The 65636-nt window shown below is 43.2% G+C and overlaps 1 pseudogene across 1 annotated transcript; it reads left to right on the forward strand.

Annotated features, from left to right (window-relative positions):
• The first annotated feature begins 10709 nt into the window (after window positions 1-10709).
• Window positions 10710-54452, forward strand: LOC106568923 (roquin-1-like; annotated as a pseudogene). Its single transcript, XR_006758747.1, has 20 exons — window positions 10710-10895; window positions 13174-13551; window positions 17792-17912; window positions 21112-21351; window positions 21708-21883; window positions 22207-22407; window positions 26162-26294; window positions 35283-35401; window positions 37331-37443; window positions 37729-37972; window positions 38186-38407; window positions 38586-38974; window positions 39455-39598; window positions 39986-40141; window positions 40722-40947; window positions 41572-41665; window positions 41784-41880; window positions 42128-42286; window positions 47623-47723; window positions 49836-54452. The product of XR_006758747.1 is annotated as a roquin-1-like (transcript).
• The last annotated feature ends 11184 nt before the right edge of the window (window positions 54453-65636 follow it).

Genomic DNA, 65636 nt, shown 5'->3' on the forward strand with positions numbered 1-65636 from the left:
AAAGTGTTGGGCCCATGTTTCATGAGCTGAAATAAAAGATCCCAGAAATGTTCCATGTGCACACAAATCATATTTCTCTAAAATGTTTTGCACTCATCTGTTTGCGTCACTGTTCGTGAGCATTTCTCCTTTGCCAAGATAATTCATCCACTTGACAGGTGTGGCATATCAAGAAGCTGATTAAACAGCATGATCATTACACAGGTGCACCTTGTCCTTGGGTCAATAAAAGGCCACTCTAAAATGTGCAGTTTTGTCACACAACACAATGCAACAGATGTCTCAAGATTTGAGGGAATGTGCAATTGGCATGGTGACTGCAGGAATCTCCACCAGAGCGGTTGCCAGATAATTAAATATAAGCCGCCTCCAACGTCATTTTAGAAAATTTGGCAGTACGTCCAACCGGCCTCACAACCGCAGACCACGTGTATGGCGTCATGTGGGCGAGCGGTTTGCTGATGTCAACGCTGTGAACAGAGTGCCCCATGGTGACGGTGGGGTTATGGTATGGGCAGGCAGGCATAAGATACAGACAGTGAACACAATTGCATTTTATCGATGACAATTTGAATGCACAGAGATACTTTGACGAGATCCTGAAGTCCATTGTCGTGCCATTCATCTGCCATCATCACCTCATGTTTCAGCATGATAACGCATGGCTCCATGTTGCAAGGATCTGTACACAATTCCTGGAAGCTGAAAATGTCCCAGTTCTTCCATGGGCTGCATACTCACCAGACATTTTTTTAAGGTATCTGTGTTCTCAGTCATGTGAAATCCAAAGATACGGCCTAATGAATTAATTTAAATTGACTGATTTCCTTATATATGAACTGTAATTCAGTAACATCTTTCAAATTGTTGTGTGTTGCATTTATATTTTTGTTCAGTATATATGCCATTCAGTATATGCTTTCATCCAAAGCGACTTACAGTCGTGTACGCATACATTTTTACATATGGGTGAACCCAGCGGGAATAGAACCCACAACCTTTGGCATTGCAAACGCCATGCTATGCCGACTGAGACACACAGGACCGCTGTATATGGGTGACTTGGCTCGGGACAAGTAGCACAGCGCAGGGCAACACTATGGAAGAGCCACCAACATTTCTCAACACACTTCTCCACTGAGCGCCAGACCTGGAAGAGAGAGCGATTTTAGATGTGTGACTGAAAGACGTTCAGTGGACAAAATATTTTAGAGTAATGTGCACATCACATCAAGTTTACTTCCTTCCAGTGCAATACATATTTTCAACTTACCAGCTCCATCTGCAGCAGTATCCCAGAGTTCCGCAGGAGGGAGGTCAGGGGTGATCCTGGCAGGGGAGTACCTGAGGGAGGATGGCCTGATGCAGGGGACCAAGGCGGAGCTAGGGGGAGACCCTGGGGGGGCAGAGATAGGACCCTCTCCATGCAGGTCTGCGGTGATGAGGTCATCGTGCCCCCCGGCCTCATCCAGATTGATGAGACAATACTGAACCGAAGGCAGGAGCTTGACCGCACGCTGCCCACTTGCCCTGCTTTTGGAGCCTGACTTCAGAGCTGACCTAATGGGCAGCGTCGGGGTGGGGGCGTCCCTGTCCTTGGGGATGCTGTTTCCGGAGTCTCCCACCAGAGGACGGTCCAGAGCTACAGGGCTGCCCAGAGCAAAGGTGACGGCTCGCCTGCCCACATTGACCCTGATTCTGGGTTTGGAATTTCGACGGAGGGCCTACGAGGCACCATAGGGGCCGTGACCCAATCCGACCCATTTCAGCCGGCTCTCTCCCTTCTTGCTGCGTCTCCTCAGCTTCCCAAAACCTTAGGCCTTCTCCCCCATCCACCCCCAGCCCCGTTGTCCTCTCCCAGAATCAGGACCTCCCCGAAGGTGACCCCTGCCACTTTGGGGCGGACACTGCTGGGCTGTTCTAGTTGGGGGATCCCATCTGATTGAGGTGGTAGGACACAGCGAGTGACCTTCTTCCCCTGATTCTCCTCCGGGTTGCCGGGCTGGGCCGTAGCAGTCTGTGGTTCGGGCACCGGAGGATCCCTAAGATTAGATCCACAAGCTTCACATTTCCTCACCACCATCCCTAACTCCGTCACCTGGGTAGAAGCAGCATTCGTGAAACCGACGTCCTCCTGTGTTGGAGTAGGGTCTGTAATGCTGATTCTACGCTCTGTCTTCTTTTCCAGAATGCCCCTGGATTTCTGGTCCGTGGCCCGCCCACGCTCCCTCCTCCGATCCAGGTAGCAAGACGCCGCTTCGTTTTCTGATTTGTCCTCAAACTGCTCCCGCGTGGGCGAGTTCCCATACTGACGATTACGCCCCCCCCAGGGGAGGGGTCTCTGCTTTGTGGGATAAGGAGTGGGCCCGGTGAAGGAGGGTCTGTTAGCTCTTCTTTGGGTTATACAGCCACAGCCTTTTGGACCGGTGGTGAACCACTCCCAGACTGCTGCCTCCTGCTCAATAGAACAGGGAAGCACACTTACAGTAGATAGACAGGCTAGAAATTACCGTTTTTTTTGGTGAAGCTTGCCTTCAATTGCCACTCTCTGTTGCACACAAAAAGCTTCCATTACTGCTGTCACGAGAGGATTTATGGCTGATTTATGATTCAATTGTCAACCCTGTTTCGGTCAACCCTGTTTCAGTCAACCCTGTTTTGGTCAACCCTGTTTCGGTCAACCCTGTTACTTTATTTGGTACTTAATAGGCACTTACTATAGTCTTTTTTTTAAATTTAAGCTCTTGAGATGGGAAAACATGTTTTTTATTATGTTAAACGTGCTCTTTTTTGGAACAAATTACACTTCTCAATAGGTACAGGTAGTCAGACAGGTAGTCAGATGAACAGAAGGGGGTGTTGATAGAGATCGACAAAGGAACAAATACAGTTGATTGACAGCAGGGCACAGCTGACTTACGGGTTATATCTCTGGGCAGAATGGGAACGGCGGGTTGGGGGGCGTTCCCCTTTGGCGTGATTGAAGCGGGCTTCTAACCGAGCCTTCTCCAGCAGTAGCATGGCCCACTCGTGTCTGGGGCTCAGGGGAATTTTGTCAGGGTTGAAGTGTGACCTGTCAATCACACAGAGACAAAGGGTAAATGGGAGAGGGAGATTTAGAAATAGTATATATATGTATATGTGATATAAATGTCTTACCAATCCTTGCCAGGAGAGGGTGTAATCACCCTGTGGGATACTTGAATAGTTTTTTGGGATGATTTGGGATCAGGGTTGTCTTTGAGCTAGCAATTGAAGTGGTAGCATGTTTGTTTATTGATTGATCGTAGATATGGAAAGATAGCGCACCTTTTATCTTCGTAAAGGTGTCTTCTGTTACAGCATGGGCAACACCATTGGGGGCTAGCTCCATTTTAAAGTAGTCCATTTATTCTTCTTCTATTAGTGTATTAGCGGTTTGTAAACTAAAGAGGTGCATACCAACACCTAATGTGCTGGAGAATGTATAGTCTGAACAGTTTTAAAGCTGCTGACCTGGTTGGAATTCTGTGATTCTTCCTTATAAACCAATAGCAAGTTCCACCTAGTTCGAAGTTGTGAATGTCCTCAATGGCGCTGCCCATGCTAAATCAGGCTTTTGGTCTAAGTGCGCTGTCTATCTACCTCTATGATATTGCTACAACACCATTGAAGAATGAAGTTGCCCTACCCTTTACTGAATTCTCGCCTTGCACAATTGATGGTAGCGGTGGGATCCGAACCCACACGATTGAAATGTATTTTTCTCTCAACTCATTTGCCTGCACCACACATCTGGGGCCTTCAGTTGTACCGAGCTGATTCTGCACCGGTACATATCCAGAGAACATCATGTGCCCTACGGATAGACTTATAGAGAGTGGAGCTATGAACGCCCGAATCTTCAACATTAAGCCTTCTTATATAAAATCAGATAGGACTGGAGCATGGTGGCGAGCATTAGGAGAGGAGCGTCATATGCCCAATAGCTTAGCTTAGCCCCTGTATTGTACTTTATCCACTGTATTCCACTTAATCCTCTGCTCTATCTGCTTTAGTTGCCAAGAGAGCATGACACACCCTTATCCCTGTCATTTGCATACTCATCGACTCCTGAATGTAAGGAAAATGGAGGAAGATGTTGTGTCTGTAGCTTAGCTTTGTAATGCTTCGTATTTATCCACTACTTCCACTCTCATGGGAGAGGTGTGATCGGATGTCATATGCTTTCTTAGCATCTTTACGTAGCCTATGTTTCAATCTGTAGCTCTGACAAAAATTCATTTTGACATGGTTTTCCAGCTGTGGCCAGCCTGCTTTCATTGATTTGTTCAAAATGATTTACGCTTCAACCATGTCCCTCATGGCAATGCAACGTTCAGGTGTGCATGATGCTAGTGAGGAAAATATTTTATTTTTGAACCAAATAAAGAATATATAGGGGGCAAAACTATAGGCAGACTGAGTGGCTACTCCGTTCAGTCTCTGGGCGTGCCACCCTCCAGAAGCCTTTAGGGGGTGCCTTGTGTCTGTGAGAGGAGGGAGACGAGGAGGAAGAAGAGGTAGAAGGGGATGAAGGAGCAGGTTTTGGAGAAGGAGGGGGGTCCTCCTTCTTTCCGCCGGTGCTGTCCGACTGGATGTTGTCCAAGCTCTCCAAGCTGGCCCCCTCCCCGAACCCACGAGGCTGCCCTGGCACACTTCCAGCCGGGCCTCCCCTCTCCCCCTTCTCTGCTGCCTTCCCCATGGTACCCCAGCTCTCCTGCTCCCTCTGTGGTTCAGTCAGGTAGGTGTGGAGCTGTACCCTGGCCACCACCTCCTGCACCACATCGTCTTCACTACTGCTCCTCCTTTGGTCAAAGCACCGGGAGGGCACGGGCTGTGGCAACTCCACCCTGCTGCGGGCCTTCTTCCTGGGCCGGGCCTGGGATGAGACAGGGCCCCCTGCCTGGAGCTCTAAGTCCCTCTTGTCCTCCCACTCCCTCTTTCTCTCTCTCCCGCTGGATTTCTGGGAGAGTGCCTTCACCTTGAACTGCAGGGCATGGACGGCAGAGCCTGGTGCAGAGGGGGAGGAGGGGGAATGTAAGGGAGAGGAGGCAGAGAGCGTGCCAGGCTCGAGGACGAGGCTCAGACGGAGGCCCCGGTCATCAGAGGCTTTTGTCCGATGCGAAGAGCTGGCAGAAGGCGATATTTGTGTGATTTGCACCTTTTCCTCCTCCATTGGCTGACAAGGCAAAGAAGACAAGTTTGATTTACATTTACATTTAAGTCATTTAGCAGACGCTCTTATCCAGAGCGACTTACAAATTGGTGCATTCACCTTATGATATCCAGTGGAACAACCACTTTACAATAGTGCATCTAAATCTTTTAAGGGGGGGGTTAGAAGGATTACTTTATCCTATCCTAGGTATTCCTTAAAGAGGTGGGGTTTCAGGTGTCTCCGGAAGGTGGTGATTGACTCCGCTGTCCTGGCGTCGTGAGGGAGCTTGTTCCACCATTGGGGTGCCAGAGCAGCGAACAGTTTTGACTGGGCTGAGCGGGAACTGTGCTTCCTCAGAAGTAGGGGGGCCAGCAGGCCAGAGGTGGATGAACGCAGTGCCCTTGTTTGGGTGTAGGGCCTGATCAGAGCCTGAAGGTATGGAGGTGCCGTTCCCTTCAAAGCTCCGTAGGCAATCACCATGGTCTTGTAGCGGACGCGAGCTTCAACTGGAAGCCAGTGGAGAGAGCGGAGGAGCGGGGTGACGTGAGAGAACTTGGGAAGGTTGAACACCAGACGGGCTGCGGCGTTCTGGATGAGTTGTAGGGGTTTAATGGCACAGGCAGGGAGCCCAGCCAACAGCGAGTTGCAGTAATCCAGACGGGAGATGACAAGTGCCTGGATTAGGACCTGCGCCGCTTCCTGTGTGAGGCAGGGTCGTACTCTGCGAATGTTGTAGAGCATGAACCTACAGGATCGGGTCACCGCCTTGATGTTAGTGGAGAACGACAGGGTGTTGTCCAGGATCACGCCAAGGTTCTTAGCACTCTGGGAGGAGGACACAAGGGAGTTGTCAACCGTGATGGCGAGATCATGGAACGAGCAGTCCTTCCCCGGGAGGAAGAGCAGCTCCGTCTTGCCGAGGTTCAGCTTGAGGTGGTGATCCGTCATCCACACTGATATGTCTGACAGACATGCAGAGATGCGATTCGCCGCCTGGTTATCAGAAGGGGGAAAGGAGAAGATTAATTGTGTGTCGTCTGCATAGCAATGATAGGAGAGACCATGTGAGGATATGACAGAGCCAAGTGACTTGGTGTATAGCGAGAATAGGAGAGGGCCTAGAACAGAGCCCTGGGGGACACCAGTGGTGAGAGCGCATGGTGCGGAGACAGATTCTCGCCACGCCACCTGGTAGGAGCGACCTGGCAGGTAGGACGCAATCCAAGCGTGGGCCGCGCCGGAGATGCCCAACTCGGAGAGGGTGGAGAGGAGGATCTGATGGTTCACAGTATCAAAGGCAGCAGATAGGTCTAGAAGGATGAGAGCAGAGGAGAGAGAGTTAGCTTTAGCAGTGCGGAGAGCCTCCGTGATACAGAGAAGAGCAGTCTCAGTTGAATGCCCAGTCTTGAAACCTGACTGATTAGGATCAAGAAGGTCATTCTGAGAGAGATAGCAGGAGAGCTGGCCAAGGACGGCACGTTCAAGAGTTTTGGAGAGAAAAGAAAGAAGGGATACTGGTCTGTAGTTGTTGACATCGGAGGGATCGAGTGTAGGTTTTTTTCAGAAGGGGTGCAACTCTCGCTCTCTTGAAGACGGAAGGGACGTAGCCAGCGGTCAAGGATGAGTTGATGAGCGAGGTGAGGAAGGGGAGAAGGTCTCCGGAAATGGTCTGGAGAAGAGAGGAGGGGATAGGGTCAAGTGGGCAGGTTGTTGGGCGGCCGGCCGTCACAAGACGCGAGATTTCATCTGGAGAGAGAGGGGAGAAAGAGGTCAAAGCACAGGGTAGGGCAGTGTGAGCAGGACCAGCGGTGTCGTTTGACTTAGCAAACGAGGATCGGATATCGTCAACCTTCTTTTCAAAATGGTTGACGAAGTCATCTGCAGAGAGGGAGGAGGGGGGGGGAGGAGGATTCAGGAGGGAGGAGAAGGTAGCAAAGGTAGCTTCCTAGGGTTAGAGGCAGATGCTTGGAATTTAGAGTGGTAGAAAGTGGCTTTAGCAGCAGAGACAGAAGAGGAGAATGTAGAGATTGATTGGAACCTAACGAGGAGAAAGGGATCACTAATTGTTGCAGGCAGCTGGTAAAATAGACTCACTAGAACTAGGATATCTAAAGTAGTGGATTTAATTCAATGTCTACCCTTTATCAAATGATTACTACATAGGATAATGGATAATCATTTAGAATGGAAATAAGCCACCAGTACATAAGAAACATATGTGTGATAGCTGGCATTGTACTGACCATATAAAAAAGTGGTGTTGCCATAAAAGACAATGGATGAAGACATTGAAATACACTGCTCAAAAAAATAAAGGGAACACTTAAACAACACAATGTAACTCCAAGTCAATCACACTTCTGTGAAATCAAACTGTCCACTTAGGAAGCAACACTGATTGACAAAAAAATGTCACATGCTGTTGTGCAAATGGAATAGACGACAGGTGGAAATTATAGGCAATAAGCAAGACACCCCCAATAAAGGAGTGGTTCTGCAGGTGGAGACCACAGACCACTTCTCAGTTCCTATGCTTCCTGGCTGATGTTTTGGTCACTTTTGAATGCTGGCGGTGCTTTCACTCTAGTGGTAGGATGAGACGGAGTCTACAACCCACACAAGTGGCTCATGTAGTGCAGCTCATCCAGGATGGCACATCAATGCGAGCTGTGGCAAGAAGGTTTGCTGTGTCTGTCAGCGTAGTGTCCAGAGCATGGAGGCGCGACCAGGAGACAGGCCAGTACATCAGGAAACGTGGAGGAGGCCGTAGGAGGGCAACAACCCAGCAGCAGGACCGCTACCTCCGCCTTTATGCAAGGAGGAGCAGGAGATAATTGTGTCTGCTCAAACGGTCAGAAACAGACTCCATGAGGGTGGTATGAGGGCCCGACGTCCACAGGTGGGGGTTGTGCTTACAGCCCAACACCGTGCAGGACGTTTGGCATTTGCCAGAGAACACCAAGATTGGCAAATTCGCCACTGGCGCCCTGTGCTCTTCACAGATGAAAGCAGGTTCACACTGAGCACATGTGACAGACGTGACAGAGTCTGGAGACGCCGTGGAGAACGTTCTGCTGCCTGCAACATCCTCCAGCATGACCGGTTTGGCGGTGGGTCAGTCATGGTGTGGGGTGGCATTTCTTTGGGGGGCCGCACAGCCCTCCATGTGCTCGCCAGAGGTAACCTGACTGCCATTAGGTACCGAGATGAGATCCTCAGACCCCTTGTGAGACCATATGCTGGTGCGGTTGGCCCTGGGTTCCTCCTAATGCAAGACAATGCTAGACCTCATGTGGCTGGAGTGTGTCAGCAGTTCCTGCAAGAGGAAGGCATCGATGCTATGGACTGGCCCGCCCGTTCCCCAGACCTGAATCCAATTGAGCACATCTGGGACATCATGTCTCGCACCATCCACCAACGCCACGTTGCACCACAGACTGTCCAGGAGTTGGCGGATGCTTTAGTCCAGGTCTGGGAGGAGATCCCTCAGGAGACCATCCGCCACCTCATCAGGAGCATGCCCAGGCGTTGTAGGGAGGTCATACAGGCACGTGGAGGCCACACACACTACTGAGCCTCATTTTGACTTGTTTTAAGGACATTACATCAAAGTTGGATCAGCCTGAAGTGTGGTTTTCCACTTAAATTTTTTGTGTGACTCCAAATCCAGACCTCCATGGGTTGATAAATTGGATTTCCATTGATTATTTTTGTGTGATTTTGTTGTCAGCACATTCAACTATGTAAAGAAAAAAGTATTTCATAAGATTATTTCTTTCATTCAGATCTAGGATGTGTTGTTTAAGTGTTCCCTTTATTTTTTTGAGTAGTATATATATAAAAAGTGCATAACTTGTAATTTTGTTCAATTTTTCTTTATTATCAGTTGCAGAATGATTAGGCACAGGATTTGTCCAGTTGTATTAATAAAAGTAAATAGTATAAGGACAACAATTATTTGTTACTAAGCATCCAACTGTAGGCTATCACACATGAAGGAATTACCTATTTGCAATTGAAAGAATTCCCCTGACATTGAGTTTCAAGTGTACCAGAGGATAAAAATACACTATCACAAAATAATTTCTAAATGACTATAAAATATTTGAACAAGGTCAATTACCTACCTGGACAGATGTAATCCACCACCCTTGAAGAAAACTTGTAAATCGGTCCAATTCGACTGATTTACAAGTTTTCTCTCTGAAAAATGTAGTTCATTTAATCTGATTGTCATAAGGTTCCATGACTTTGTCCACACAGGGCATCTGAACACACAATATACATTTTGATGATTTGTATTAAATGTTGGGTGTTTTATTTAACATTTGTACACCTGTGGTGTTCCTGGTATAAAAAAATGACCGGTCATTAGAAATGAATGAGAAAGACTAAATTTTGTGTATAAAATTGAGTTCAGGCACATGCCCATTCATCAGATGGACACAGTTCCTCTCCCAGACCCCCACATGCATGTGTGTTTGAGCACACACCTTACTCCCCTTCTTAGCATCCATGGCAACCTCCACGGGAACCTTTCCCCAATAGAATCTTCCCCCACGGGAACCAAGCCTGTTGGCATTCTCACAAACAATCGCAACATTGTTTCAATAATACATGGAACTTTTCTAGTAGCTCTGGTATATAGCTTTTTTGAGGCCTTGCTCACTATTCATTCTGTGGCAGCACAATGATCAAACGATATACTGTATGTGAGGCTCTTGAGCATATTTTTGATCATGACACTGGTGAGGAGGAGAGAGTCCTTGTTAAACTTTGACACAAAGTAGTCTATGATAAATAGCACAATATATTTCATCTGAGTATTTGTTATAGTCAAAATAATCCATACATTTTACTCAAAAACGAGTTGTATGAGCTCAGGTCAATGAGGCCGACAGGCCATAAATAGCAAATAGAAGTTCAAAACGTGTAATGTTCACAATAACTTAAGTTAAAAAGATCTAACACGACATTAGGTGATAATGTTTGTATTATTATGGATTTATAATCAGCTATAATGGGCGGTCATTCTGGACCGGGAACACAGAATTAATTAACACGAAACGAACACAACAGGAGGGTTAATATCTTTGAATATACGATTAGGATTGTTGACGTCAACTGCCTGTATTCAATGGAGAGGCGTACTATGCTACTGGTCTCAGTCATGAATATAAATAGCCATGCCGTGACAACTCTGAAATAAATATGTTTTTCTCAGAGTTGCCGGGATGTCACGTGTCTTACTTATATCAGTACACTCGTAACAACCAGCATTAAGAAACGTCTATTCAATCAAATAAACCAAATAGCAAATAGCAAATAACCCATTCCTTTTTTTGGACCAAATTCGACACTCTCATTGATCTCCATACAAAAAAAAGCATTGCTTGGTAGGCGAAAAACGCCACCTACTTGGAGGGACACATATTTTCCACCGACATGGGCCGCTACCGCTTCCTGTCTGGCCATATACACAAGACCTGACAGATGGCGATGCTGCCCGACATGTTTCCTGTGCACTGGCATTCTCCCACCAACCGGGGGTGCAGTCGCTCTTCGTCCAACTCCAATGTTAGCTAACAAGCCAGACACTCAGTTGACACCCTCAAACTTCGGCAGCAGCCAAGCTGCATAGTCGACATGGCGATCGATAAAATAACACAAGATTTTTCTAAAGACAGATAAAAGTCTTCCAAGTGTTTTGGAATGAGTGAGTAATTTGTGCATGTAAACGCTAAAATGTTATGAACAGTAAACAATACATGTTAGTTAACGACGCCTTGTTTCTGAGCTAGCCTAGCCAGCTGGCATGACTGGGAGCTAGTATTCCACTCAGCTCGCTAACTACGTAGCAGTATGTTAACTGGCTAATTGCAATTTACTTGCCAACAACATTCTGCAATCTGGTTTAGTAATTGCATTGCCACACAACGATAGCTACCTAAATCTGTAATATTCAGTTAACTAGACGTATAATATAGTAAAACAGTAGTGTTAAATCTAGCTAGCTTAGCTAACACAATTTTAGCTGTTGCCACATGAAAAGGCTTTACGTTATCTAGCTAGGACCTATTTCCCTTGTAGTTAGCTATTTGTTTTACTTGTAATGTTAATGTGGCTAGTTTGTTAACAGCTAGCTAACTTACCTAGTTTCGTTAACTACATTCGTTTCATGCGTTTTTGTTTTCATTTCAGTCATGAAAGCATCTAACGTTAGCTAGATATCGAAGGTTGTTTACCATATATAGTAGCCAGTTAGCTAACTTTAGCTAATTGTCGCTCGAATTTAACTCAACTATTTAGCGACTTGCCATAAAGCTAGCTAGACGTGTTGTGTTGCGTGTTTAACCAATTGGTATTTGAAATAAAACGCATGAATATATGGAAGCTGTACCTAATCTTGCAGGCTGAAATTGTTAGTAGCTAATTCTGCGCAGCATAAGTTGGCTAACTAGCTACGTTAGTTCAAGCAGCATAAGTAGCTAGCTTCGTCGCCTCTTCGTCTTTGTCCACTAGCTAGCCAGGCCATAGGCTAACAACGTCAGTCGTTGTTTTGATCTGTTATTTGCCCGTCTGGGTGGCCAGCCATTCATTATGTATCTGATGGCTGAATTTTCTGGCGCTTTGAAAATTATTGAACCACCTAGAACAGGTTTAATCAGGTAGTTGGCTGGTTAACTAAAGACGACACTGCTGGATGGCAATCATGCTAACGTTACTAACTATTCAGCTTGCCGGTGGTGGATTGTCTTTTTACCTAGCCATTTTGAATTTGTAAGGCAGCGGTATTGAACTGACTTGCCTTGTGCAGCTAACCAGAATCTATTCTCTAGGCGTGTTCATTGAAGCTGTTCATATTGTGCCTGGTATTATTTTAATGAAAATATAGTTAGCTAGACGTTAACGTTTCTGTCAGCTAACAGGACACTGGCCAATGGATTTGTCCAACGTTATTTTATTGCCAGCCATAAATGTTAACAATGACGGTTTGAGTCATCTGTTGTATCAAGGTAATTGGCTCGGCTAATGTTACATTGTGCAAGAGTCACTGTCAACACAATATAACCCACAGGCTTTTAACCAATGATGTATATAGAGTTCGCCAGTTTGTAGTCCTAAAACCCGGAAATGAGTTACCTTTGGTTAGTTAAAAACATCGATATGGGGGAAATAATAAGGTTTTGGACTAAATGCCGAAAATAAGGTTAGAGGTTAACACAGGTTTAGGAGATTTTATACGTTTTGTGCTATGAGATTATAGCAGTCGGTTAACATAACCTTTATGAATTATGAAGCCTTTATGTGCTTTTTCTTACAACATGAATTCTTAAAAATTCACAAGGAACGTTAGCTGATAAAGATTCTCATAATCAAATGTTTAAAGTTTTCCTAAGCTTGTGTTTACCACAGACCTTATTTTCAGCGTTTATCCAAAAAATGGGATTAATTTTCCTCATAGGCTTTGTCCAACGAACCATGGCGGTGTTAGTGCCTACAAAAAGACGCCATTACTATTTCTCTCTGTAAACCCTGGATTGCAGATGCTATGTATTGGCAATGGATAGGCTGTGAAGCCACCGTTTAGCCATAATGGCTCTTCCCAGTAGGAGCAGTCCTTTATAGGAATGAATGGAATTCTACAGTATTTCAATTACATGTTTCAAGGAGAAAATTACATGTATTTTTGTTGTTGTAGTGGGGACAGTAACATTAGCAGTCTCAAAAAATTCTACTTTATCGAATGATTTTATAAATGTTTTCATTTTGTAGTTTTATATTTAGCTCACATATATTTCAAATTATTCATTAAGGTGTCTAATATAATAAATGTGTCCAAAAACGAATGTAGACATTAATAAATGGATTTCTATAGCTACAATGGCGGCGTGCCAAGATGGTGACTTCAACACAGCGCCCCCTATTTGTCTTCTAGTGTATATATAATTAATTGCTTTTAACCCACTATGATTGTTTTCCTTCTCTTTCAGGATTTGTGACGTAATGCGCATCCACGATGTGTGACATTTGAAGAACAATTGAGTTCGGAAGAAAAATCTTGATTCCAGTGGAATCTTCCAATATTTTTTTACCACTTGCACACACACCCACCCAACCCCTACACACGCTGCCCAGCCATGCCCGTGCAAGCCCCACAATGGACAGAGTTCCTGCTGTGTCCCATTTGCACTCAGACGTTCGAGGAGACGGTGCGGCGGCCCATTTCGCTGGGCTGTGGCCACACAGTCTGCAAGATGTGCCTGAACAAGCTGCACCGCAAGGCCTGCCCCTTCGACCAGACGGCCATCGCCACTGACATCGAGCAGCTGCCCGTCAACACAGCCCTGCTGCAGCTGGTGGGGGGACAGGTGAGTCGTAAGACCTGGGAGAGGGGCGTCAGGGTTGGAGGGGGGTGGCTCAATTCAGTTAGAATCTGTTCTTTGCGCTGTCCCACCACAGTGTTCCCCCTTTTGTATTTCAGATGAGGTGCCAAGGTCTCTAGGGTTAGGGATACAGGATCATGGGAATTCTACCAACAGAATAGTATTGAAGATTAATCCATCAGATGTGATAGTTAGGAGCTGATTGTTGATGTTTAGGGTGAAGAAACAGAGTAGTTAATGATAAGAGGAAGACCTAGCTAATGGGGAGTTATTTGTGATCTGTGTTGTTCAGAGATCTTTCTGGTCAGTAGTTGTGGTGTATGTACCTGATCGCCTTAAAGGTAGGGATGGGCATGAGTACTCGAACGTACGTCTCAACTCTATCTTTAACCCAGAGATCACGTTTTTCTTTAAATACTGCAATACTATTTGTCAGATTTATTTCGGAACTCCTGCTCTACCCAATACACATTCCCACACACTGACACACCAACACACACATAATATCCACACACATTTATACTGACTGCGCACACACACTCACATACAATCTTCATTTACGCTCCTGCTACACTGTTCATTATACACCCTGATGCCTAGTCACCTTATCCCTATACATATCTACCTCTCTCACTCCAGTATCCCTGCACATTGTAAATATGGTACTGGAACTGAACCTGTATATAGCTTCTTACTTTCTCGTTCTTATTTTTATTGTGTGGTTTTGTTCTACTTTATCTTATTTTTAGTTCTGCATTGCTATTAATTACTGCGTTGTTGGATTTAGAGCCTGCAAGAAATGTCACCTTACTTGTGCACGTGACATTGACATTTAAAACCTGTTATATTTTCAGAGCGGGATTAACTATCACCGTACAACTTATTTAAGATTCAAAAATCGAAATAACTATTTTATGTCAAGTGCTTCTGATTGACTGTGGGGTGTCTGTTTCAGGCGCATAGCGCGAACTGGGCACTATCAGCATGGTGGCCAAACGCAGTGAGGTTTGGAAGCAAGGTATTTTGATCAAACTGATGAAACCCATGTGCAATGCAAACTATGCAATATCAAGCTCTCCTATCACAGCACATCTAGTTCCATAAGAAATCATATGCTTATCAAGCACAAAGAAACGTTCTCAGAGGGGGACAAGTAGCAGAAATCTCGCATCACATCTTTTGCCACCGCAAAGGACTGCCTTGACCCTGCCAGAGCCGAGCAGGTAACACAGCTCATTACAGTTTCAATTAATGATTCTCAAATGGCACTTGTTTTTATTAACTGAAAATGTATGGGGAAATGTGATTTCAGCTCATATTGAATTACTTAAGCTAGCATTACATAGTCCTTTTGATTCCAAACATAAGGCGAAAAGCAAGAGCACTGCTGAGGTTAGTGCCTTTTTTTGAAGATTGCGTTCCACGCTATAATATAACCAGTTGATACGGTTTCAGTAAATTAATCTTAAATGGCACCGTTTTGTTATTGATATATATATATATATATATATATATATATATATATATATATATATATATATATATATATATATATATATATATATATATATATATATATATATGGGTCAATTTAACAATTAGGATTTATCTGTAATGTTCTGAAAAATTAGGCATGTTGCGCCCCGTTGGTATACAGATAAATGCACGCCATTTTTTTTCCAGTGCGGACCTTGTGTTCTAAAATAGATACTTTTTTTCATTCAAGTACTCGGGGGGACAGACAATCGTGTGAGTACTCAGAACAGACAATCGTGTGAGTACTCAGAACAGTCAAAAAATGTCAAATGCCCATCCCTACTTAAAGGTGTGTCAGAGATGGTCTGAGAGTAATAGCCTATTCAGTTCACTACCTATGTTTTCTATTAACTTGTCCAGTGATTGTTTTGTTGTTGTTGTCGTCAACATTTAGGAAGTTCACAAAGAAAATAGATGTGATAATTGCCCACAAGGGTGCGTTACCATTTAACTATCTTGTCGATTTTAAAAACACCTGGATGTAATGACATCACACCTATTAAAAAATATTTTAAAAAAAATAAAACTACATAAAAATTGTGGTTGAAGGGTTTCCATTACCCATTTAGGCAAATTGTGCATTAATAAATTGGTAACAGCCTGTATGCCATCTCACCTCAGGTAGTCTGTGAAACCCAGCATGGATAGAATGCAATAATTTACTTATTTGCCGTATTCTAATAATAATTCTAATAGTATCACCACGGTCCGTGCCATGGTGAAACTTGCACTCCTGTAGATCTGAAATAATTTGATGGTGAGACTTGCCAGCCAACCAGAAAGCAAGCTGAAGCAATTCAGGCATTCTTGAAAGTCAGGACAATCCTTGTCCTGCAAATATATATATTTTTATATAGTTAAAATAGATTTTGCAAGCAGTGGGTATTTCAAATTAAATGTGGAGTGGAGCTTCCAAACCTATTTGGCAATTAACATTTATAAGAAAAACTATTTGTCGCAAATAAAGTTTAACAAAAGAAAAATCCACCCTTGACTCCTGGCTGTCCACCTGGTTGTGCTGCTGCTCCAGTTTCAACTGTTCTGCCTGTTGCTAGGGAACCCTGACCTGATCACCAGACGTGCTAACTTGTCCCGGTCCTGCTGTTTTCGACTCTCTCTACCGCACCTGCTGTATCGACTTCTGAATGCTCGGCTATAAAAAGCCAACTGACATTTACTCCTGAGGTACTGACCTGTTGCACCCTCTAGTCTACAACCACTGATTATTATTTGAACCTGCTGGTCATCTATGAACGTTTGAATATCTTGAACAATCTGGCCTTAAATGGCCATGTACTCTTATAATCTCCACCCAGCAAAGCCAGAAGAGGACTGGCAAGTTCCTTCCTTTCTAGGGAGTTCTTCCTAGCCACGTGCTTCTACATCTGCGTTGCTTGCTGTTTAGGGTTTCAGGCTGGGTTTCTGTATAGCACTTTGTGACATCTGCTGATGTAAAAAGGGCTTTATAAATACATTTGATTGATAAATGTCTCTCCTTTAGAAAATGTATTCTATATCTGCCGTTTCCATTACAGATTGCTTTTGTCGAATAAACCTGGGTCAATGGAAACCTGACTATATATTAAATCACAAAAGGCAGTTTCTGTTTGGGATGTTACTCATCAGGGCGTCTCGATTTTTTTATTGGATTGTTTTTTGAGGCGTGGTGATGGCATGGTAGTGTTGTGGGATCGCTTATGTTGTCGATGTGAAAGGACATTGTTCTGATGCAGAGGGGTGTGGCAGATATTGATCCATTTATTCGTGAAGTTGACAGATGGCCTGTCAGGTAACATTACTATTACTGCCAAGACGCGCTGTCATCACACTGTTTCCTCTATTAAGAGTGACAATCTGTGATACAATTTGACTGGAAGTGTCAACACATAGCCAGCCAAGGGTGTCAAAGATGCTATAACTGTGAAGTTTGGTCAATTCTCTCTGCTCAGTGCGTGTCTATGCCCATTGACACAGTTATAAGAACTACAGGGTTTTTCCAGGATCAAAAAGGGGTTTAGGTGGCGGGTGTGTGGTCAGTGCAGTTGTGTATATTACATTTGTTTTATTTGATTACTTTATTATTTCTAGGAAATCTAATCTCTATAGAGCTGCTGTCTGACAATCACTCTTTTGTAGTTCTTCAAAGTACTTTTTATGACTGCCGAATACCAACTATCAGTCACTCAGATCATGTATTTTCATGCAGAGATACCTCAGGATGCAACAGCTGCTGCTCTATATCACCTCACGATCACTGTGGTGGGCCTGGCTGCCAAGTGGGTGGGGCAATGCCATCCCAGGCTGAATACATGGCTGCACCCCTGCTCAGTCATGTGAAATTCATAGATTAGGGCCTAATGAATTTATTTAAATTGACTGATTTCCTTATGTACTGTAGCTCAGTAAAAGCTTTGAAATTGTTGCATGTTGCGTTTTATATTTTTGTTCAGTATATGTCACTGCGTATAGGGAAAGTAGAACCTGCACACTCAATGCTCCAACACAACGGTATTGATTACGTAATCTAATTATATTATAAACCAACAAAGGTCTTTGTTTGATTATTTGACTGTGTAAATTAACCCATTTAATCACTTCCCAGCATCCTATTAAATGTGACACGTGTTTAATTGTTTATTTTCATATATTAATATTCCATTGTGCCACTTGTGTGTCCCGTCAATTCCAGGTTCCCAAGGTCCAGCCGGTGGCCCTTATCACCAGCCCAGAAGACGCGCAGCACTATGAGGAGGCCAGTCAGTGTGTGGAGGAGCTGGCCCTCTACCTCAAACCCCTCAGCAACACCAGAGGTAACACGCATACACAGTGTTCAACCAACTCTGACTCAGGACAATGATGACAATATTGTAAATAATTAACAATTCATGAATCACAATAATTGTTTGCTAAAATATAAATTGATTGCCAAAAATGTAATTTTTGTAATGGCAATCCTGGTGCATAGGTAAACATCCTAAGCATTAGAACTGCCCACATTATTCCGCATTTTCTTTGTTAATTGTGGCAATTAAGATACGCAAGATTGAATCTCTTTTTTATAGCTGTATATAATACAATCGAGGTGAGGTTGATGGAAATGCTTTTGCCGGTTTATCTGCTTCTGTCCTGTGGGTGGCACTGTGTGCTCTTTTTGAAGGATTGGTTCCGGTCTCTGGGGGGATCTGGGTGGTCTGCCGGTCACTGGGATGACAATCCAATTTGGGATTGGGGGGGGGGGGGGTTTAGCAATTGGAGATTTACTTAGTAGCAATGCAAATATCATGGTGTCATATATGGACACTCAATAATTATGGTACTTTTTAATGGTAAGTTTACAAACATATATTATGATAATAGACTCTAATATTATGGTGGGAGATTATAATATGGTTTTGATTATCTCAATGGATAGTAAAACAAATCACACTACAAAATATCACCATCATGCGCTTAAGGAAATCACGATTATCATGGATATATTGGAACTAGTGGATATATGGAAGCTTAAATATCCTGACCTAGTGAGATATACATGGCGGATGCTCAATCAAGCTAGTCGTCTTGACTACTTCCGTATGTCATTCTTGCTAGCACCAAAAGTTTAAAAAAAGAAGAAAAAAAAGTGTTGATAGCGGACAGAATGCGTTCGGACCATCAAATAATTGGCATGTATATTATTCTTAGAGAATTTCCACATGGGCGAGGGTATTGGACATTTAGTCATAGCCTATTGGATGACAACTTGTTTTTAACCAGGACAGAATAATTTATAGCAGGTCTCCTTATTGTATGGGGCACTTTTAAATGTGTCTTTTAGAGGCCATGCAATTCAATACTCATCTTTAAAACAAAGCAATTTAGGTCAAAAGAGTCCATATTAACAAAGGAAATGGAAGGACTAACAGTACAGATGGATAGCGATAAAAACTGTACTATAGGAAAAACTCAAAGAAATGGAGGAACTTATTCAAGAAAGATTAAGTGTAATACATTTTTAAAAATGAAGTGAACTGGATGAAATGTTAAAAATACACAATTCTTTTTTCATCTTCAAAATAGAAATGCTGCCAAAAATGTACTGAAACTTGTTACAAATGTCACCCATGATTCACCAAACAATATATTGAAAGAGGAAGCAAAGTACTTTAAGCATATTTTTTCATTTGTCTCCATTTCCACTAACCCAAGTTAAATTGTATGGATTTATTAAAAATGTTAATAATGTAAAATTAACAGCTGTTCAGAAAGACTCATGTGAAGGTCAAATTACAGAGGAGGAACTTCTTGATGCAATTAAGGCCTTTAAGGCTGGGAAAATTCCAGGGCTGGATGGCATACCAGTGGAGGTATACCTTACTTTTTTTTGTTCTACTCAGAGGACCGTTATTAGCATATTTTAACCACTCCTATAAAAATGGTAGATTATCAGATACACAATGATTTCATTATTACTGAAACAGGACCCAAGTGGTAAATATAAAGATATAGTCCATTTAAGAAATTGGAGGCCCCTTACACTTCAGTGTTGTGATGCAAAAATTCTAGCAATATGCATAGAATTAAAAAGGTATTGTCGGGTATTATTCATCCTAAACAGACAGGGTTTTTACATGGACAATATATTGGAGATAATATAAGACAAGTACTGGAAACAATGGAGCACTATGAAAAATCTAGGAAACCAGGCCTGGTATTTATAGCTGACTTTGGAAAGGCTTTTGATAAAGTACGACAGTAATTTATATATAAAAGCCTGGAATATTTACATTTTGGAGAATCTCTCATATACAATTGGTTAAAGTTATGTATAGTAACCCCATATGTAAAGTAGTAAATAATGGCTACTTCTCAAAGTATTAAACTGTCCAGAGGCGTAAAACAAGGTTGTCTACAATCAGCATATCTATTTATTATGGCCATTGAAATGTCAGCTATTAAAATCAGATCCAACAATATCAAGGGCCTAGAAATCCAGGTCTTAAAAACAAAGGTGCCATTGTACACTGATTCATGTTTTCTTTTAAATCCACAATTTGGATCCATCCACAGCCTCATGAGGATCTAGATACTTTTCCAATCTCTCTGGATTACAACCAATTGCACTGTTACGTATTTGATCACAAAACATTTTATTTTAGTTTTTTATTTTACCTTTATTTAACTAGGCAAGTCAGTTAAGAACAAATTCTTATTTTCAATGACGGCCTAGGAACAGTGGGTTAACTGCCTTGTTCAGGGGCAGAACAACAGATTTTTACCTTGTCAGCTCGGGGATTCAATCTTGCAACCTTTCGGTTACTAGTCCAACGCTCTAACCACGAGGCTACCTGCCAATTTACCGTGCTTATGGCCTTGCCTAGACCTAGCGACTTGTTAAAAAAAAAATACAACAAATCAGCAAAAAATATTTCATTTAATTTGGGCCTATTCATATAATGAATAGGAATTTGGAGGGCAGAAATTATTTTAATATTAAAGCATTAGACATCTAAAGACTTCAGTCATACAAAAGTTATACTTAAATTCATACTGGTTCTCTAGCAGATTAGTAAGAATGTCTCACCCCATGTTCAAGAATGGCCTTTTCCCCTTTATTCAGATTAGAACCTCTCTCTCTTGGTTATTTGAATATGAAATAATCTCAAATGTCATTATTTGTAAAACAAGCCTAGAAAGTTGATTGCAATTTCAGTTTAATCCACCAGAAAAGACAGAACAAATATTATGGTTAAACTCAAATATACAAATTGATAAAAAAAACTATTTTTTGAGTTTTTTTTTTTTTATATCATTTACAAAGATTATACATATGAAGTGGTGATCCTAACTGACCTAAGACAGGTCATTTTTTACTAGGGTTAAATGTCAGGAATCGTGAAACTGAGTTTAAATGTATTTGGCTACGGTGTATGTAAACTTCTGACTTCAACTGTATATTTCTTTATAAAAAACCATTCCATGGTGTCTCTCTCTCCACCCCCCAACCTCCTTCCCTTTGTCTCTCACCAGGTGTGGGCCTGAGCAGCACGACCCTGAGTATGCTGAGTCGACCCATGCAGAGGAAGCTGGTGACCCTGGTCCACTGTCAGCTGGTGGAGGAGGAGGGCCGGGTGCGGGCCATGAGGGCAGCAAGGTCTCTGGGGGAGCGCACGGTAACAGAGCTCATCCTGCAGCACCAAAACCCCCAGCAATTGTCGTCCAATTTGTGGGCCGCCGTCCGGGCCAGGGGCTGCCAGTTCTTGGGTCCAGGTAGGATGAGATCTAGTTTACACACACACACCCTCCTTGACTATACCAGAATTTCTCAACTTCTCCTCGGAGACCCCCAGCCATTCCATTTTCCAGTTGATCTATTCCGTAGCAAACTCCCAGATCGTCCAGAGCTAATCCTCAAGCTCTTGACTAGTTGAATCACTGCTAGTTCAGGACGACAGCAAATTTGTGAAACATCTGGGGGTCCCCAAGGATAGGTTAGAAACACTGTCTTATACAATGACATTTACTACTGTAAATGTTTGTATGTTGTCAAACTTGCACAAATATCTTCTCAAATGCTGTGGGTGTGCTTGTGGTCTAAACCCACTTGTATGCGTTCTCCCTCCCAGCCATGCAGGAGGAGGCTCTGAAGCTGGTGCTGCTGGCTCTGGAGGACGGCTCGGCCCTGTCCAGGAAGGTCCTGGTGCTGTTCGTGGTCCAGCGGCTGGAGCCACGCTTCCCCCAGGCCTCCAAAACCAGCATAGGCCACGTGGTGCAACTCCTTTACAGGGCCTCCTGCTTTAAGGTAGCTCTGACTCTACCTACATACACAAACACGGTTCTAAGAGCTGGTTCTTGTTCATTTGGTACAAACCGGAGTGAAATGGAGAGGTACTATCTAACGTTCTCCAATAACAAACACTGTTTTGTTTTCTTTTGTATAGTGTTTTGGAACGTTTGCTAGACTGTGCTCCAATGAATATGACCCAGCATAGGCCACGTGGTTCACAAACATGTTTTGGGCTATGACCTCCCTAAAATTCTCTAAACCATCTATAACCAATCAGTAGATCCTGACCCAATGTTTTTAGGAAACTCTAACCTAAAGCCCTCTCTCCGGTTGTCTAGGTGACCAAGCGGGACGAGGACTCGTCGCTGATGCAGCTGAAGGAGGAGTTCCGGACGTACGAGGCGCTGCGGCGCGAACACGACTCCCAGATTGTCCAGATCGCCATGGAGGGCGGCCTCCGCATCGCCCCTGACCAGTGGTCCTCCCTGCTCTACGGGGACCAGTCACACAAGTCCCACATGCAGTCCATCATCGACAAGGTACCTGTGTGTCTTCGACAAGGTGTCTGCGTCTGTTTAGGTCTGTTACTAGTCCTAGAAGTAGCTGTCACCTACAGTACCAGTCAAAAGTTTGGACACACCTATTCATTCCAGGGTGTTTTTATGTTTTTTTTTTTTTTGAAGAATAATAGTGTAGTCTTCAAAACTATGAAATAACACGTATGGAATCATGTAGTAACCAAAAAAGTGTTAAAATCAAAACCTATTGTATATTTAAGATTCTTCAAAGTAGCCACCCTTTGCCCTGACGGCTTTGCACACTCTTAGCATTCTCTCAACCAGCTTCATGACGTAGTCACCTGGAATGCATTTCAATTAACAGGTGTGCCTTATTAAAAGTACATTTGTGGAATTTCTTTCCTTCATAATGCATTTGAGCCAATCAGTTGTGTTGTGACAAGGTAGGGTTGGTGTTAGAGGTCGACCGATTATGATTTTTCAACGCCGATACCGATTATTGGAGGACCAAAAAAGCCGATGCCGATTAATCGGCTGATTTGTTTTTTTCTTCTTTTTTATGACAACTACAACAATACTGAATGAACACTTATTTTAACTTAATATAATACATCAATAAAATCAATTTAGCCTCAAATAAATAATGAAACATGTTCAATTTGGTTTAAATAATGCAAAACAAAGTGTTGGAGAAGAAAGTAAAAGTGCAATATGTGCCATGTAAGAAAGCTAATGTTTAAGTGCCTTGCTCAGAACATGGGAACATATGAAAGCTAGTGGTTCCTTTTAACATGAGTCTTCAATATGCCCAGGTAAGAAGTTTTAGGTTGTAGTTATTATATTATTATAGGAATTATAGGACTATTTCTCTCTGTACGATTTGTATTTCATATACCTTTGACTATTGGATGTTCTTATAGGCACTTTACTATTGCCAGTGTAACAGTATAGCTTCCGTCCCTCTCCTTGCCCCTACCTGGGCTCATACCAGGAACACATCGACAACAGCCACCCTCGAAGCAGCGTTACCCATGCAGAGGAAGGGAAAAAACTACTCCAAGTCTCAGAGCGAGTGATGTTTGAAACGCTATTAGCGTGCACCCGGCTAACTAGCTAGCCATTTCACATCGGTTACACCAGCCTAATCTTGGGAGTTGATAGGCTTGAAGGGGTGGGTATAATTTGTGGAACGTTCCAACAGGAATCTGTTCCAAAGAAGGTAAAGTAAAAGGTTGCCAACCAACAACGCATACAAAGTAGCAACACATACAAACCTAGCTAACTAGCTGCCGAATAGACATCAACTCACCACGTAGCTTATTCTTAATGTTTGTCCATAGGCAAACAGACATGTGAGGACAGACATTTTTCGAAATAAACGTGATGAGTGAAAAACACAATGAAATAGACCACTCCCTACCCGGTATCTTATTCTGCCGCTATACAACTTTGTATGCGTTGTTTTTTGGAAACCTTGTTATTTGCGAAGTTTTTGGAATAGATTCCTGTTGGAACGTTCCACAAATTATACCCACTCAGGTTGAGTCATAAACAGCGCAATGCTTGTAGCACAGCGAAGGGCTGTTTGAATGAATGCTTACGAGCCTGCTGCTGCCTACCACCGCTCAGTCAGACTGCTCTATCAAATCATAGACTTAATAAGAATATAATAAACACACAGAAATACGAGCCTTGGGTCATTAATATGGTCGAATCTGGAAACTATCTCGAAAACAAAAGTTTTTTTCTTTCAGTGACATACGGAACCGTTCCGTATTTTATCTAACGGGTGACTAAGTCTAAATATTCCTGTTAGGCATTGATGTTTATGGTTCGGTCCATTGGTGCAACGACAGTACTTTTTTCGCAAATGCGCTTGTTAAATCAACACCCGTTTGTCGAAGTAGGCTGTGATTCAATGAAAATTAACAGGCACCGCATCGATCATATGCAACGCAGGACACGTTAGATAAACTAGTAATACATCAACCATGTGTAGTTAACTAGTGATTATGTGAAGATTGATAGTTTTTTATAAGTCTAATGCTAGCTAGCAACTTACCTTTGCTTCTTGCTGCCCTCGCGTTACAGGTAGTCAGCCTGTTAATCCTTGTGGAGTGCAATGTAAGGCAGGTGGTTAGAGCGTTGGACTGGTAACCGAAGGTTGCAAAAACGAATCCCCCTGAACAAGGCAGTTAACCCCCGTTTCTAGGCCGTCATTGTAAATAAGAATGTGTTCTTAATCTGACTGGCCTAGTTAAATAAAGTTGTAATTAAAAAAATATATATATATCGGAAAATCGGTGGCCAAAAATACCGATTACCGATTGTTGTGAAATCGGCCCTAATTAATCGGCCATTCCGATTAATCGGTCGACCTCTAGTTGGTATACAGAAGAAAGCCCTATTTGGTAAAATACCAAGTCCATATTATGGCAAGGACGGCTCAAATAATCAAATAGAAACGACAGTCCATCATTAGTTTAAGACATGGTTAGTCAATCTGGAAAATTTCAAGAACTTTGAAAGTTTCTTCAAGTGCAGTCGCTAAAACCATCAAGCGCTTTGATGAAACTGCCTCTCATGAGGACCACCATAGGAAAGGAAGACCCACAGTTACCTCTGCTGCAGAGGATACGTTCATTAGAGTTACCAGCCTCAGAAATTGCAGCCCAAATAAATGCTTCAGAATTCAAGTAACAGAAGCATCTCAACATCAACTGTTCAGAGGAGACTGCGTAAGTCAGGCCTTCATGGTCAAATTGCTGCGTAGAAACCACACCAATAAGAAGACATACTTGGACCAAGAAACACGATCAATGGACATTAGACCGGTGGAAACCAGTCCTTTGGTTCCCACCGTGAAGCATGGAGGAGGAGGTGTGGGGGTGCTTTGCTTAACCAGCTGGCTACCGCAGCATTCTGCAGCGATACGCCATCCCATACGGTTTGTGCTTAGTGGGACTATCATTTGTTTTTCAACAGGACAATAACCCAAAACACACCTCCAAGCTGTGTAAGGGCTATTTGACCAAGAAGGAGAGTGATGGAGTGCTGCATCAGATGACCTGACCTCCACAATCCCCCAACCTCAACCCAATTGAGATGGTTTGGGATGAGTTGGACCACAGAGTGAAGGAAAAGCAGCCAACAAGTGCTCAGCATATGTGGGAACTCCTTCAATATTGTTAGAAAAGCATTCCAGGTGAAGCTGGTTGAGAGAATGTCAAGAGTGTGCAAAGCTGTTAAGGCAAAGGGTGGCTATTTGAAGTATCTCTCAAATATATTTTGATTTGTTTAACACTTTTTTTGGTTACTACATGATTCCGTATGTGTTATTTCATAGTTTTGATGTCTTCGCTATTATTCGACAATGTAGAAAATGAAGAAAACCCTTGCATGGGTAGGTGTGTCCAAACTTTTGACTGTTACTGTATGTCGTCAGTCCATTATCAACGAGGTATGTGTCAGTTACGCATATTCACAAAAATCCCACATTCACTCATGTAAACATCTACTTATCGGTTTGTGTATTTGTCTATATATCTGTCTGTGTGCACACATGAAACCACAAAATAACCATAAGTTTCCACTAAAGGAGCAGCACTCTGTCTGTGAGTCGATCCTTCACAATAGAAAACATGTTATTGCAAACAATGCTGATAGGATACAGGATAGCAGGAATGATCATATCCACAAAGGAGTGGTAGAAAATCCAGGCGCAGGCACTCAAATGCTGATGAGAATTTTCATTAATATCCCGTGTCCCCTCCAGTTGCAGACGCCGGCTTCGTTTGCCCAGAGCGTCCAGGAGTTGACCATCGCCCTGCAGAGGACGGGCGACCCCGCCAACCTTAACCGCCTCCGACCACACCTGGAGCTCCTGGCCAACATCGACCCGAGCCCCGGTGAGAGACACACACACACACACACACACGCTGGCTCCCATGCACATCACACACCCCGCTCAGGGCCAAAGCTTGACAATGATGCATGCAACTGAAGATTGTATTCGAACCACAGACACACCAGGGCTGCCTTTCTGCATTCAAAATTGTTCTCTAACTCACTCCTGTTTTTGTGTTGTCCCCATTATGGGACTGATGGGACTAAATAGCTGAAAGCATTACCAGGAACTTAGCCAAATTATTGCATTCCCCTTTTAGGTCCCATCAAACCCTCGAAGGGCAGGGAACAAGTGCATAGGGGAGGGAGTTTTCTTGAACTTTCTGGAATGAATAACAGCCCAGTGCTTTCCAATAGTTAAGTGGTAAAGAATCAATCAATCAGTGTAGAACAGGTTGGGTTTGTTTGTTTGAGCTGCATGTGGCTGTGGTCAGGGAGAAGTTGTGATGTTATCAGACTGATTCAAATGGGCATGACTCATTGGCCCTTATGACTCATCTCACCTATGGATTTTGACTATCTGTCATTCCAATCATGGTTAAGTACCGTTTCATTGAAGCACAGAGCCCTTTAAGCAGTAGCCTATGTTTGAAAGAGAGGGAGTGAAGTACACAGACAGCCAAATTCTTTTCCCAATTATTTGCATATCTGATACATATCTGGTATTTTTCCTTATGTTTAACAACCACATGCAATCTGGTCTTTTGACTTCCGATTTTTATACCACCTGTATATGTGGATCTCAATCCTGATACAAACCGGATCCACCTTTTGCGACCTCTGTCTACACTCTCAGATAAGATCATTTTGCTCTGAAGTGGGTTTTGTTTTGCACGTTACCTGCTGTTACCATGACAACCACCCCAAATGTTTAAGGAAAAGTGACATGAAATGACCTTTGCATCGGTGTACTACTTCAGAGGATACATCAGTGTGAGTGTGCAAAACTGATATGGGTCACATGTAATTCTGAGTGTGGACAGTCAGAAAAAAAATTGATATGGAAAGAAAATCAGATTTGGGTTCTTAGTGGCTGTGTAAGCACTTGTGTGCATGTGTGACCCTTCTTTTTTCAGGCAGCTTTCTTATTTCTTGAACTAGGCTAGTACTGATAGAGAGATAAGACCTGTATTCTATCAGGTGGGGCCTATATCAGGGCATAAAATTAACTTTTTGGTCTATAAGCCACGGTGACAGGTAGATTTAAAAATCTACCAGCCACTCAGATTTTTTACCAGATTTTTGGTTGTTGTTGCTAAAATTACACCAAAACAAAATAGAGGATGAGTGAGCTTTGTAATGTTTCTCAAACAATAAATAAATTACTAGCAAGAACTAATGTGGTATATTGTTTCAGTTCATTTTGTGGCCGGTGTCTTTTAACCAAAATATCACAGATGAGACAAATGTTCACTTGCCCCTTTAAGGGCGGGAGGTTACCGTGGTAAAGCGACTCGAGTCATGTTTGTGCGTGTGAGATTGAGTCTGACTAGTAGAAGGATTCTGTTCTCTTCCCTAAAAATTGAACCTCTAACATAGAAAATCAACCTAGCTTGTGAACAAAACAAAGTCTCACTTCAGTAGACTTTAGTTTCAAGTAAATTAGACCAACTTTTATGCCTGTGCTCACCTCTTCTAAAGAATGAGTCTTTCACTCAGCTCTTAACGTGTGCTCAGCCCCCAGCCAGACAGTGTTGCAGCGCGAGGTAGAATAGGCTATATAAAATTCGTAGTTCTTTATTTTGTGTGATTAATTTACCAGCTATGAATCAAAACGGCAGAAATACTTTACATGTAACTGTAGCTGTTTTCATTATCCTGTAAATGTGATCATACTTGACTATTTTCATTCACAAATGCAAGTGACATGCTCGCACTGTGGAACCCAGATCACACACCGATGTGCCTGGTGAAATAGACATCTCACCCGCCAATGCCAAAATCTACCCGCACGTGGCAGGTGTTCATTTTAGGCCCTGGCTTGTGTGTGTGTGTGTGTGTGTGTGGCAGTAATAGACAAGGGGGGTGTATATGGTTAGCATCTAGGCCTACAGGACACTGTGTTTTACCATGAGTTTGTAAACCCATGAATGATATGGGGAAGATGTACCATAAGAATGTATATGCAGGGTTGCCAGGTCAAGCTAAAACATTCTAGCTCAATGACCATTTAAACCCTGCCCAGAAGGCCTGAAATCTAGCCCTATTTTGGGGGGTTTTTGCATCGAGATCATTTGCCATACACCCTTTTTCCATAACTTTATCAAGCTAATTAAGGATTATCACGTTAGAAGCAAAATTTGGTTTTCCTCAAAATAATAATTATTGCAAGCTATGACATTGCTTAATCATAGCAGTCAAACGAGTTAATCGGCATCCATTGATGGAAAATTATATGGCGAGTTTTATAAGGGCGAATTACGTCATAAGGCACAAGGGCTATGGTATATGGCCAATATACCACGACTAAGGGCTATTCTTAAGCACAATGCAAAGCGGAGTGCCTGGATACAGTCGTTAGCCATGATATATTGGCCATATACCACATTCCCCCCGGGGTGCCTTATTGCTATTATAACCTGGTTACAACTGTAAATAGAACAGTAAAAAGTATACCACGGCTTTCAGCCAATCAGCATTCAGGGCTCGAACCAAGTTTATAAATGTAAATCAACCCTCTTTGTGCATTTGCATAACTATAGATAAATCCGACAGAGTTTGAGTGATGAAAGATGGACAGAGGATCTCAATCTCTGAGCAAGAAACACTTGGATGAACATAAACTAATATTAGTCTATTCTCTGGCAATTGTGTGCCAGATAAGACTACAAACGGTTATAAATGGCCCATTGGCGAGATTGACTTTTCATTCAAATAGGCGTAGGCTACAGACTAAAATCTGGTTTTATTATTGTAATTACATTTAGCCATAGTTTGCTTAGATAAAGGCAGGTAGCCTATAGCCCCTGATAGGCCTACATCTAATTTCAGATAGTTTACAGTAGCCTAGACAAGATGTTGGCAAGATGTAAACTGAATGATTTAGCAGCTTGCTTAGTTCAATTTAAGACTAATTTATTCATGAGTTGCGAGGCAATTTCGCAGTAAGAAGTGCTTGTGTTTCCCAATAGCCTGCTGCAATAGGCTGGGGGTCGTCATTTAAATCACTGAATTAAATATTAATAACGTACAGTACCGGTCAAAAGTTTGGACACACCTACTCATTCCAGGGTTTTTCTTTTCTTTTTACTATTTTCTACATTGTAGAATAATAAAGACATCAAAACTATGAAATAACACACATGGAATAATGTAGTAACCAAAAAAAGTGTTAAACAAATCAAGATACATTTGAGATTCTTCAAAGTAGCCACCCTTTGCCTTGATAACAGCTTTGCACACTCTTGGCATTCTCTCAACCAGCTTCATGAGGTAGTCACCTGGAATGCATTTCAATTAGCTGTTGTGCCTTGTTAAATTAATTTGTGGAATTTCTTTCTTTAATGCGTTTGAGCCAATCAGTTGTTTTGTGACAAGGTAGGGGTGGTATACAGAAGATGGGTAAAATACCAAGTCCATATTATGGCAAGAAAAGTCAAATAAGCAAAGAGAAATTAGTCCATTACTTTAAGACATGAAGGTCAGTCAATCCGGAAAATTTGACGGTGCCACGTTGAAAGTCACTGAGCTCCTCAGTAAGGCCATTCTACTGCCAATGTTTGTCTATGGAGATTGCATAACTGTGTGCTCAATTTTATACACCTGTCAGCAACTAATGTGACTTAAATAGCCGAATCCACTAATTTGAAGAGGTTCACACATTTTTGTATATATAGTTTATATACAGTTCGTTTGGAAAGTATTCAGACCCTTTTTCTACATTTTGTTACATTACAGCCTTATTCTAAAATGTATTAAATATTTTTTTTCCCTCAGCAATCTACACACAATACTCCATAATGACAAAGTCAAAACAGGTTTCTAGAACTGTTTGCAAATATATTACAAATTAAAAACTGATACCTTATTTATTCAGACCCTTTCCTATGAGACTCGAAATTGAGCTTAGGGAGCATCCTGTTTCCATTGATCATCCTTGAGATGTTTCTACTTCTTGATTGGAGTCCACCTGTGGTAAATTAAATTGATTGGACATGATTTGGAAAGGCACACACCTGTCTATATAAGGACCCACAGTTGACAGTGCATGTCAGAGCAAAACCCAAGCCATGAGGTCGACGGAATTGTCCGTAGCGCTCCGAGACAGGATTGTGTCGAGGCACAGATCTGGGGAAGGGTACCAAAACATTTCTGCAGCATTGAAAGGTCCCCAAGATAAGTGTTCTGCAGCTCTCCACCAATCAGGCCTTTATGGTAGAGTGGCCAGATGGAAGCCACTCCTCAGTGAAAGGCACATGACAGCCCGCTTGGAGTTTGCCAAAAGGCACCTGAAGACTCTGACCATGAGAAACAAGATTCTCTGGTCTGATGAAACCAAGATTGGTTTGGCCTGAATGCCAAGTGTCATGTCTGGAGGAAACCTGGCATCATTCCTACAGTGAAGCATGGTGGTGGCAGCATCAAGCTGTGGTGATGTTTTTCAGTGGCAGGGACTGGGAGACTCGTCAGGATCGAGGCAAAGGTGAAAGGAGCAAAATACAGAGATCCTTGATGGAAACCTGCTCCAGGACCTCAGAATGGGGGCGAAGGTTCACCTTCCAACAGGACAACGACCCAAAGCATACAGCCAAGACAACGCAGGAGTGGCTTCGGGAAAAGTCTCTGAATGTCCTTGAGTGGCCCAGCCAGAGCCTGGACTTGAACCCAATCTAACCTCTCTGGAGAGACCTGAAAATAGCGGTGCTGTGACGCTCCCCATCCAACCTGACAGAGCTTGAGAGGATCTGCAGAGAAGAATGGGAGAAACTCCCCAAATACAGGTGTGCGAAGCTTGTAGCGTCATACCCAAGAAGACTCGAGGCTGTAATCGCTGCCAAAGGTGCTTCAACGAAGTACCGAGTAAAGGGTCTGAGTACTTATGTAAATGTGACATTTCAGTTTTTAATATTTAATACATTTGCAAAAAAATTTAACTTGTTTTTGCTTTGTCATAATGGGGTATTGTTTGTAGATTTTTTTTTATTTTAATTTTTTTATTTATTTCACCTTTATTTAACCAGGTAGGCAAGTTGAGAACAAGTTCTCATTTACAATTGCGACCTGGCCAAGATAAAGCAAAGCAGTTCGACAACATACAAAAACAGAGTTACACATGGAGTAAAACAACATACAATCAATGATGCAGTAGAAAAAAAAAAAAAAAAAAATACGATTATATACAATGTGAGCAAATGATGTGAGATAAGGGAGGTAAAGGCAAAAAAAATGCCATGGTGGCAAAGTAAATAAAGTATAGCAAGAAAAACACTGGAATGGTAGATTTGTAGTTTGAAGAAAGTTCAGAGATAAAATATAAATAATATGGTGCAAAGGAGCAAAATAAATAAAATAAATCAATACAGTAGGGGAAGAGGTAGTAGTTTGGGCTAAATTATAGATGGGCTATGTACAGGTGCAGTGATCTATGAGCTGCTCTGACAGCTGGTGCTTAAAGCTAGTGAGGGAGATAAGTGTTTCCAGTTTCAGAGATTTTTGTAGTTCGTTCCAGTCATTGGCAGCAGAGAACTGGAAGGAGAGACGACCAAAGGAGGAGTTGGCTTTAGGGGTGACCAGAGAGATATACCTGCTGGAGCGCGTGCTACAGGTGGGTGCTGCTATGGTGACCAGTGAGCGGAGATAAGGGGGGACTTTACCTAGCAGGGTCTTGTAGATGACCTGGAGCCAATGTGTTTGGCGACGATTATGAAGCGAAGGCCAGCCAACGAGAGCGTACAGGTCGCAGTGGTGGGTAGTATATGGGGCTTTGGTGACAAAACGGATGGCACTGTGATAGACTGCATCCAGCTTGTTGAGTAGGGTATTGGAAGCTATTTTGTAAATGACATCGCCGAAGTCGAGGATTGGTAGGATGGTCAGTTTTACGAGGGTATGTTTGGCAGCATGAGTGAAGGATGCTTTGTTGCGAAATAGGAAGCCAATTCGAGATTTCACTTTGGATTGGAGATGATTGATGTGAGTCTGGAAGGAGAGTTTACAGTCTAACCAGACACCTGGGTATTTGTAGTTGTCCACAAATTCTAAGTTAGAACCGTCCAGAGAAGTGATGCTGGACAGGCGGGCAGGTGCAGGCAGCGATCGGTTGAAGAGCATGCATTTAGTTTTACTTGTGTTTAGGAGCAGTTGGAGACCACGGAAGGAGAGTTGAATGGCATTGAAGCTCGTCTGGAGGGTTGTTAACACAGTGTCCAAAGAAGGGCCAGAAGTGTACAGAATGGTGTCGTCTGCGTAGAGGTGGATCAGAGATGCACCAGCAGCAAGAGCGACATCATTTATGTATACAGAGAAAAGAGTTGGCCCAAGAATTGAACCCTGTGGTACCCCCATAGAGACTGCCAGAGGTCCAGACAGTAGGCCCTCCGATTTGACACACTGAACTCTGTCAGAGAAGTAGTTGGTGAACCAGGCGACGCAATCGTTTGAGAAACCAAGGCTACTGAGTCTGCCGATGAGGATGTGGTGATTAACAGAGTCAAAAGCTTTGGCCAGGTCAATGAATACGGCAGCACAGTATTGTTTCTTATCGATGGCGGTTACGATGTCGTTTAGGACCTTGAGCGTGGCTGAGGTGCACCCATGACCAGCTCTGAAACCAGATTGCATAGCGGAGAGGGTGCGGTGGGATTCGAAATGGTCGGTAATCTGTTTGTTAACTTGGCTTTCAAAGACCTTAGAAAGGCAGGGTAGGATGGATATAGGTCTGTAGCAATTTGGGTCAAGAGTGTCACCTCCTTTGAAGAGGGGGATGACAGCAGCTGCTTTCCAATCTATGGGAATCTCAGACGACACGAAAGACAGGTTGAACAGGCTAGTAATAGGGGTTGCAATAATTTCGGCAGATAATTTTAGAAAGAAAGGGTCCAGATTGTCAAGCCCAGCTGATTTGTAGGGGTCCAGATTTTGCAGCTCTTTCAGAACATCAGCTGAATGGATTTGGGAGAAGGAGAAATGGGGGAGGCTTGGGCGAGTAGCTGTGGGGGGTGCAGTGCTGTTGAATGCAGTAGGGGTAGTTAGGTGGAAAGCATGGCCAGCCGTAGAAAAATGCTTGTTGAAATTCTCAATTATAGTGGGCTTATCGGTGGTGACAGAGTTTCCTATCCTCAGTGCAGTGGGCAGTTGGGAGGAGGTGTTCTTATTCTCCATGGACTTTAGAATGTCCCAGAACTTTTTAGAGTTGGAGTTGCACGAAGCAAATTTCTGTTTGAAAAAGCTAGCCTTGGCGTTTCTAACTGCCTGTGTGTATTGGTTTCTAACTTCCCTAAAAAGTTGCATATCGCGGGGGCAGTTCGATGCTAATGCAGAACGCCACAGGATATTTTTGTGTTGGTTAAGGGCAGTCAGGTCTGGGGAGAACCAAGGGCTATATCTGTTCCTGGTTCTAAATTTCTTGAAAGGGGCATGCTTATTTAAGATGGAGAGGAAGGCATTTAAAAAAAATAACCAGGCATCCTCTACTGACGGGATGAGGTCAATATCCTTCCAGGATACCAGGGCCAGGTCGATTAGAAAGGCTTGCTCGTTGAAATGTTTCAGGGAGCGTTTGACAGTTAATGAGTGGAGGTCGTTTGACCGCTGACCCATTACGGGTGCAGGCAATGAGGCAGTGATCGCTGAGATCTTGGTTGAAAACAGCAGAGGTGTATTTAGAGGGCACGTTGGTTAGGATGATATCTATGAGGGTGCCAGTGTTTGCGGCTTTGGGGTTGTACCTGGTGGGTTCATTAATAATTTGTGTGTGAGATTGAGGGCATCAAGCTTGGATTGTAGGATGGCTGGGGTGTTAAGCATGTCCCAGTTTAGGTCACCTAGTAGCACGAGCTCTGAAGATAGATGGGGGCAATCAGTTCACATATGGTGTCCAGAGCACAACTAGGGGCCGAGGGGGGTCTATAGCAGGCGGCAACGGTGAGAGACTTGTTTTTGGAGAGGTGGATTTTTAAAAGTAGAAGTTCAAATTGTTTGGGTACAGACCTGGATAGCAGGACAGAACTCTTCAGGCTATCTCTGCAGTAGATTGCAACACTGCCCCCTTGGTCGTTCTATCTTGTCTGAAAACGTTGTAGTTAGGGATGAAGATTTCAGAGTTTTTGGTGGACTTCCTAAGCCAAGATTCAGACACAGCTAGGACATCCGGGTTGGCAGAGTGTGCTAAAGCAGTGAATAAAACAAACTTAGGGAGGAGGCTTCTAATGTTAACATGCATGAAACCAAGGTTATTACGGTTACAGAAGTCATCAAAAGAGAGCGCCTGGGGAGTAGGAGTGGAGCCAGGCACTGCAGGGCCTGGATTCACCTCTACATCCCCAGAGGAGCAGAGAAGAATAAGTATGAGGGTACGGCTAAAAGCTATAAGAATTGGTCGTCTGTGACGTCCAGAATAGAGAGAAAAAGGAGCAGGTTTCTGGGGGGCGATAAAATACCTTCAAGGTATAATGTACAGACAAAGGTATGGTGGGATGTGAGTACAGAGGAGGTAAACCTAGGCATTTAGTGATTATGAGAGAGATATTGTCTTGGGGGGGGTGGGGGAGGGGGGGGGGGACGATTTAATACATTTTAGAATAAGGCTGTAACAAAATGTGGAAAAGTCCAGGGGTGTGAATACTTTCCAAATGCACTGTGCATATTTTTATTTTTGGGGCTGTTAAGCACTTTGAGCACAATGCCTATAAATACTTTATATTTTGTTATTGTTTATCATTGACATAACCGACCAAGATGTCTAAGATATCAGCCTCACTATTGTAATGCTCTGTTATACTCCTTCAAGCCAAATATTGACTCCTATCTCCCTCCGTCCTCTGGGTCTCCAGACGCCCCTCCTCCCACGTGGGAGCAGCTGGAGAAAGGACTGGTGGCGGTGAAGACTGTAGTCCACGGCCTGGTGGATTTCATCCAGAACCACAGCAAAAAGGGAGCCGACCCACAACAGGTACCGTAGCACACACGCCTTGCCCCGCTATGTCTGATCACTCTACAGCAGCCTTTATTGGTCACAACCCAAAGTGGGTCGTGACATGTCAGAGAGAAAAAAATATATACATTGCCTTCAGAAAGTATTCATACGCCTTGATTTATTCCACATGTTGTGTTACAGATTTTGAACTTCTGAGTGATAGGGACCACGAGGACTAACGCCAATCAGCCTACACCACCTGTCGTTACTATGACAACTAGCGTAGCCATGTCAGCCAATGACTGCTGTCTGAACACACATCCGATTTGGTCACCTTGTAACTTGCTGTTTGGACAGTCGTTATTCCAAAATGGATTTGAAAAACCAAACTTGATTTGAGTGCTGTCAAATTGGTTGTTGATCATTTTCAGGTCTTGCAATACAATTTCAAGTAGATTTAAGACAAAACTGGTACTCGCCCACTCGGGAACATTCACTGTCTTCTTGGTAAGCAACTCCAGTGTAGATTTGTCCTTGTGTTTTAGGTTATTGTCCTGCTGAAAGGTGAATTCACCTCTGTGTCTGGTGGAAAGCAGACTGACTGAACCACGTTTTCCTCTAGGATCCCCAGTACTTAATGATTACAAGCCAAAGGGTGTGACTACTTTCTGAAGGCACTGTATAGAGTAATATAAATGTTGCTAAAATGTAATGTACTTCCCAATTGTACTATTGATTGCCCTGTCATGTTTCAAATAATATGTGGCAAAACTGACTTTGTCAAAAAGGGATTTAATATGGCGTAGGTGTTTCAAAATCTACTTTAAAGATAAGATACAGATATCAGAATTATTTCACATTTTCTAAGTTTGTACAATATTGGCTCATTGGGAGAATCTTCTATCCTGTAGAGCAGAGAATTTCAAACACAGGTTTTCCAATGCATCGCAATGTTGGGCACCTATTAGTAAATAAAAAAATCAGATATTGAATATCCCTTTGAGCATGGTAATGTTATTAATTTAACTTTGGATGGTGTCTCAATACACCCAGTCATTACAAATATAAAGGCGTCCTTCCTAATTCAGTTGCCCGAGAGGAAGGAAACCACTCAGGGATTTCACAGTGAGGCCAATGGTGACTTTAAAACAGTGTAATGACTGTGATAGGAGAGAACTGAGGATGGATCAACAACATTGCAGTTGCTCCACAATACTAACCTAATTGACAGAGTGAAAAGAAGGAAGCCTGTACAGAATAAAAAATATTCCAAAACATCTGTCTTGTTTGCAAGAAGTAAAACTGCAAATAATATCATTTTAATCCGTTTTAAATTTGGGCTGTAACACAAAATGTGGAATAAGTCGAGGGGTATTAATACTTTCTGAAGGCACTGAAAGTTTCCATCCAATTTGTGACAGATTTTCAGGCAAATGATCAAAAATGTGTATAAAGAAAATAGAGCAAACAATGTACCTTTTCACTTCAAGTTTTCATGTACCGAATAAAATTCTAAAGTGCAGTGTGTGCCCATCGCATTTTCAACTCTACGGACAGTTATGTCAGAAGCTGTTGTGTTAAATAGCAAATGTGCCCACTCTGGTCTTGCCACGTGCTTTCTAGCCAACAGCTCACAGTTACAGTGCAGGTAGGCTGTGCGTGTAGGCTAGTCTACATGACATTATTATGGATAAGCGCAATAATATTTTTATTTGTCAGTTAAGCATCGATCATCAGGTCACCAGAATAAAACCCTCAATATTTAAAACCTGTAAACTGCATGGTTTCCCGAGTCGTTTCCGAGTCATTTCTCACATAATTTTACAGACACAAAAAGATCCCACCATGTCGAACGAAAAAATGATCTGTCTGCATGTATAAAATTCTACTGAAACTTTCCATCACAGCTGTCGAATTAAAACTGTGGCTGGAAACGTGGTTACTGTAAAATGTCTCTCTTTTCAGCCCCCCCAGCACAGTAAGTACAAGACTTACATGTGTCGGGACATGAAGCAGAAGGGAGGCTGTCCCCGAGGAGCCAGCTGTACCTTCGCCCACTCTCAGGAGGAGCTGGAGAAGTAAGTCCCTTTCAGGAATATAAACCCCTCACAACCACCACCCTTTTGATTGAAATGGAGTAGTGCACTCTCTGCCCTCTTTCCCATTTTAAATCAATACACCTAAACATATCACTTAGAATGGTGCTGTTTTAAAAACCTCTTCCCCTTGGTGTAGATTTTTTATTTTGAAATCTACGGTAGGATGACTTTTCTGTTTTATAGCTACTGTAAAATTAAAACTGTATTTTGTATTTTATAGCAAGCCACCAAGGCCAGAAGTAAAACTGTATTTTCTGTTCGTAGGTACCGTAAAATGAACAAGCGTTTGGTAGCTCGCCTCCCCGGCTCCTCTGGCCTGTTGCAGGACGATGGACTCTCTCTGGACGTGGGGGTGACCCGGAAACCCTCGCCCCTCACCAACGGCTCAGCCGTACCCCCCCATGCCCCAGCTCATCGCCCGTGGCATTGAACTTGTGACCTACGACCTGTTGCGCAAGCCCAAGATGGACGGCGGGAGCAACAGCTCCCCGGGATCGCCCCCTGACTCGTAAGTGGGAAACACCGCCTTTCAGCCAACCTTATAATTATATCTATTTGGTTAATCTATTTCGTAACAGAAGAAAATGTGTGTTTTAGCTATATTGTTTTGGTTAAATAAAATTATATATATATATATTTTTTTTTTTTACATTGACGCAAAAACTTGATTGATTTATGTAACATTGTATCCAGAACTCTCACTCTGTTTTTCTACCCTCAGTCTGGACTCGGGGCCCAAACAAGGGTACCCCCAGCCACCCCATGCAATGGGCTACTCCAGGGGGCCAGGAGACCACATGTCCATGCCCAAGCAGATGCCCAGTGGCGTGGTGCCCCGGGGGCCTCAGATGTACCCACAGCAGCAGCAACCTGAGATGTACTACTCCGACTCTCGCCCCCCCACCCTCCGCCTCGCAGTACGAGCCCTCGCAGTACCCCCAAGGTGAGGCTGCTCAACGCTTGTTTTGTGCTATTGAAACATCTGATTAGTTTCTGACGTGTTTTTACTTTGACTTATTTCAATGCTTTCATTGATTGTGTTTTGAACGTATTGTTGAATGACCAATATGAAGAAAAAAGTGTGAAGAAAATCAACATGTCATTTCCCCCTCGCCTCACAGGTTACCCCTACCAGCAGCCCACCCAGTACGCCCCCCAGCGCTACATCCGCAACCCCCCTCCTCCCAGCGAGCCCGCCGGACCCCCCTACCAGGACCCTTACCCCGACTACGGCCCACCCGATCGCCCTTACCCGGCCCCCCACTCGGGCCCTCCCTTTTCCTACCCTCCACCATCCCACTATGACACCCGGGGCCGCCACGGCCCTTACTCCAGCCCCCCTCCTCCCCCCCAGCCCTACCCCTCGCAGAGGGACGACATGGTCCGGATGAGCCCCGCGCCCCTGGAAGGGCCCCCTTACCACCAGGAGCAGGCTGCCAGGGAGAGGTACCCCCCAGAGGGATTCTACCCACCGGGGACCCAGCCCCAACCCTTGAGGTCCTACGTCAGAGTGAGTTTGGTTCCTCCACAGTGGTCAGCAACCCTGGTCCCGGAGAGTTACAAGGTAGATTGGCTTTTTGGTCCGGACCAGTGGTAAAACCTTATTCAACCAGTCCAAGGTCTTGATGAACAGTTGATCAGTTGAATCCGGCTGTGTTGCCACTGGGCTCAGCAAAAAGCTAGCAAACCCTGTAACTGTCCAGGTTGGTGACCATTGGTGAACATACACACTGACTACTATGCGGTTGTCTTATGGCTCATAAGATATGAGCTGCATCTCCCTTGAGTTATACATTTGTGTCGTTAGAAGTTGGCCAGAAGTCCGATGTATTTAATATTGAATAGTTGTCTCATGAACTGTGTCCCGAGGTGAGTTAACTAGGAGCAGTATGGCCACTCCTCCCAGCCCAGTCTGGACGACCTGCACCATTGGTGTACACTCTATTTAATTGTAACTAATCATTAGAAATGTTGTCCTGTGGTTTGTTAGGAGCCGTACGGGCGCTCCTCCCAGCCCAGCCTAGACTACTTGCACCACCGCCGTAAGGAGCTGATGGCCCAGCTGGAGGAGAGGAAGGTCATCGCTCCCTCGCCCACCCTCCCCCACACCTTCCCCAGTGACTACCCCCCAGAGGTGAGACCTCACACACACACACACGCAGAATGTCACTCAGGGTCAACACACTAAAGTCAGAGTTCTGCCTGGTCCAGAAACAAACTGTTAAGTGACTAGTGTTGGCCTTCAAAGCTCCCCACTGGTAGTTTTAATGTCATGACATTATCTAATTGGGAAGTGAAACTACTGTCTATTTCTAACAGTTTCAAAACAGGGCTTCTGGTGCTGTTTTAGCTATGACACTCATTTAGCGATGACCCTGTTTCAGTAAAATTCAATATTTTATATTATTCCGCCCTTATATACACTTTTCCAAAATGCCTATGTTTTAGCATGTTTAAATGCTGTTTCCTAGTTAGCATGGGTATACAAGTAAGTTTCTAACACACCTGCCTGTCTCCACAGTATGGGGAGGAGAGCTCCAAAGCCTTTGGGAAGTGCAGGGAGCCTGACTACGCGGGCCAGTACTCTCCCTGGTCCTGTGACACCATCGGCTCCTACATCGGCACCAAGGACTCCAAGCCCAAAGATGTCATGGCGCCCGGTGCCATGGAGATGATGGTGAGTGACAGTCGGGATAGTGCCGGTGGGTCTTAGTGAGACGTATGTGTCTGAAAGTGTTACTGGTTCAGATGTCACAGGAGCAGTGTTGTGCTTGATGAGGAGGATTAGAACAATAAGTTACATGAGCTCTATTGTTCCTAATGTTTTCCTCACTTTTTTTTATCTTCTTACTTCACCATCTCTCCTCCCCTATTACTTATTGTAATTGGCTTTGGTTGAGAGCGTCTGTTAAATGGTTAAATTGTTAATTGCCCCTCGGCCTTTCGCTGTCATTTTCCTCTCTCCCCCTTCACTTTCCCTTCGCCCCATCTTTCCCCCTTCACCCCATCTTTCCCTCTCTCCATTTTGTTTTATTGTATTTCACTCTGGATGAGCTCGTCTGATAAATGTCTAAATTCTAAAATGTGCCCCTACGCTCTCTTTCTCAACCCAGCCTTTTTGTTTATTTATCTTTCTCTCCCGCGTCTCTTTGTAGAATGACTCTGTTAAATGATTGTTAAATGAAGGGCCTGTTACTGTTACTGACTAAATAAGGGGCCTGCTAAATGACCATTCTAAATGCCCCCCCTCTCTCTAGAATGTGGATGGTAAAGGTAGGCGGGGGGAGCCCTCCATGGAGGCCCAGGTCAGGCGGGGGACAGAGGTCAAGGACGACGACCCCATCATCCCTTTCGGCCCCCAGCCCACTGTGTCGCGCTTCGGGGCCATCTCACGCACCTCCAAGACAGGCTACCAGACGACAGGCCCCATGCAGGCCTTGGGCTCCGCCCAGGGACCCAACCCCAAGCACATGGCCATAGCCGGTAAGGTTACTCACACTTGGCACTTGCAACTTTACTTTGACCATTCACTGTCGTCACCTTTATCAGGGGCGTATTCATTAGGCACCAAACAGAAGGAAACAGGGCTAGACTACCTGGCCTTAAAGGGATTGTTCACCCAAATTACAATATGACACATTGGTTTCCTTACCCTGTAAGCGGTCTATGGACAAGGTATGACCACAATCCATGCTTTGGTTTTATTTACCTGGCATGGTTCCAAATGCTAACATTTTAGCATTCGCACATCATGTCCAAATCATTCTAAAGTCTCAAATTGTTTGAAGCTCATTTAAGTCCCATATAAAATTATTTGAACAGGATGCTCAAAAAATGCTAATATCGGTCCAATGACTTCAATGGGGTTTGTGCCAGGTAACCTAAACCAAAGCATCGATTGCTGTCATACCTTGTCCATAGACTGCTTACAGGGTAAGGAAACAAATGTCATTTTGTGATTTGGGTGAACAACCCCTTTAAGGAACACTTAATTTCGCTTTCAGTTGCAAAATGTTTTCCGTTGCATGCCTCAATGAATAGGACCCAGAGTTGAACCAAGTTTCTAAGACATGATTGGTGGTTAACGCGTCATTGTCCTGCCAACAGCAGAGTACTCCTATGGGAACCACGGGGGCTGGGGCGGAGCCTCCTACCCCTCCCACCAAACTGTCTCCTCCTCTCAGGGACACTTCAGTGAAAGGTACGGCCGAACACACATCTCATCCATTTATCTATCCTCTCATCCATCAATCACTCATTCACTCCTTCCATCTAATGCATATTTATCAGTAATTCGGGACGGTTCTCTTCTCTCTCAGGCTGCCTATGCCAACTCAGGACAGAGAGCAGCTGAAGACTGAGCTCCAACAGGTCAACCAGCAGATCAACCAACAGTCTCAGATCCACGGCATGGAGGTGTGTATTCACACACACACACACAAACAGAGAGATGGGACAAACACTTGTAAAACTCATGTGTAGACACCCTCAACCAGAATCCAGGCCTGGCAACATCAACATTTTGCATTGAAATTGAGACAAAAACCTAGTGTTTTTTTTTTTGGGGTGCGTGGCATCCGAGCTTGTAAATATTGGTAGAGAATGGGGTTAATTGTAGGGGGGAAAACTGACCTTACTAACCCTTGACTCCCTCTTCCACCAGCTCTCCCAGCCAGGTCAGAACCAGGGCCAGCAGGGGGGGAAGTGGCCTGGTCCAGCAGGGGGTTCCGGCAGCGCTGCCCCAGTGTCCAGCGAACAGCTCAGTATGGAGCTCCACCAGGTGGAGAGGGAGATTGGCAAGAGGACCCGCGAGATGGACATGGTGAGGGGGATGGATTGAGTGGAGAGTAGTAGGTTGTCTGTATTACAATGGGCAATCATTCTGCCCTGCTCCCAATGCCCTATAGAGTTATTGCTAGCCTTATGGCATATCAAATCAAATTTTGTCACATGCGCCAAATACAACAGGAGTAGACCTTACAGTGAAATGCTTACTTACAAGCCCTTAACCAACAATGCTTTAAGAAGTTAAGAAAAATAAGTGTTAAGTAAAAAATATAAATAAAAGTAACAAATAATTAAACAGCAGCAGTAAAATAACAATTAGTGAGGCTATATACAGAGTCAATGTGCAGGGGCACCGGTTAGTTGAGGTAATATGTACATGTAGATAGGTAAAGTGACTATGCGTAGATGATAAACGGAGTAGCAACAGTGTAAAAGAGGAGTCTAGGTAGCCCTTTGATTAGCTGTTCAGGAGTCTTATGACTTGCGGGTAGAAGCTGTTAAGAATCCTTTTGGACCTAGACTTGGCGCTCCAGTACCGCTTGCTGTGCGGTAGCAGAGAGAACAGTCTGACTAGGGTGGCTAGAGTTTTGACAGTTTTTAGGGCCTTCCTCTGACACCGCCTGGTATAGAGGTCCTGGATGGCAGGCAGCTTAGCCCCAGTAATGTACTAGGCCGTACGCACTACCCTCTGTAGTGCCTTGCGGTCGGAGGCCAAGCAGTTGCCATACCAGGCATTGATGCAACCAGTCAGGATGCTCTCGATGGTGCAGCTGGAAAACCTTTTGAGGACCCATGCTAAAAAAAATTCTGTCTCCTGAGGGGGAATAGGCATTGTCTTTACAACTGTCTTGGTGTTTGGACTAGAGGTCAACCGACTATGATTTTTCAACGACGATACCGATTATTGGAGGACCAAAAAAAGCCGTTACCGATTAATCGGGCGAATTTTTTTTACTTTTATTTCTTTGTAATAATGACAATTACAACAATACTGATTGAACACTTATTTTAACTTAATATAATACATCAATTTAGCCTCAAATAAATAATGAAACATGTTCAATTTGGTTTAAATAATGCAAAAACAAAGTGTTGGAGAAGAAAGTAAAAGTGCAATATGTGCCATGTAATAAAGGTAACGTTTAAGTTCCTTGCTCAGAACATGAGAACATATGAAAGCTGGTAGTTCCTTTCAACATGAGTCTTCAATATTCCCAGGTAAGAAGTTTTAGGTTGTAGTTATTATAGGAATTATAGGACTATTTCTCTCTATACGATTTGTATTTCATATACCTTTGACTATTGGATGTTCTTATAGGCACTTTAGTATTGCCAGTGTAACAGTATAGCTTCCGTCCCTCTCCTCGCTCCTACCTGGGCTCGAACCAGGAACACATCGACAACAGCCACCCTCGAAGCAGCGTTACCCATGTAGAGCAAGGGGAACAACTACTCCAAGTCTCAGAGCGAGTGACGTTTGAAACGCTATTAGCGCGCACCCCGCCAACTAGCTAGCCATTTCACATAGGTTACACCAGCCTAATCTCGGGGGTTGATAGGCTTGAAGTCATAAACAGCGCAATGCTTGAAGAATTGCGAAGAGCTGCTGGCAAACGCACGAAGGTGCTGTTTGAATGAATGCTTACGAGCCTGCTGCTGCCTACCATCGCTCAGTCAGACTGCTCTATCAAATCATAAACTTAATTATAACATAATAACACACAGAAATACGAGCTTTTGGTCATTAATATGGTCGAATCTGGAAACTATCATTTCGAAAACGAAAAGTTTATTATTTCAGTGAAATACGGAACCGTTCCGTATTTTATGTAACAGGTGGCATCCATAAGTCTAAATATTCCTGTTACATTGCACAACCTTCAATGTTATGTCATAATTATGTACAATTCTGGCAAATTAATTACGGCCTTTGTTAGGAATAAATGGACTTCACTCAGTTCGCAATGAGCCAGGCGGCCCAAACTGCTGTATATACCCTGACTACTTGCACGGAACGTAAGAGAAGTGACACAACTTCCCTAGTCATAAGAAATTCATGTTAGCAGGCAATATTAACTAAATATGCAGGTTTAAAAATATATACTTGTGTATTGATTTTAAAGAAAGGCATTGATGTTTATGATTAGGTACAATGGTGCAACGACAGTGCTTTTTTCGCAAATGCGCTTGTTAAATCATCACCCGTTTGTCAAATCATCACCCGTTTGTCAAAGTAGGCTGTGATTCAATGAGAAATTAGCAGATACCGCATCGATTATATGCAACGCACGACACTTTAGATAACTACACATAGTCGATGATATTACTAGTTTAACTAGTGATTATGTTAAGATTGATAGTTTTTTATAAGATAAGTTTAATGCTAGCTAGCAACTTACCTTGGCTTCTTTCTGCCCACGCGTAACAGGTAGTCAGCCTGCCACGCAGGCTCCTCGTGGAGTGCAATGTAAGGCAGGTGGTTAGAGCGTTGGACTAGTAACCGGAAGGTTGCAAAAACGAATCCCTGAGGTGACAAGGTAAAAATCTGTTGTTCTGCCTCTGAACAAGGCAGTTAAACCCCGTTCCTAGGCCGTCATTGAAAATAAGAATGTGTTCTTAATCTGACTTGCCTAGTTAAAGATTTTAAAAAATCGGCAAATCGGTGTCCAAAAATACCGATTACCGATTGTTATGCAAACTTGAAATCGGCCCTAATTAATCGGTCAACCTCTAGTTTGGACCATGATAGTTTGTTGGTGATGTGGACACCAAGTAACTTGAAGTTCTCAACCTGCTCCACTACAGCCCGTCGATGAGAATGGGGTCGTGCTCGGTCCTCCTTTTCCTGTAGTTCACAATCATCTGCTTGGTCTTGATTACGTTGAGGGAGAGATTGTTATCCTGGCACCACACGGCCAGGTCTCTGACCACCTCCCTATAGGCTGTCTCATCGTTGTCGGTGATCAGGCCTACCGCTGTTGTCATCGGCAAACTTGATGATGGTGTTGGAGTCGTGCCTGGCCATGCAGTCGTGAGTGAACAGGGAGTATAGGAGGGAACTGAGCATGAACCCCTGAGGGGCCCCCGTGTTGAGGATCAGCGTGGCAGATGTGTTGTTACCTACCCTTACCACCTGGAGGCTGCTCGTCAGGAAGTCCAGGATCCAGTTGCAGAGGGAGGTGTTTAATCCCAGGGTCCTTAGCTTAGTAATGAGATTTGAGGGCACTATGGTGTTGAATGCTGAGCTGTAGTCAATGAATAACATTCTCACATAGGTGTTCCTTTTGTCCAGGTGGGAAAGGGCAGTGTGGAGTGCAATAGAGATTGCATCATCTGTGGATCTGTTTGGGCGGTATGCAAATTAGTGGGTCTAGGGTTTCTGGGATAATGGTGTTATGAGCCATGACCAGCCTTTCAAAGCACTTCATGGCTACAGACGTGAGTGCTACGGGTCGGTAGTCATTTAGGCAGGTTACCTTAGTGTTCTTGGGCACAGGGACTATGGTGGTCTGCTTGAAACATGTTGGTATTACAGTCAGGGACAGGTTGAAAATGTCAGTGAAGGCACTTGCCAGTTGGTCGGTGCATGCTCGGAGTATACGTCCTGGTAATCCGTCTGGCCCTGCGGCCTTGTGAATGTTGACCTGTTTAAAGGTCTTACTCATATCGGCTACGGAGAGCGTGATCAGTCTTCCGGAACAGCTGATGCTCTCATGCATGTTTCAGTGTTACTTGCCTCGAAGCGAGCATAGAAGTGATTTAGCTTGTCTGGTAGGCTTGTGTCACTGGGCAGCTCACGGCTCTGCTTCCCTTCGTAGTCTGTAAGAGTTTGCAAGACCTGCCACATCTGACGAGCGTCGGAGCTAGTCTTAGTCCTGTATTGACGCTTTGCCTGTTTGATGCTTTGTCGGAGGGCATAGCGGGATTTCTTATAAGATTCCGGGTTAGAGTCCCGCTCCTTGAAAGCGGCAGCTCTACCCTTTAGCTAAGTGTGGATATTACCTGTAATCCATGGCTTCTGGTTGGGGTATGTACTTACGGTCACTGTGGGGACAACGTCCTCGATGCACTTATTGATGAAACCAGTGACAGATGTGATGTACTCCTCAATTCCATCAGAAGAATCCCGGAACATGTTCCAGTCTGTGCTAGCAAAACAGTCCTGTAGCTTAGCATCTGCTTCATCTGACCACTTTCTTATTGACCAAGTCACTGGTGCTTCCTGCTTTAGTTTATGCTTGTAAACAGGAATCAGGAGGATAGAATTATGGTCAGATTTGCCAAATGGAGGGTGAGGGAGAGCTTTGTGCATGTCGGTGTGTGGAGTAAAGGTGGTCTAAAGTTTTTTCCTCTGGTTGCACATTTAACATGCTGATAGAAATTAGGTAAAACAGATTTAAGTTTCCCTGCATTAAAGTCCCCGGCCACTAGGAGCGCCGCCTCTGGATGAGTGTTTTCCTGTTTGCTTATGGCCGTATAGAGCCCATCGAGTGCGGTATTAGTGCCAGCATCGGTTTGTGGTGGTAAATAGACAGCATACGAAGAATATAGATGGAAATTCTCTTGGTAAATAGTGTGGTCTACAGCTTATCATGAGATACTCTACCTCAGGCGAGCAAAACCGAGACTTCTTTAGATTTCTTACCAGAGGCTGCTGTTCTATCCTGCCGAAACAGCTTAAAACCCGCCAGCTGTATGATATTCATGTCGTCGTTCAGCCACGACTCGGTGAAACAACATAAGATATTACTGTTTTTAATGTCCCGTTGGTAGGATATACGTGTATTTAGTTGATTTTATTTTCTATTGATTGTACGTTGGCTAATAGGAGTAATGGTAAAGGGAGATTACCTGCTCGTCATCGGATCCTTACATGGCACCCAGACCTTTGTCCCCGATGTCTCTTTCTCCTGCGAATGATGAGGATGAGGGCCTTATCGGGGTCTGAAGTAAATTCTTCCCATCAGAGTCGTTAAAGAAAGTTTTCCTCCAGTACAGGGTGAGAAATCGCTGTCTTGATATCTAGAAGCTCTTTTCGGTCATTAGACACCGTGGCAGAAACATTATGTACAAAACGAGTTACAAATAACGCAAAAAAACATGCACAATTGGTTAGGGGATCTTGAAACGGCAGCCATCTCATCCGGCGCCATTGTTGTCGTCTGGTATTATAGCTGGTTTGTGTTCATGTGTTTGTATTTTATTATGGATCCCCATTAGCTACTGCCAAGGCAGCAGGTATTCTATAACATTTAAGGCAGTTATAGAATTTTAAAAACATTACAATACATTCACATCACATGTACTTGTGTGCACAGACACCCACCCCATGACATGTGAGTTGACAGTGTATTGATGTGGTCTCTACAGGACAGCCAGGTGGCTCATGAGGTCCTGTACAAGACGAAGACTGCAGAGAATGGCCAGCAGGACCACAAGGCCCAGCTGGAGGAGATTGCTCTGGCGCTGGGGTGAGTGGAGACACACAACTCAATAGTAGAACACGTGTATAAAGACAGATGACATGCTGAAGGATAATACCACGTCGGAAGTTTACATACACCTTAGCCAAATACATTTAAACTCAGTTTTTCACAATTCCTGACATTTAATCCTAGTAAAACTTCAGTTAGGATCAGCTTTTATTTCTTTCATCACATTCCCAGTGGGTCAGAAGTTTACATACTAATTGAGTGTATTTGGTAGCATTGCCTTTAAATTGTTTAACTTGGGTCAAACGTTTCGGGTAGCCTTTCACAAGCTTCCCACAATAAATTGGGTGAATTTTGGCCCATTTCTCCTGACAGAACTGGTGTAACTGAGTCAGGTTTGTAGGCCTCCTTGCTCGCACACGCTTTTTCAGTACTGCCCACAAATTTTCTATAGAATTGAAGTCAAGGCTTTGTGATGGCCACTCCAATACCTTGACTTTGTCCTTTTGCCATAACTTTGGAAGTATGCTTGGGGTCATTGTCCATTTGGAAGACCCATTTGCGACCAAGCTTTAACTTCTGACTGATGTCTTGAGATGTTGCTTCAATATATCCACAATTTGTCTTCCTCATGATGCCATCTATTTTGTGAAGTGCACCAGTCCCTCATGCAGCAAAGCACTCCCACAACATGATGCTGCCACCCCCATGCTTCACGGTTGGGATGGTGTTCTTCGGCTTGCAAGCAACCCCCTTTTTCCTCCAAACATAACAATGGTCATTATGGCCAAACAGTTCTATTTTTGTTTCATCAGACCAGAGGACATTTCTCCAAAAAGTACAATCTTCGTCCCGATGTGCAGTTGCAAACCGTAGTCTGGCGGTTTTGGAGCAGTGGCTTCTTCCTTGCTGAGCAGCCTTTCAGGTTATGTCGATAAAGGACTTGTTTTACTTTGGATATAGATACTTTTGAACCTGTTTCCTCCAGCATCTTCACAAGGTCCTTTGCTGTTGTTCTGGGATTGATTGATTTGCACTTTTCGCACCAAAGTACGTTCATCTCTAGGAGACAGAAGGCGTCTCCTTCCTGAGCGGTATGACGGCTGCGTGGTCCCATGGTGTTTATACTTGTGGCAGACCAGCGGGTTTGGTCAAGACGTTTACACAGATCAGACACGGACAGAGTGTGATTAGCTCGGTTTCAAGGGTGTTTAATTAATAAATCAAAATGAAAAGGATAGGTCTCCCCCATGAGACCCTCTCCGCGATACCGTCTTCTGGGCTCCGGGTCTTGCTGTATCCTGTCGGGCACAAAAACTGAACTCCCTCCTCATACTTCTGTAACCGTCCCCAGCTATACAGGAGTGCTCTCCTTTGTGTGCTGCCCTTCTGGCAGCTTTATGGTTCTTGCACAACTGGTGAGCAATCAGCCCTTGATTACTCACCAGCTCTCAATTAGCCCCAATTAGTCCTGGCCGGAGAGCCTGTCGACCTGGCACGTCCAGTAGATGGCGCCATCGCCTCGTGATGTGTACTCCGTCTGTCACCAGGCCTCTACGAGTCTCCCCGTGGTGGCTGACCTGCTGTACGCCACAGTACTATTGTTTGAGATGAACGTGGTAACTTCAGGCGTTTGGAAATTGCTCCCAAGGATGAACCAGACAATTCTTTTCCGACGTCTTGGCTGATTTCTTTTGATTTGCCCATGATGTCAAGCAAAGAGGCACTTGGTTTGAAGGTAGGCCTTGAAATTCATCCACAGGTACACCTCCAATTGACTCAAATGATGTCAATTAGCCTATCAGAAACTTCTAAAGCCATGACATAATTTTCTGGAATTTTCCAAGCTGTTTAAAGGGACAGTCAACTTAGTGAATGTAAACTTCTGACCCACTGGAATTGTGATACAATGAATTATAAGTGAAATAATCTGTCTGTAAACAATTGTTAGAAAAATTACTTGTCATGCACAAAGTAGATGTCCTAACCGACTTGCCAAAATTATAGTTTGTTAACAAGAAATTTGTGGAGTGGTTGAAAAACGAGTTTTAATTACTCCAACCTAAGTGTATGTAAACTTCCGACTTCAACCGTTTGATCTTAATCCTCTCTGTTTCGTCTCTCTCTCTCCGTCTTTCTCCCCGTCTCTAGTGAGGTGTCGAATGGCTCCAGCGGTCTAGGGCAGGACGGCGGTGTGGGCGGAGCCATGCTATCACTGACCACTAAGGCGTCATCGCTTAGCCTGTGTTCTGAGCCAGGGCCCGGGGGCTCCGATCTGCAGAAGAACGGTGTGGTCCATTCCTGCTCCTAGACCATACACACTGCGACACACACAACAAACACACACTCAGAGCCTTTGTTCTAAAGCATGCACACACATACTTGTTTTATTTAGAAGATGAGCAGTATCTGCCGTGATATGAATTTTCTTTCTTTTTGTTCTGTGAATGAGCATTTTTTTTAATTTTTTTTTTAATGACTTTGATCACCTGGAAACCATTTGATGACATTTATTTCTCTTGTGTTTTTTTTTACTGGGATTATAAAACAAGACTCTCAAAGTAGATATGTCAAAAAAGCAGATTATGATAATAATTGTTCAAAGAAGGCTATCAATCCTACATAGATATCACATACCAAGACACGTAGTGGATCGAAGGGTGGAGTATTTCTCAATTCTCCCCCTCTATTTTTGTGCACATTACCAGGGTAAGCAACTTGCAGGGACCTTAATACCCCCAAAGATGGTTTTAAGGCTGTGAAATGTAAACGTTCAATTTTGTAACCAATTTAGTATCGAATCCTAACTCAAGTTATGGTCGTTTTGGTCTTATGTACTACATAGCTAACAAAAGTCTTGGTGTTTTACGACGTAGTTATGTCAGCTGTCATAAGTATCATGTAAGTGTCTGTTTATAATGCATTATAGCCTGATATTTTATTTTATAAGGCAAGTCAGTTAAGAACAAATTCTTATTTACAATGACGGCCTAGGAACAGTGGGTTTAACTGCCTTGTTCAGGGGCAGAAAGACCGCTTTTTTATTTTTTTGATTTTAACTCGTCAGCTCGGGAATTCGATCTAGCAACCTTTCGGTTACTGGCCCAACGCTCTAACCACTAGGCTACCTGCCGCCCCGGTATGACACGTTGTTTCTTTCTGATACCTTTGACAGCTAACTAACGGTTAGTCAGTGTAGTAACCATTCTGTTGGCGTTCAGTAATAAAGGCTAGTGTTCAGGAATACGCCACCCCCTGAATCGTAAAACGTGGTTGACCAGATGGGGGGGGAGTGAAAACGTTCCACCAACGCTCAGTCAACCCTCAGAGCCAAACAAGACCATGTCGCTTCAAGCCGCATGCCGTTTTTAACCCGCCATGAGAAGTCTGATTTTTATTAGTGCATTTTATGAATACATCATATGTCTGTTTCATACTTGAAAAGCAGTATCTTATTAACCAAAGCATTCTGTTTTAAAGATTGCAAAATGTATCTTTTTGATAATGAGCTTTTCTCATGTTTTCTATAAGGGAACATACTATGTGCTTCTCATGGGATGTGGTGTGACTTGCTGCAGAAATGTCTTGTTTGTACTTTGATGGGCTGGAATTCAATAGAACTTGCAGTGTGGATATGCAAATTCCAGGGAGTGTAACACAACATTAATTTTCACACTGCAGGAAGAACATTTTCCATGTTGCGAGAGAGATTGAATCCCCTCCCAGTGTGAATTTAATCATATGGGGTGATTGGTATTTTTGTTCCTCATCTTCCTCAGAGCTCCTTATCTGGTCATTGAAAAGGCCTCCCCATTGGGATTATCTTGTCATTGGTTCTCCTTAACTTCTATGAAGTTGCGTTCCCTTGTTTGTTTTTTTGCTAGGGTAAATCGCGATTAAGGGGGTGTGGCCTGCCTGAACGCTAGTCCGTAATTGGAGGGGAAGTAAAATGGTTTAATATGCAAATTTTTGGTCCTCTTGTTCTTAATGCGTGTGTAAAAGGTGTCTGTAGTCTGCCAAACAGTCCTTTCAATGGTTTGTGCATCAATGTCAACAGTTAAAGAGTAGCGAAGTGTCTTAAATAATTGTCATTCTACAGGCTTAAAAAAAAGTCCTTCTATCCCTTTTTTGTTTTTAACCGTGTACTATTAGTTCATTTTAGAACAAGTCTGTATCAAGACACATATTCAGGTTATCTTAGTGGATTCAAAACCCAGAACCTTGGGCCACACATGTGAGGCTTAAAGCAAGCAGCCAGTGTGTCTTGCCCCTCAAAAAGCCTCTACTCAAAGTCTTGACCTTTTTAATGATATTTTTCACTATATCGTTTTCTGGTGTTATTATTATTGTAAGCTATAAAAACAAAAGAGTTGCACACTCCATATGTATAACCTCACAGTAAGTTATTGGGTAAAAAAAAACACATTTTTCGGCATTACTGTGCCTTTTGAAACGTTAGTGTTTTTTTTCGTTTTTTACTGAATAAATTACTGGGAGGTAAAACGTATGGAGTGTGCGACTCTCTTTGTTTTTGTAGCTTACAGTTTATTCACCGTTAGTCAAAACCTCTACACTAAATAATGTTCTCTGGGTGTGCGCCAGCTCATGCTTTTTATTATTAGCATTATTACTTTATTATTGATGTTCCTGTCATGGTAAATGTTTATCGCTGATGCTCGTTAAGGAGCTCTCTGCCTTTTGTAAACAATCGTCATGATTGGCCATTGAAAAAAAAACTGAGTTGAAATGCAAAGAGGTGGATCCCAGTGCTCAAACGGTTACGAATCCACGGAATGTAGGTGACGATCGGTTTTCATAATTTGGGTTCAGGAAAAAAACGGGTCAGGTTTTTGTCAGTGTAGATGGGTGTTGAGGACCAGGGTCAGTTATAGGGTGTTTTTTTTTTTTCGTTTTTTTTTTTTCAACCACACTTCATGCCTCTTGGGCTACTCTTTGCTATATTTTATTGTTTAGGTAAACAACTCACTTATACATATGAGTATGTATACATACATTAATATACTAAGCACTGTTAATGTGCCACCTCTTATTCTACTCGCTCAGCATTTATATTAAATGATCTCTACTTAGAATCAGCTAAATGTTTTATTTTATTTCTCCACTGGTTGCCAACAGACTTTATCCTTTCCCAGTTGAAGGACTTCTGTGCACATTGACGTGTGTTCACTTAATCTTTTTGTGTTCAAACAAAGATAAGTTCTCTACTGAAATATGCTTCCGAAAGAAGACACCTTTAATGATGAAAATTTACAACAACAAAAAAGTTTTTGTGTGTGTTAGGTTGTAGAAAATGTACAGTCTTTTTTTTCAAAGTAAAGTGTGCTGTACTGGGTGACGGTTTGGAAATGTTAGAAATGTGTTGGGGTTTTCTCTTTTTAAGAGGTAATCCGGGTAAGCCTTTAATTTAGTCAAAGGCTTGCTTCATATTCTCAAGGAAAACTCCTAGGCCATTCATTCCAACAGTATGAGATCATTTGGAAGCACCCTAACCAAATTGAAAGCAATCTTAATTGGCACACTAATTTTGTCACAACCAGCACTAATCACATGACAGGCAGAGACGCATGTTTTGTCATATTTAGAACAAAAAATGTGTTTCTGCTGGGGAAAATGTAATTGACTAGTTGGGTTTGTTTTTCTTTCTTCCTGTCGTTGAGTGAAATCACTTACTTCCAAGTCTTACAGTGATCTATATAACGCATCCCAAGGCGAAGCATCATGTCCATCCACAGGGGAACTGTCAAACTTATCCACACACAGGTTGTCATTTGTTTCAGAATAGTCATGAAAATGTGCTTACTCTTAAGTCCCTCCAGCCGTGAGCCTTCAAGAGAGAGTTCACTTCAAATTTGTCTAATGATTTTAGATATCAAAAGTGGTCTGTTGACTTGAGGCCACATTCCATGCCATCTGTTGTGAAGATCCAGCTATAAGCCTCAATCCCCAAATCAATGGCAAAGATGGACCTGAACCTAATTCAGTGCCTATCATTTCCACTCATTTTGGGTTTAAGGCATATAGTTTATATACATCTCAAGTGGTTTAACGTTTATTCAAGGTCACGTCCCAAACTGTGTGTAATGTTTTTGGGACGTGACCTTGAATAAACGTTAAACCACTTGAGGTCTAAAACGTGCAACAAACTTTGATTTTGGAGTAAACTGTCCCTTAAAGCCTATAGGTGAGTAGAATTAACAATGATATGGTTTCTATGGGAATAGCAATGATGTTCATGTCAGTCTCATGCTTTCATTTGTTTCTGAGTGAAACTGCTGCCTACCCCTCCTTCACACAGCCAATGAACTCTTCCCCCAAACCACAGAACTCTTACTGCTGTTTTGGGCTCATTTTAATTCTTAACTTTTGGGAAAAACTCAATGGCTGTTTTTATATGATTAATCCCTTGTAAAATATCTCTTAAATTAAGGTACAGTTTTAATTTCAGCAAGAAAATCCGTTTTTATATGTATTATACTCCATTAAGGAATGTTTAGAATTATCTTCCTCCAATGTGGATGTAGCCATTATTACACCATTTTATGACTTTGTAAGAGAATTCACTGTGTGAAAATTGGTTTGCATTTTTGTATAATACAATCTGCTTTTTTTGTTTGATACGAGAGGGAGGTCAAACTGGAAGTTTTTAAGAGAGAAATGAACCTGTGAAATTGAGAGAATCTTTTTTAATTTATGTACAACAGTGATTCTATGCTGAGGGGGATGGATTAAATGATATTGCTAACTCTGCTATTGGCGTCTTGTTTTACTTTCCCATGGGGAAATGAGTGAACATCTTTGAGCGCAAGTATTAACATGCATAACACCACATTTATTTTTTATCTGGCCATGCCTGTTAGCCCACACATCTTTATCCACCCCAAATTGTGAAGGACAGAGATGAACTCTGCCCACCACCAACTCAAGGGATCAAAACAGAATTTAAGAGAGGGTTGAGGACTATCAACCAACTCTGTGGCTCTCTCTTTGGCAAATGCTCAAGGGGAGACATAAGTCTGTATGCCAGGATACGCACAGGGCAGGGGTGAAATTATGATGCAATGTTACACGGGACGGGATAGGCGTTACGGCCACATTGATGGCGTGTGTAATGTTGCACAGCGGAGAGTCGAGTGGAGACATGTTTAGTTCGTTATCCTGATGAGCCCTTCCCAGCTAGCTAGTTTATTCTGACCGGCAGTGGTGTAGTGGAGGGTATACACCGTATCAATGAGGCTGATTGAACTGATCAGAATGTTTAGCTTAATGTTGATAAGCTATTATTTCTCCACGTTTTAGGCACAGCAACGTGTGAATGTCCCAAAATGCGTTCTTAAATGCTAATGGTTTCATGGAAATATCCGTTAGAAATGTAGAAAGAGGGACGATCTAAAGATGTACCAACTATCATGGGTTGATAATATGATTTTGGCTACAGGCATCTTTGAAGCATGGTAAGAAGCGTCTCATAATATGAAGTAAAACGTCCAGGTTTAAAAAATATATATAAGGAACAGGAAAAATACAGCGATCCTATTACAGGCGGAACGTCTTCTGGTAGACGGAAAGGCTTTCCCAAAAAACGTAATTAAATGTTAACTAGTTACGTAGTGTATGCTTACCTGGCAGAATGATATGATTATTTGCATCAATCCCGTGGCCATTTGCTTTGCAAACTCCAACTCATGTGCTACAGAAACACCTCTAACCAAACCGCAGTGCTTGGTGCATGCACACTTGAATTAAAGGGTAATAGTAGTTCTACAGTAGTGTAGTTCTACACTCAAAAATCTAAATGTCTTAAAAGTGGTCTCCAGATGTGGTGCTTTAAAACATCACATTTTTTTTGTGACTAAGAATGGAAACCTGTGAATTTCTGACTCAGTTGACAGCCTTTTATCTGTTTCAATAATATGGCTACTATGTTCCTACTGCACAGTACAGCTTGAGTTGGCCTGAATGAAAGACAATATGTTTTTTTTAAATGATTTTTGGTAATTCAAAGTGTATGTCACTGTTTCTCATAATTTTTCACACAGGGCACCTTTCCGTTGCGGGACATTTGGGAAATCTTTGTAAAAATTTGGGTATACCCACTTCTCCATGCAGAACTATGCCACTGCTGGCTGGCTAGCTGGCAACAACAGCATGGCGCTATTTAAAACTTGTTTAAAAGAAGGCGATATTTATTTCGATGGGCGAGGGAGAAATAACTTGTAGTATTGGTCACCAGTGAGACGGCCAAAAACTTCAAGTTCCTTGGCGTACACATCTCAGAGGAGCTGAAATGGTCAAACCACATGGACACCATGGTGAAGGCACGACAGCGACTGTTCAACCATCGAGAGCATACTGTCAGGCTGCATCCCAGCCTGGTACAGCAACCCCGCTGACCGCAAGGCTCTACAGCGGGTAGTATGCTCAGCAGACCGCACCATTGGGTGCACACTGCCTGCCCTCCAGGACACCTAAAACGCCAGCTGTTGGAGGAAGGCCAAGAAGATCATCAGGGACCCGAGCTATGGATCCCTTCATCTGTCAGTGAATTCAATTGTTGAATCATCTTTTGTCATGATTATGACTCATTTCAAGTAACTGTCTGCAGGTTTAAAAGAAACAAATATACTTTGCATAGAAACCCAAATAAAAGCATGTAGATAGAAAGATGTGTGTGTCATGTATGCTAGAATGAAAGCTTAAAAACAGCTGCATATGCACATTAGCCGATACATATGGCGTAGCCCTCACATATAGGATACCTTGCAATTCAGTCTTCTCTAAAAACTGTTGTACAATGTGCTCTGCAATGAGATAAGAGTTTGTTTTCTAAACCAGATTAGTTCTCAAATAGCAGCTAGCTGCCCCATACCATGGTCGGCATGCATAATATTGGATGCTTTTAAATATAAGGTATGGAGAATGAATGATAAAAAGGCTGTAGTAGGGTTGAAGAAAAATCAGTTGGGAAATTAATGTTTCAGTTTTAAATAGATTAATAAATGTTCAGCGAATGTGAGTCTATTTACACTGAAAAAATATATAAACGCAACGTGACAATTTCAAATAATTTAGGGACATTTTCAGCATCCAGGAATTGTGGATCAGATCCTTGTGAAATGGGGTTGTGCACTATCATGCTGGAAATGAGGTGATGGTGGCGGATGATTGGCACAACAATGGGCCTCAGGATCTCGTCACAATATCTTTGTGCATTGAAATTGCCATCGATAAAATGCAATTGTGTTTGTTGTCCGTAGTTTATGCCTGCGCATACCATAACCCCACCATGGAGCACTCTGTTCACAACGTTGACATCAGCAAACCGCTTTCCCACACGATGCCATTCTGCCATCTGCCTGGTACAGTTGAAACTGGGATTCATCCATTGTGCCAGTGGCCATCCAAGGTGAGCATTTGCCCACTGAAGTCGATTATGACGCCAAACTGCAGTCAGGTCAACACCCTGGTGTGGACGACAAGCACGCAGAAGAACTTCCCTGAGACTGTTTCTGACCGTTTTTGCAGAAATTCTTCGATTGTGCAAACCCACCATTTCATCAGCTGTCTGGGTGGCTGCTCTCAGACAATCCCGCAGGTGAAGAAGCCAGATGTGGAGGTCCTTGGCTGGCGTGGTTACACGTGGTCTGTGGTTGTAAGGCCGGTTGGACGTATTGTCAAATTCTCTATAACGATGTTGGGGGCATCGTATGGTAGAGAAATGAACGTGAAATTCTCTGGCAACAGCTCTGGTGGACATTTCTGCAGTCACCATGTCAATTGCACGCTCCCTCAAAACTTGAGACATTGTGGCATGTGTTATGTGAAAAAACTGCAGATTTTTGAGTGGCAATTTTATTGTCCCCAGCACAAGGTGCAGCTGTGTAATGATCATGCTGTTTAATTAGCTTATTGATATGCCACACCTGTCAGGAGGATGGATTATCTTGGGGTGGCAGGTAAACTAGTGGTTAGAGCGTTGGTCCAATAACTGAAAGGTTGCTAGATCAAATCCCCGGGCTGACAAGGTTAAAAAGCTGTTGTTCTGCCCCTGAACAGGCTGTCATTGTAAATAAGAATTTGTTCTTAACTGACTTGCCTAGTTAAATTAAATAAAAATCTTGGCAAAGGAGAAATGCTCACTAACAGGGATGTAAGCAAATTTGTGTACAACATTTGACAGAAATAAGCTTTTTGTGCATCTGAAAAATGTCTGGGATCTTTTATTTCAGCTCATGAAAGATGGGACCAAGACTTTACTTGTGTCTATGTTTTTGTTCAGTGTAGGTGGTTTAAATTACTAACTTACAAACTAACCTAAAGGTTGACGGTGCCAACATCTTGACAATCCATTCAGTATTCTACTAGCTATGACTGAGTGTGAGACGTTTTCCATAATGCATGTTTCATGCATATACATTCAAACAAAGAACACCATCACAGTGTTTCACCTTTTATGGAATATGGAGACAAATGGCAAAGTTGTCTTGGGCAGTATTTTCAGAAATTATTCATACCCCTTGACATATTCCACATTTTGTTGTGTTACAACCTGAAGTAAAATTGATTAAATATATATACACTCGGCAAAAAAAGAAACGTCCTCTCACTGTCAACTGCGTTTATTTTCAGCAAACTTAACATGTGTAAATATCTGTATGAACATAACAAGATTCAACAACTGAGACATAAACTGAAAAAGTTCCACAGACGTGACTAACAGAAATGGAATAACGTGTCCCTGAACAAAGGGGGGTTCAAAATCAAAAGTAACAGTCAGTATCTGTTGTGGCCACCAGCTGCATTAAGTACTGCAGTGCATCTCCTCCTCATGAACTGCACCAGATTTGTCAGTTCTTGCCGTGAGATGTTACCCCACTCTTCCACCAAGGCACCTGTAAGTTCCCGCACATTTCTGGGGGGAATGGCCCTAGCCCTCACCCTCCGATCCAACAGGTCCCAGACGTGCTCAATGGGATTGAGATCCGGGCTCTTCACTGGCCATGGCAGAACACTGACATTCCTGTCTTGCAGGAAATCATGCACAGAACGAGCAGTATGGCTGGTGGCATTGTCATGCTGGAGGGTCATGTTAGGATGAGCCTGCAGGAAGGGTACCACATGAGGGTGGAGGATGTCTTCCCTGTAACGCACAAAGTTGAGATTGCCTGCAGTGACAACAAGCTCAGTCCGATGATGCTGTGACACACCGCTCCAGACCATGACGGACCCTCCACCTCCAAATCGATCCCGCTCCAGAGTACAAGCCTCGGTGTAATGCTCATTCCTTCAACGATAAACGCGAATCCGACCATCACCCCTGGTGAGACAAAACCGCGACTCGTCAGTTCAGAGCACTTTATGCCAGTCCTGTCTGGTTCCGCGACGATGGGTTTGTGCCCATAGGCGACGTTGTTGCCGGTGATGTCTGGTGAGGACCTGCCTTACAACAGGCCTACAAGCCCTCAGTCCAGCCTCTCTCAGCCTATTGCGGACAGTCTGAGCACTGATGGGGGGATTGTGCGTTCCTGATGTAACTCTGGCAGTAGTTGCTGCCATCCTGTACCTGTCCCGCAGGTGTGATGTTCGGATGTACCAATCCTGTGCAGATGTTGTTACACGTGGTCTGCCACTGCGAGGACGATCAGGTATCCGTCCTGTCTCCCTGTAGCGCTGTCTTATGCGTCTCACAGTACGGACATTGCAATTTATTGCCCTGGCCACATCTGCAGTCCTCATGCCTCCTTGCAGCATGCTTAAGGCACATTCACGCAGATAAGCAGGGACCCTGGGCATCTTTCTTTTGGTGTTTTTCCAGAGTCAGTAGAAAGGCCTCTTTAGTGTCCTAAGTTTTCATAACTGTGACCTTAATTGCCTACCGTCTGTAAGCTTTTAGTGTCTTAACGACCGTTGCACAGGTGCATGTTCATTAATTGTTCATGGGTCATTGAATAAGCATGGGAAACAGTGTTTAAACCCTTTACAATGAAGATCTGTGAAGTTATTTTGATTTTTACGAATTATCTATGAAAGACAGGGTCCTGAAAAAGGGGCGTTTCTTTTTTTTGCTGAGTTTATGATGTTCTCTCACCCATCTACACACAATAGCCCATAATGACAGTGAAAACATGTTTTTAGACATTTTGCAAATGTATTGAAAATGAAATACAGAAATATCTCATTTACATAAATATTCACACCCCTGATTCAATACATGTTAGAATCCCCTTTGGCAGCGATTGTAGCTGTGAGTCTTTCTGGGTAAGTCTCTAAGAGCTTTGGATGCCTAGATTGTACAATATTTGCACATTATTCTTTTTACAATTCTTCAAGCTCTGTCAAGTTGATTGTTGATCATTGCTAGACAGACATTTTCATGTCTTGCCATATATTTTCAAGCCAATTTAATCGAAATGGTAACTAGGCCACTCAGGAACATTCAATGACGTCTTGGTAAGCAACTCCAGTGCATATTTGGCCTTGTGTTTTAGGTTATTGTCTGTTGGAAAGCATACTGAAACAGTTTTTCCTCTAGGATTTTGTCTGTGTTTACCTCAATTCCATGTATTTTTATCATAAAAAAAACTCCCTAGTCCTTGCCGATGACAAGCATACCCATAACATGATGCAGGCACCACCATGCTTAAATAATATGAAGAGTGTTACTCAGTGATGTGTTGTGTTGGATTTGCCACAAAGATAGCGCTTTGTATTCAGGACAAAAAGTTCATTCTTTTGGCAAATTTTTTCAGTATTACTTTAGTGCCTTATTGCAAACAGGATGCATGTTTTGGAATATTTTATTCTGTATAGGCTTTCTTCTAATTCACACTGTCAATTAGGTTAGTTTTGTGGAGTAACTACAATGTTGTTGATCCATCCTTAGTTCTCATTTCACAACCATAAAGGGATACTTCGGGATTTTGCCAATGAGGCCCTTTATCTACTTCCCCAGAATCAGATAAACTTGCGGATACCATTTTTATGTCTCTGTGTCCAGTATGAATGAAGTTAGAGCTAGTTTTGTGAGTCAATGCTAACTAGCGTTAGCACAATGACTGGAAGTCTATGGGTATCTGCTAACATGCAATGCCAAAAGCCTGGGCCTCTTATGGAGGAGACTCTAGAACTGTTATCAATGCATGCTTCAGTATTCCCTTCTCTCTAAGAGCATTTGTGTGCTCATGCCCCATAGGCCTATCAACATTTCCCCACGCTGATCACCAATGTATCTGACCAATGTAGAGAGGGATATTTACATCTTAGTCTTATCCAGAGCGACTCACAAGAGGAACACATAGACAGATTTTTTTTAACTAGTCACTTCGGAGATTCAAACCAGCAACTTTTCGGTCCATGCCCAATGCTCTTAGCCACTAGGCCACCCGCCACCCTGTCAAGACCGAGTTAGACAAAACCCACAAAGAAAGACAACAGGCAAATGCATATGCAGTGTCAATGTCTAAATAGCGAAGGCAGGGTAGTTTAAAATGCAGGACTTGGCGAATAGATCTTGAGAGACAAAAGTGAGAGACAATAATGAATAAAAATGCTCAAACAAGCATGTGTATCTGTAGTGGGTGTTCTTCAACTCTAAAATACACTGGTCTGTAAGACGAAATCTATAAAAGAAAAGAGAACAGGCAAGGTCATACTAGTACAAACTGCAGTAGGATGGTTCTCCTCACAGGTGAATGAATCAGTCCGTGCTTGGTGAATAGCACTTGGTTGATTTCTGGGAGCAGGACACAGGAGAGCTGAATAGATCATGTGAGAAAAAAGTTAGAGACAAGAAGGAATACAATAAATCATTACAGCAAAGGAATGTATTTTGTGAGTTAGAAAATGTACGTCCTGACAGCTCTGTAATCATCCTACTCCAACTACTGACAGGGATAATGTGGCATTTCTTATTTGTCAGTATGAAGGAAATTAGTCGGTCCTGCTTTGATTACTATCGATTTTTGTAGTCTTAAATTATTACTTGGAATAAACTGAAAGCTAAAACTCCTTCTCCTGGAATGACATGCTAGCTAGTGATAAAGGCAAGCTATCTAGTCCTGCTAACTTGCAGCATATCTACTTGTTCTAACTACACTGAACAAAAATATAAACGCAACATGTAAAGTGTTGGTCCTATGTTTCAAATAACAGATCCCAGAAATGTTCCATACGCACAAAAAGCTTCTTTCTATTACATTTTGTGCACAAATTTGTTTACATCCTTGTTAGTGAGCATTTATCCCTTGCAGAGATAATCCATCCACTTGAAAGGTGTGACATATCAAGAAGCTGATTAAACAGCATGATCATTATGCAGGTGCACCTTGTGCTGGGGACAATAAAAGGCAACTCTAAAATCTGCAGTTTTGTCATACAATGCCATAGATGTCTCAAGTTTTGAGGGAACGTGCAATTGGTATGCTGACTATAGAAATGTCCACCAGAGCTGTTGCCAGAGAATTTAATGTTAATTTCTCTACCATAAGCTGCCTCCAATGTTGTTTTAAAGAATTTGGCAGTACGTCCAACCGGCCTCACAACCGCAGACCACGTGTAACCACGCCAGCCCAGGACCTCCACATCCAGCTTTTCACCTGTGGGATTGTCTGAGATGAGGACGGCTGATGAAACTGTGGGGTTGTACAACCGAAGAAGTTCTGCACAAACTGACAAAAACTGTCTTAGGAAAACTTATTTGCATGCTCGTCATCCTCACCAGGGTCTTGACCTGACTGCAGTTCAGCGTCGTAATCGACTTCAGTGGGCAAATGCTCACCTTCGATGGCCACTGGGACACTGGAGAAGTGTGGTCTTCACAGATGAATCCCGGTTTCAACTGTATGGCATCGTGTGGGCGAGCGGTTTGCTGATGTCAATGTTGTAAGACAAGTGTGCCCATGGTGGGGGTAGGGTTCTGGTATGGGCAGGCATAAGCTACGGACAATTACATAATTGCACTTTATCGTTGCCGATTTGAATGCACAGAGGTACTGTGAAGAGATCCTGAGGCTCTTTGTCATGCCATTCATCCACCGCCATCACCTCATGTTTCAGCATGATAATGTACAGCCCCATGTCGCAAGGATCTGTAAACAGTTCCTGGATGCTGAAAATGTCCCAGTTCTTCCATGGCCTGCATACTCACAATTGAGCATGTTTGGGATGCTCAGGATCGACGTGTCCAGTTCCCCCCAATATCCAGCAACTTCGCACAGCCATTGAAGAGGAGTGGGACAACATTCCACAATCAACAGCCTGATCAACTCTATGCAATGGAGATGTGTCGCGCTGCATGAGGCAAATGGTGGTCACACCAGATACTGACTGGTTTTCTGATCCACTCCCCTACCTTTTTTTTAAAGGTATATGTGATAAACAGATGCATATCTGTACTCCCAGTCATATGAAATCCATAGATTAGGGCCTATTTGATTAATTTAAATTGACAGATTACCTTGTATGAACTGTAAATCAGTAAAATCTTTGAAATTGTTGCATGTTGCATTTATATTTTTTGTTCAGTGTAGCTAGCTAGCTAACTCTTCTCCTTCTTCGTTTTCTTTGGTGGTCTGCAAACAAATATTATAGGTGCATGCCGCCACTTACTGTATTGGCTGTGTAGTATGAATTCATTACACTTTGTGAAAAACTTGCCCTACCAACTAACCTTGCACCCATTAAATCCTCCCCACTATTCCACTCCTTTGGCCCTCTCTGATCCTACTCCAGGCCAGCAGCCTGGGAAGACAGGACAGTATCATTCAAAACGTCTTGTAACTCTTCGGCAGTAAAATCTCGTACACCCAAGTACTTCTCTCTAGCTGCCACCACAACATATATCCTCTGTGATTTACATTCCATTCCTGCCGTACAAATGACAACCGAGGTCATGAATGCCAAAAAAACAACCTTACTGAAGAACATGTTATTCCTATCACTCTCTATTGGCTTCCACCTACTCACATGGATCGTCTGAGGATCCCTCACCCTGGACCCATCTTCCTCTACTACTCTCTTCACTGCCTCAGCATACGACACCTTGTGCACTACTCTAATCCTCGCAACCTCAACCTTTATCTCACTGGACACCTCTTTATCTCACTGGACACCTCTTTATCTCACTGGACACCTCTGATATCCAGCACCATGGGTAGCCCTACAGTTTACATACACAACTTCTTCCACCGATACGACACATTCCTTTGTCTCATGTCCTCCTGTACACTTCTCACATCTAGGAATCTCCCTCCTACACACTGCTGCCACATGATCATAAGCTTGACACCTAAAACACGGTAATGGGTTCAGGACAAACGCTCTCACGGGATAACTAACACGTCCTAACTTGACTTTATCTGGCAATGGCTCTGCATCAGAACTCAGTAATACAGACAGTGTTTTCTCTGTTTCACCAAATGGCGGGCGTCACAGACACTGGCAATCATCAACTTCAGTTGACCATCCTCAACACTCAACGCCACTCAAATTTTTCACTACTTTCAACGGCGCCCTGCTCCGGAAAGGAAAACAAGTTACAGGTCTTGTCCCCAGTCACGTGGTGTGGAGCGCACGCTCCCTCTGGATGGCAGAAACGCAAAAAAAAATCAACACAATTCCATTTCGAGTCACTTTCACTGACCCAGCATTCCCTAACCTCTTTTCCACCCAACCTGACGCCACAGATGGATCAGCTAGAATGCAAGGATCAATTCTCTCCAAAAATCTCACTCCCACTGGACCAAAATCACCATCAGGATAATGCTCAAACTCAGCAGTCTTCACAGCAGTTAATTCATCCTCTCATCATGTTCAATTTCCTTCTTAAGCACTCCATATTTACTCTTAATATGTTCCACTTTCTTCCATTTTTTCCCTGCTCGCCTTCTTACCAACCACTATGTGTTCCACTGACTCCATCTCCAAATCTGACAACCATTCGGGTGTATCTTGTCCCTCACCTTCTTCCTCCCTCCCATCCAGCCCACCACCTACCATGTGACTTAAAAACTCTCTAAATTTAAAATCACCATCTGGAATCTGGATACCACTGTGACATGCCAATTAGCTAACGTAACAACAAGCCAGAGTGAATGACCAATTCCTGCTATATGCAAGGGAAAAGGAAGGGAGGAGGAGTTGAAGCCCCTCTGAACTTGAGTCATAGATTCGCACTTTTGCTTCCCACTGCTGGGCAGCAGTTGCTTCACCGGGCAGCTAGCTGTATCACATGCTGTTGGCGGTGGCTAATGTGGGCAATTTGTTCCATACTTAATTATATTTTGAGTAGGATAGCAGCATACACGAGAAATAACTTGCAATATTGGTTTTAACCATCTGGTTGTCTCCGTGATACAGTCTACTCCTGCTGGTCAATTGGGAGAGTTTGAGCTGCAAGCCGGCAACACAACAACACTGGGCACAGTGCGTCCTCCGCTCCAGAGTCGTGCTTGCCATGCAACACTGCTGCGCTCAGTAACTTAGAGGGAATTGGCTAGATAGTGTAGTTAATATCAGGCCAGGGTGACAGGCAGCTAATGCACATTTGTTGATTTTGCAGTCCGATAAAAAATAAATGATTCTGAACACTCCCAAGTCCCTTCTTTGACAGAATCATTTTAGGATTACTGACTGAACTGATAACATTCGTCCCCACTCACCTCTCGCTGCACAGCATACGTCTTATATTTTGGACACCAGGCGTGTCCCTATAGCCTCTCCCCTAGAACACCTGTGCACGAGATAGGCAGGTTGAGGTTACCAGGCTTAGAGTAGTGCAGGGGGTGTCATATGCTGCACAGTGAAGAACGTAGAGGAAGAGGGGTCAAGGGTGTGGGATCCTGAGAGGATCCGTGTGAGTAGTGGATCTGTGCCAGCACAAAGGGATAGGCCAATGGGTGATATATGCTTCAGTAATATTGGCTTCTTAGCATTCAT

Source organism: Salmo salar, chromosome ssa14 (genome assembly GCF_905237065.1).
Source record: "Salmo salar chromosome ssa14, Ssal_v3.1, whole genome shotgun sequence".
In the NCBI taxonomy this organism is placed as follows: Eukaryota; Metazoa; Chordata; class Actinopteri; order Salmoniformes; family Salmonidae; genus Salmo; species Salmo salar.